This window comes from Mus caroli, unplaced genomic scaffold, assembly GCF_978045245.1.
Source record: "Mus caroli unplaced genomic scaffold, Mus_caroli_1 scaffold_8, whole genome shotgun sequence".
Classification (NCBI taxonomy): Eukaryota; Metazoa; Chordata; class Mammalia; order Rodentia; family Muridae; genus Mus; species Mus caroli.
The window spans coordinates 31,688,523-31,760,611 of record NW_028227263.1 but is presented as its reverse complement, the minus strand read 5'-3'; the positions used below and the strand labels follow the sequence as shown (position 1 = coordinate 31,760,611).

General features: G+C 40.3%; 2 protein-coding genes, 1 long non-coding RNA gene and 1 pseudogene across 4 annotated transcripts; 1 reads left to right on the top strand and 3 right to left on the bottom strand.

The window, feature by feature from the left end:
- Window positions 1-4,447: 4,447 nt before the first annotated feature.
- LOC110299383 (small ribosomal subunit protein uS13 pseudogene) lies at window positions 4,448-4,906 on the bottom strand (annotated as a pseudogene).
- Window positions 4,907-11,749: 6,843 nt separating this feature from the next.
- Copb1 (coat protein complex I subunit beta 1) lies at window positions 11,750-48,477 on the bottom strand. The gene is made up of 22 exons (XM_021165931.3): window positions 48,355-48,477; window positions 47,617-47,766; window positions 43,834-44,063; window positions 42,407-42,576; window positions 37,955-38,069; window positions 36,090-36,182; window positions 31,337-31,474; window positions 28,912-29,031; window positions 28,114-28,221; window positions 27,882-28,028; window positions 27,377-27,522; window positions 26,116-26,212; window positions 24,186-24,346; window positions 22,755-22,875; window positions 20,102-20,329; window positions 19,757-19,936; window positions 18,040-18,184; window positions 16,637-16,756; window positions 14,551-14,696; window positions 13,798-13,887; window positions 12,653-12,808; window positions 11,750-12,126 (listed from the first exon to the last, which is right to left on the bottom strand). Exons 2-22 carry the CDS (start codon window positions 47,705-47,707, stop codon window positions 12,067-12,069), a joined length of 2,862 nt encoding a protein of 953 aa, XP_021021590.1. The 5' UTR covers window positions 47,708-47,766; window positions 48,355-48,477; the 3' UTR covers window positions 11,750-12,066.
- LOC147002871 (uncharacterized) lies at window positions 48,469-64,595 on the top strand. 2 transcript variants are annotated; one of them, XR_015047822.1, is made up of 4 exons: window positions 48,469-48,579; window positions 52,091-52,219; window positions 63,293-63,432; window positions 64,468-64,595. It is a non-coding gene; the product is annotated as an uncharacterized LOC147002871 (long non-coding RNA). The 2 variants fall into 2 exon arrangements; XR_015047823.1 differs by having other exon boundaries at window positions 64,445-64,595.
- Window positions 58,971-70,410, bottom strand: Psma1 (proteasome 20S subunit alpha 1). Its single transcript, XM_021165933.2, has 10 exons — window positions 70,289-70,410; window positions 68,755-68,799; window positions 68,364-68,465; window positions 68,147-68,250; window positions 65,397-65,485; window positions 64,668-64,738; window positions 64,058-64,187; window positions 61,635-61,714; window positions 60,803-60,913; window positions 58,971-59,322 (listed from the first exon to the last, which is right to left on the bottom strand). The coding sequence occupies exons 1-10, from the start codon at window positions 70,289-70,291 to the stop codon at window positions 59,266-59,268; spliced, it is 792 nt and encodes a 263-aa protein (XP_021021592.1). The 5' UTR covers window positions 70,292-70,410; the 3' UTR covers window positions 58,971-59,265.
- Window positions 70,411-72,089: the final 1,679 nt, after the last annotated feature.

The window sequence follows — 72,089 nt, the reverse complement described above, 5'->3', positions numbered from 1 at the left end:
CAGAAGGGAAGGTGGGGCTGAGCTTCCCCCTCCTTCATTAAAGTTGCACTGCTGCAACCCCCTGCAGCCTGTCCCCACTTCCCGTCCCATCACAGCCCACTCCACACCATGCTCTGTTGAACTTATTCAACATGAACTTGCTCTTTACCTGCCTAGAATCCTGAGCTCTGTGTTCCTGGTGAGATGAAGTTAGTATGTTTCAGCCTATCTTGCTTCTCCCTCCCTCCTTCCCTCCCTCCTTCCCTCCCTCCCCCGTCCCTCTCTCCCTCCCTCCTCTTTTCCATTCCCCTTTCTTTGTTTTCCTGTACTCCCCCCACCCTTCCCCCTTCTTTTCCCTTTCTTACAGGGTCTTGCAATGTAGTCCAGGCTTACCTCCAACTCAAGATTCTCTTGCCTCAGCTTCCCATGTGTTATGATTACAGGTATGTGTGGCCATGCCTCACTTGAGTTGCCTTTCTTACTTTTTCCAGCCCAGTGCTGGTTGGGTACTCCAATCTTCAGTAAGGATCTGCTGGGTGGGTACAGATGGGACCTGAACACCTTTCAGACCAGTGTGCCACCTCCGCCGGCCTGCCATTGTTGATCAGTCCCTTGCCTCTCAGATCTAGTCTCTTATCTGCCACTGCCTCTCTCTCACAAAACCCTAAGTTGAGCAGAACCCACCTCTCTGTGCTACATACCTCTATGACTTTATACAAAGTGTTCTTGGCTAGAGCAACTTTGTCTCCCTCTTTTCCTATTCCTTATCCGACACTCAGTGTGCTGGCTAGTTTTATGTCAACTTGACACAACCTAGAGTCATCTGAGAGGAGGGAACCTCAATTAAGAAAATGTCTCCACAAGATCAGGCTACAGGCAAACCTGGAAGACATTTTCTTAGTGATTGATGGGGGAGGGCTCAGTCTATTGTGGGTGGTGCCATCTCTGGGCTGATGGTCCTGGGTTCTATAAATAATGCAGGCTGAGCAAGCCATGAGGAACAAGCCAGTAAGCAGTAATCCATGGCCTCTGCTTCAGCTCCTGTCCCCAGGTTCTGCCCTGTTTGAGTTCCTGTCCTGATTTCTTACAGAGATGAATAGTGATATGGAACTGCAAACCAAATATACCTTTTCTTCTGTTGCTTTTGGTCATGGTGTCATAATAATCCTACTAAGACACACAAGCATATTTATGCTTTGATGGTTTAGTTCAAAATCATTTCTTTCTTTTTTTTTTTTTTTAAGATTTATTTATTATATGTAAGTACACTGTAGCTGTCTTCAGACATTCCAGAAGAGGGCGCCAGATCTTGTTGCGGATGGTTGTGAGCCACCATGTGGTTGCTGGGATTTGAACTCTGGACCTTCAGAAGAGCAGTCGGGTGCTCTTACCCACTGAGCCATCTCACCAGCCCTCAAAATCATTTCTTTATGAAGCCACACCTGACTCCCTGTGACAGCCATCTGCTTTCCCACAGCAGTATGTACACTTCCCTATGATTCAAGTAGTTAGACAGTACTGTGGCTCACCGTTCGGACCCTGAAGTGCTCACTAGACTCTATGTACACCACCTAACTTCAAGACACAGTACAGCTCTAGATGTGCAGGAGATTATCAGCCAGAACCTGAGGTCCTGATGTGTCTCCAGACTGCTCCTTTCTACTGACAAGAGAGGAGGGAATCTTACAGCACTGCAAAGCCAGGGCACTCTCTCTTGGGGCTTTTCCAGAGTTGTTAAAGGTATAAACTGAGACTTGTGCTTGTATGTCATTACCTAAGCTTATTTTATAATAGTACCCATGGGCATGCATTCTGTACAAAGTGCTTGAGTGCCTGGATCTTACAAGTTGTATTTGGGGCTGGAGAGATGGCTCAGCAGTTAAGAGCACTGGCTGTCAGCCGGGCAGTGGTGGCGAATGCCTTTAATTCCAGCACTGGGGAGGCAGAGGCAGGTTTCTGAGTTCAAGGCCAGCCTGGTCTACAGAGTGAGTTCCAGGACAGCCAGGGCTACACAGAGAAACCCGGTCACAGAGTACTGGCTGTCCTTCTTCCAGAGGTCCTGAGTTCAATTCCCAGCAACCATATGGTGGCTCGCAACCATCTATAAAGAGATCTGATGGTCTCTTCTGGCAAGCACGTGTACATGCAGACAGAGCACTCATATGTCAAAAAACAACATAAATAAGTTATATTTCATAGATGCCTGGGCCAGGGGTGGGGCAACCAGAAGCTAAACTGTCACATTTGTTGCCACCACAAAAATGTTGATGCATTTAATTCAATTTGATGACCAGGGAATGACAGTACATGATACAAAAGCACCAGGAGCATACACAGCCATAGGACAAGCCACAAGACTGCAGTCTGCCAGCTGACTGTCTCCATGACACTGCTTTAGTTCTTTAAAAATTCAATAGTAGGTATTAAAGTGCTAGGAATAACTGTGAGAAAAAGCACAAAATCTACAAAATTCTACCAGTTTGTGTTATCTTGGGAGAAGGACCATCATTATCTGCTTCCAGCTGCGAGAACACATGAGCCTGGCCTGTGGAATTCTAGTATTCTGGCATAGGTAGTCGGGAACCCATGCTCTTAGCAGAGAAAACAGTCACACCTTGACTCATGGTGAGGGGCCACTGGGGGCGTGGTGGTGGTGGATGAATGACTTTGTTGATTCATTCAATTCACCACCGTGTGTGCGTGTGTGTGCGTGTATGTAAGTATGTGTTGTCCCTCAGGGGAATATATATATATTGTTGGGTTTTAAGAAATAAGTTGGGGGTGAAGAGATGGCTCAGTAGTTAAGAGCACTAATTGCTCTTCCGAAGGTACTGAGTTCAAATCCCAGCAACCATATGGTGGCTCACAACCATTTGTAATGGGATCTGATGCCCTCTTCTGCGTCTGAAGACAGTTACAGTGTATTTAGATATAATAATAAATAAATCTTTTAAAAAAAAAAAGAAAGAAAGAAGTTTGCATAGCTTAGTACTTCAGTGACTTTCCCAGACTCATCTAGTCAGATGGCATTTTCTTGACAGCCTGGCTGCAGAATCCTCACAGTCCCCACCCTCCTGGGAGAATGCAGGGCTTTCTCAGGAGGAATGCCAGCTCTCTGGGTGGGCCCAAGTAGGCTGAGGCTTCAGCTATTTTGAAACCCAAGAGATCAAGATCACAGATCTAAAGAATCACAAGAGCTGGAATGGTGGTGGTGGTGGTGGGGCTGGTTGGATATCTAACATTTACTTTTCTTTCATTTTTTTTAAGCCATTAGTTATCATTCTTTATTGGCAAGATTTGATACTCTGGCCTTTTTTCTGTCATATACAGGGTGAGCTTACTTGGTCCTACTGGTACTTGCTGGTTGCTGTTGAGTCTTCTAACATCTATTTCCAAGCTGTACTAGGTATATAATTAATATATTTCCATTTGACTCTCCTGGATCGATTGGCAGTGTAACTGGCATGCTTATGTTAATATTAAGCACATAGGTTCTTATTCAATCATCTTTTTCTGTTATTTCACACCCACAGTGTAATTCACAGACTTAAAAATAAACTGTTGTATGTGTGTGTTGGGGGCTGCACATGCCATGGCATACACCTTACATGGATTCTGTGAGGCTAGCACTTAGGTCACCAGGGTTACACTGTGCTGTGTGTAAGTAAATGTCTACTCACCCCAGGCAGGGTGACCTGGGGGCAGACCAAAGTAAGGAGCCCACCAAAATCCAACTTGGTAAGCCAATGAGCTTTATGAGGGTTACCTACAAGTTTATGGGTGAGGGGTTTTTACCAGAGTAGAAATGACTCAAAGACAACTGCAAAGTCATAACATACCTCAACATGTGACAGCTCACGCAAGCTGGAAACCTGAAGTGCACTGCACAGCCTGCAGGTAGGAGATTCTTTCCAGGTTTCTCTGTTGATCTGAGCCTCACCTAAGCAGCTCACCTGGTGGTTTTCCTCTCTTTCAAGTGGCTTAGCTCTTCTGAGAGTGACTCTTAGCAAGCCATATATATGTATATATGGAAGGGCCTAGTGAATCTGGTCCTGAGGCTATTAAGTTCTTTACTACTTGAGCCTAAGTTTGGTCAACTTCCCCGTAGGATGCACTGTTTCCTTTCTCCTAAGAACATCCAGGTGTCTCACCTCCTCTTTAACACACAAGTCTTAAGGGGCTTCCCTCTAAAATGAAAGGTTTAAGCTTAAAGGAAATTGTGATATTGCACATCATCTGCCTTCAAACATCTTTACCCATGTTTACCATCTTACTGGCCCCATTTTGGTAAGTCATGATTCTATAGAATTTATGTTTAAAAGATTATTAAAATCTTTGGACTCCTCTTTTTTACAGTGTCTCTCAAAATAGTATTATCAAGGAAGAGTTTGAGAAGTCAGGGAACTGTATAGCTACTTTTTTTTTTCATAGGTATATAAACTATTTATTAACAGCAAGGCCCAGAGACTCATTTCTTCTTGGATACACCCACAGTATGGCCCCTGCAGCCAGTGATCTTGGTGTGCTGACTGCAGACACGAAGGTCCCAAAAGTGGCGCAGCCCTCTATGGGCTCAGATTTTCTTCAGCCGCTCCAGGTCCTCACGCAGCTTGTTGTCTAGACGGTTGGCCAGAACCTGGCTGTACTTCCCATTCCTCACATCCTTCTGTCTGTTCAGGAACCAGTCTGGAATCTTGTACTGTCGTGGGTTCTGCATGATGGTGATCACTCGCTCCACCTCATCCTCCGTGAGCTCTCCAGCCCTCTTGGTGAGATCAGTATCTGCATTCCTCAACACCACATGAGCATAGCTCCGCCCCATGCCCTTAATGGCAGTGATGGCGAAGGCTATTTTCCCCCACCCATCGATGCTGGTGTTGAGTACTTGCAAAATGTGCTTGAACTTCTCAGGGATCACTAGAGACATGGCGACAGCACAGACGGCAGCGTGTAGGTCTCCTGTGGAAGCATGGCTACTTTTTATTTTTTTATTTTTTTTAATACAGGAGGGCTTCTCTAGATTGTCATGGATGTCCTCACAATGTACAGCAGGCTGGTCTCAAATTTAGAGATCCACCTGCTTCTGCCTCCTGAGTGCTAGGATTAAAAGCATGACCACCATGCCTGGCTCACTCCTCTTTTTTTTTTTTTTTTTAATTAGGTATTTTCCTCATTTACAATTCCAATGCTATCCCAAAAGTCCCCCATACCCTCCCCACCACTCCCCTACCCACCCACTCCCACTTCTTGGCCCTGGCGTTCCCCTGTACTGAGGTATATAAAGTTTGCACGACCAATGGGCCTCTCTTTCCACTGATGGCCGACTAGGCCATCTTTTGATACATATGCAGCTAGAGTCAAGAGCTCCGGGGTACTGGTTAGTTCATAATGTTGTTCCACCTATAGGGTTGCAGATCCCTTTAGCTCCTTGGGTACTTTCTCTAGCTCCTCCATTGGGGGCCCTGTGATCCATCCAATAGTTGACTGTGAGCATCGACTTCTGTCAGTCCTCTTTTTTAAAAAAGCATAATTTTAAAAGTTATACATAAAATTTATGTTTAGGCTACTGTAGTGTGTGTTAAAGATGATAAGAAACTAAATCAGGGCCATGACACTGTCTTTGGGATAAAAACAAAAAACAAAACAAAAACCCTCAAAACAAACAACAACAACAAAACAAACTACAAGAATACTGAAGAAGGAAACATAGAATTTAGAATTTGATGAATGGGAAAGCAGAATTAAGGTTTCTAGCAAAGTGACACAGAGCACAGCAGAAGACTTAGGGTGTGTCATATATTTCTTCAGTGCTGGGACTGAGCCCATACCTATCACATGTTAAGCAACAGGTTTCCCACTGAGCTGCACCCCCCCCCATTTCATGTTAAGGAGATAATGGCAAAACAAAAGGCTTTGGGTGGGGGGTATGGATTTTTTTTTAAAGCTAGACACTCCAGAAGTCAATTAGCTAAACCGTTTCATTTTATAGATAACAAGACAGGTCCAGGCATTATTTTCAGAAAGCTACTTAGAGAGTTGGGATTAGCCTCGGTCACAGCTATGTCAGTCCACCAAGCTGCTATCTACTGTACATCCTACTGGCCTTACTTTTATGTCAGATACAAGCAGTGGAGTGTTCTTAGAACCCTACATAGCATGTAGAACCTCAGGGAAAACACATGAATCCTGCCTGCACTCTTGTCACTGCATGGCACAAGTCCCAATCAAAGATACACTGCTACTGCTAGATGGAGAACACAGGGAGGATGTGGTCAGATGATCAGAAATCCCTAGACAGCACTCTGCTACTGTAACGGGATACATGTTTTTAAAGGACCAGTCATGTGGCTGTCATTCTCCAAGTAAATCAAGTCTACCTATTAGAGACCATCCTTAGGAATATGGGTAGATAGCCACAACCGAGACAACTTGATAAGTGAAGGGTCAAGAGTTTTATGAAAACAACACAAGACAGTTGAGGCTCAATGATATCTCAAAAACGTCTCAAGAAAAGAAAACTTCTTCTAAGTAAAAACAACCAAAAAGCACACAAGTAGAATATAAAACCAGGAACTAAATTCTGAGGGAGGCAAAATAATTAGGATTGGTTTTCCTCTTTTTGTAAGAAGGGTGAATGGGGAAGAAAGGAATGCACATCTACTGGTGAATGTTTCCTATAATACCAAGTGTGTGGTATTATAAATGTATTATATCACTGCATCAACTCTGGAAAGTAGATACAAGAACCCTCTAGGTGAGGGATAAGGCACAAGAACAGGTAGAAGTGATGATGAGATTAATTACAAGGCACCCTGGTTTATATCTAGGCTCGTCTCTTTTAAGCCTTAAGTAACTTAACCTCTTCTAAGACTGTAGCCATAATCTGCAAATGATGACAGCAGTTTCCCCTCACAGGGTCATTATGAGGACTATAGATGCCATGGGAAAAAGCACTCAGCTTTGCACCTGACACAGATAAAATACTTAATAGCTGGAGTTTATTTTACTTACTTTGTGCTGGAGATCAAAGGTCCGGGCATGGCATGCTAGGCAGGCGCTCTACCACTTAGCTATATGCCAAGCCACAAGGTTAGTACTTCAGGATTGTTTAAGATCACACAGCAAGTGCGTGGCAGACAAGGTTTTTTATGTAGCAGCAAACTCACTGAACCACACTGCTGTACCACACTGTTCTTTTTAGCTCCTGAGATCTGGAGGAAGGCAGAGCTTTGAGAGAATGCAAACACTAGTGATGTACTGCCATTCTAGAGAGGGCCAGAAGGTGATCAGTTAGTTTGACCAGCCATACTATAACTTTAGTGCAACCCTTTACTTGGTGGGTGGTACTAGGAATTAAACCCAGGACCTTCACATATACTACTATCATTGAGTTACATCTCTAGCCCTTTTAACCAATTTCCCTTTAACCCTTTTTATCCTTTATATCACCTATTTATAAAGTACATTTCTATTATAACCTTCTCTTCTAATTACCATCTTATCCCCATTTCTCTTCAGTGGGTACATGACTAAGACAATAATTGTCTCTTCTCTAGAATCCATCAATAGCCAAAAACTCAGAAAGGAGGGGTAGTGTCCTATTAACACCTCTCTGACTCATTGTTTGCTGACACGTCCAGTCTTGTGTGGGTTCACTACAGGCGGCTATAGCTGCTGTGATGTCATGACTTGTGGGGAATTGCAGGCTGGTCTCCAGTCGAGCTGAGGTCTGAACCCGATGGTCATAATTCACCTTCATGACACAGTAGGTGTTCCCTCATGTTCCTAGAACTCTGGCCCCTGCCTAAATTACCAGCTCCCACAGCCCCCACAAGAGAAGCATGGTCAGTAGTCACATAGACAATGGCCCAAGCTTCCGACCTTCAGGCTATACTCCTCCCCAGTTACCTAGCAACAGTGAAGACCATAAAAAAGGGTGTTCAGCCCCCTTCTCCCTCTCTTATTCTTATGCTCTCTTTCGTCCTTTGTCCTCTTACCTCCCACTTCTCTCCTCTTCCCTTTCTCTGTCTTCTTTCCTCTCCTTTCTTCCTCTTTCTCTGTAGCCTTCTCTCTTTCCACCTCTTTCTCCCTGCATTTCTATAATAAAGCTCTTAAACCATAGAGATTCTCTTCTCCATCTAGATCCACTATGCCACTCTTGCCAGTGTTGGGAACCTCTTTAATACTCCCTCTCTCCTATAACCCAGGGGCGACAGGGTGTCGCTGCGGGGGGCTGCCCCTTCTCCACACCCCAACACCCCCCGCCGGATGGGTCAGAGGCTTGCATGCCCACCTGGGGCCAAGTGGAAAGCATCCCGGCAGCCCCCCAACGCCTGTGTCCACCTGCCCCAGAGCACAGGAACTCTGCCCAGATGTTTGGCCCTTTTTCCCTTCCCCTTCTTCCCCAGGGCCTCCCCTGCCCCCCCCCCTTTTTTTGTTCCCAACAATGACTGGCTACGTTGTGTTCAGATATAGCATTTCACAGCCCTTCTCCTGATTTCCAGGCTCTTAGTCTTTCTGTCGTTCTCCAAGATGTTCCCTTAGCCTTAGAGGAAGTTGTAAGATTTTTCTGTTTAGGGATGGGAATTAACCATCACTAAGTTGAATCTTGTGTGTGTGTGTCTGTACTCATTCGTAGATATGCATGTAGAAACTAGAGGCCAATGATGAGATTTCTCCTCTAGCCTTTTCTTTATTCTTTATTGAGACTGTCTCTGTATGTAAGACATGGATATGTCTATGTTGGTTATGTAGACTAGGCTGGCCTCGAACTTAAAGAGATCCTCTTGTCTCTGCCTCCTGAATACTAGGATCAAAGGCATGTGCCTCCAAGGCCAGTTCTACCTTATTTTTTGAGACAAGGGGCTTTCACTGAACTTAGAGCTTGCCAGTTCAGCTGGATTGGCTAGCCAGTGAGTCCATTGGCTCCGCCCATCTTCATTGACCACAATGGGGGCACAGATGTTTGCTGCTGAGCAACTCCCTTCTTGACATGGGTTTCTGAGATCTGATCTCAGATCTTTATGGTTGCATAAGAAGCAGTTTACTCACTAAGCTATATTTCTAGCCTTCAATCGATTTAAGAGAAAAGTTATACATACTGATTAGAATACTTAATGTGGAAAAACCAAGTAACCAATAAAACTTACTTTACTGCAATTTATATCTGAGGGTTTTTTTAAAAAAAGATTATACATACACACACACATATATGAATATATGATGAGCACATTGTAGCTATCTTCAGACATCCTAGAAAAGGGCATCGGATCCCATTACAGATGGTTGTGAGCCACCATGTGGTTGTTGGGAATTGAACTAAGGACCTCTGGAAGAACAGTCAGTGCTCTTAACTGCTGAGCCATCTCTCCAGCCCCTAATACTGAGCTTTTTAAAATGACATTTTATTTGTATGTATGTGGGACCAGCTTGTGGGACTAGGCCTTCAACCTTCTACAATATGGGTCCCAGGGATCAAAATCAGGTTGTCAGGCTTGGCAACAGGTGTCTGCACCCTTGAGCCATCTCATTATCCCTTATTTGAATTTTTAAACATATTTTTTACTTGTGGACTTTTCACATGTTCTGTATGAGTTTTTGTCTCTCACATTATTTCTAAATCATATGGAAATGTTTGACAGGTAGCAAAACATTTCTATTAATTTTAGCATCTAAGCTTCTTGGCTTACATTTTCAGATTGTCTTATTAGATAGCTCAAAGTAATCTCAAACGCACAGCCCTTCTGCCTTCCAAGTGCAGGTATACACTGGGGTAGTATTTTTAGTAGTAAGGTGCAGTAGTTATTTTAATAATAACAAGGTAATTTTTTCTATTACCAATGTGAACAATCTGCTTATTGTGACAGCTATAGTAACTTTCTTTGTTCTTTTTATGAAGTAACTAGATAATAAAGTCACCTTGCCTTTTCCTCTTTTAGATAACTTTTAACTTTTTAGATCTTATCTAATCCCCAAATGAAAAATAATTGCACAGAGCTCCCTCTAGTGTCAAGACATTATGAAACATAACACGGCCCTATTTATAGGTCTATATAGTAGGATCTTAAGCCTTTGCTGTAGGTAGTGTTTATTTTCTTATGAGATACTGTAATTGTAATTATACTGTATTATCTACTGTGGCCTTTGAATGAAAACTGCATTTCCACCTGAATGGTGATACTGTAAACAGCTTCATCAAACACGTACTGCTCTGCAGTTTGGTTCCTAATCATTACACGCACAAAGATGGTGAACAGTTAACGAGGTTACCTGCACCCCAGTTGTCACTACTTCTGGTGACTCAGCTGCATCCTTTTCTTCTTTCTCTCCTTACTGAGTTATACAGAAGACAATGTGAGCTGGGACTGCTGGCACGGCCTGGAGTCCTACTTCTCAGGCTGCTAGTACTAGATTTTTGATTCCAGCAAAGTTGGCCTGAAATCTGTGAAATGAACTGGGTATAAAGTTAAATTCTACTTGTGGCTTGCTCCCTCTATATGAGTAAGCATTCTAGGACACCCTAATGCATGCTTCTTCAGATTCCAAGCTGGCTGTAAATTTGAGACTATGGCTGTGCAGGCTATGTCAACAGATGTCTTATGGTGAAAGAGTCCCTGCCAAAGGAAGAGTAAGATATTCCACTTTCTCCACTGAAGGATCTCTCAGAATCTTTAGTATGCTACTGTGTACTATAAGACTCTCTAGTAAGGACTATATGCAGCATTCCCTGACTTACTAGCTGTGTCGTCTTCTTCTTTCAGAATATCCAATGTCACTTAATGAAGTCCACGTTCAAAAGAACAGAGTGTGGGAACTGATCTAATGCAATCATTCCTCAACTCCCATCAAGTTATCTCCACTCTTTTGACTCATCAAAATGACTCCTTTCCCACAGTCCTTGTATCTCTCCCAATTGGCAGCTATGACCGAGTTTATTAAAGATCTCAGTGCTTTAGGATTGCAAATGTCCTGTAATTCTCTGGTTTGCTGACTAACACAGCAAGTGGCTTCAAAATTTATGACATCATACAAAGTATTAATCTTCCTACAGGCCCAACAAATCATTCTGTTCTCACTGACAACAGAAGATGTTATTTCCACTCTGCCCCAGTTCTTATCTATGGACTCGTGGGGAACGAAGGATGAAGTCCTGAAGGAAAGACAAAGAAAGAGCCTAAGTTGAAATTTAGCAAAACTCAGACTATCTCAATCATTCCTAGTATAGAGCCCAAAGTACGGCATAAGCTGGGAAACCATTCACAAACACAAGTGGAATCATAACGAGGTGTGTGTGTTGCCTAGCCCGATGAAAAGTTATAAACAGGAGAGAAGGAATAAAAAACACGCCAATTGGAAATGGAAAAGCTTGTTGAATCCCCCAAGCTAATCCTAGTGTAGTCAGTAACTGGCTAGAACCACTGTAATTACTAACAAGTACACCCAATGCTAAGCGTGCATGATTTTTTAAACTGATTTTAGATGATCTAATTTCCATAATAATTTGGGATCATCAAGAACAGCATGCTGATGTCAGTCGGTTTGTAATTGCTCCTTCAAGCCAAAGATGGACCTTTTCTCAAGTAATTTGGATACTTTCTCCCTGAAGCAATGCTTGAGAAAGACCCTAGGAGTTTCTAAGACACTGATGTCATTGCAGAGAATGAGGAAACAATGATGCACTGAATCAGTACCTGCTCCATTTTATATCACTCAATTTGTAAGCTTTCTTCATAAATGTAGGCAAGGTAAAAAAAATCCACAGATACAAATCTAAAATTAAGGAATTTATTTATAAAATAACAAAAATTTATGAACAAATCTGTTTATTGTGAAAATGGTCTTGGTACATATGAGAAACATTATATACTTTGAGGACAGCATTCAGAACTGTTAAGATAAAAGACAAACTATAATTTTAAACTCATTCTTGATTTAGGGGAAAGGCTATAAATTACTGGCTGGAATGCATTCAGCATGAACTCAAATTCTACATAACATAAAGCATGAAAAGAGTACAAAAGATGTTGGAGTCCAATCAGCCCACACCTAAATTTTAACCATAAACTTTCAAAGACCTTTTGTTCATCCTTATAGACTAGTCTTCTTTTGAGACAGGTTGATTTTATCTCCAAGGCTCAAGGCCATTCCCTGTAAAGAAGAATGAAGATGTTCATATTTTGATCTAGTTTTTGTGATGTGAGGATTAACTCATGGTCTACCATGCTAGAAGAGCATTCCCAAGACCGAGTTATATCCCCACCCTCAACAAAGAAGTAATTACGGAAACAATGCCCAAATAGGTTATACCAGCCTCCATCGGATGACATCACATTCAACAACAAAGCAAAGGATATACAAAACTGACTCTAAAAACTTATACTGGGTTGATTTTAGTTATGTTGGTTAGTGCTTCATTTATGCCATATTTCCAAAAAACTCTACAAAATCTGTTTCACAAATATCACAGAGGAATCAATGTTTTAGGCAGTATTGTAGAATAAGCCATTTTAAATGAATTAAAGTTCAGAAAATACCATGCATATGTATGTATGTATGTATCTCATGCACAAAACATAATTATGACAGAAGAAATTATACCACAGAAATAAGACAGACATGAATTCTTCCTCCCTTGATTTGGTGCAGAGATGCTCTCAAAAAAGGATGTTATTACCTGACTTTTTGCACGAATTCTTATATGGCCAGTAACGGCAGCATCTGGTCCCTGGTGAACTGGCTTCTCAATGCTGACATTTGCAAGCGCATCCTCTCCAAATATAGAACGTGCATAAAGATTGGCTGCCATGAAGCCACAGTAGCCAGAAAGGGCCTGGGAAAAAGAAATGTGTGATAAATTAAATACTTTGCTAAAGAATTATACCTTGGCAAACTCAAATATACATGCAAACTATTATTTAAAGCTTTACTTATGTGGTACTGGGTATAGGAGCTAATGAGTTTTCCAAAGCTCAAAATAAATGTATGTGTAAAAATTTAAGAGTTCCCTGTGCATATTATACTTAATAAACATAACTGTGAAGAGAGTATCTCTTCAAATCTATATTTATATATTCTTGTTCTTACTTACTTATTTTTCTCCTGTACCAGGCTTTTAACTTCCATAAAGAAAGACTTCTTTTGTTGGACTTAGAAATTGTTGAAGAAACTAATATACAAAATCTACTTGTTTGGCAGTAAACACATCCGCCCCTCCAAGCCCCCTCCGTGTGTATGTGTGTGTGTGTGTATGTGTGTGTGCTAGATGCTAAGCAAACATTCTATCACTGAGCTACACACTCAGATGACAGTTGACATTCTCTTATTAGGAAGATGCACATTATGGCACTAACAGAAATTTTCTAAAGAAAGATACTTAGAGATTCAATTTCATTTTGTCTTTGTTCTAGTCTTTTTACATATAGATAGCAGAAAGCCACTGTATTAGAGATTTATTCTGATGTACAATTAGTCCACGAAGGAGGGCATTTGCTAATCTAGTATCACAAATAAATAAATGGTTATAGAATAAAGTCTCTTATCTGAAAGATGGAGAAGACAAAAAACTAAAACCAAGAAACCCAAGTAATTTGACTATTCCAGTTAAGTCATATAACCATGAACAAGTGGGAAGATACCATTCAGAAAAGAGGTGAGCAGGTCAAATATCTTGTGGGTAATTATTACTCTGATATTCCAGAGCAACTCAGTTTTCCCATGCTGAATTATTATAAAAGAAAAATGGCAGAGGAAACCAGAAAAGACAACCAACTACTGTCCTAGTCTTTTTATGGACTTTAGCCTTTTCTAGTCTCCTCCTACCTTCTCTGGAGTCAGGCACTTCATGTTGGTCGACTTGAGGATGTGCTGTAAGTAGTCATTCAGGTCAGTCATGTTGGTGTTAACTGTCACCTGCAGAGGAGAAGACTCAGTGAGCCTTACAGTGAAACTGCATTGTCTTTTCATCCTACACCTTCCTTCCAACTATGGAGGGCAAGAGTGGAGAGTGGGCAATAAAAAAAGTAAACAACTGCTACGAAACCAACTGGTATCAGCAGTGGTTTTAGACACAGACATTTCACTAGACCATCAAGGAAATACAGAGTTCAAGTAAAACTCAACGGACAAAGTTTCCCACGGGGCCACAGACTTTGCACAGCCTCCAAGGTACAAGAGCCAATGGTAGATTATCACCTGGTCACAGAAGAGGAGGAATCTTGTCTATACTGTCTCAACCAAAGTAGTTACAGAGTTATGACTAGGTAGGCATGGTGATGAACACTCGTAGTGTCTGTGCCAAGATGACATGGGTGGAGGGTCAGGCACTGGAGACTTGACTAGGCTAGAGAGCAAGATACTCTCACAAGATCCCAGAAATAACTGCCATTCTACTTAATTCACCAATGGAATTATTAAAGGGCTTGCATGCTTTCTAGTTAAAGTAATACACAGAAATAGATAATGAAAAGCTGTTTGCTTCTCACTTATGCTTTTTAGGGGGAATTACTTAAAAAAAAAAAGCCCTCATCACTAGTCATCAGGAAGATATGCATAGGAAACCTCTCAACGACTAACTTTATTTTCCCATTCAAATTCGGCCCACATCTGACGGAACTCCGCATCAGTGCAAGTTGCAGGCTGGATATAGTCCATGATGTCAATGTGGATGTCACTGAGGACCACACAGTTTCTGTCACTTGCTGCTCCAGAAACATCATAAACTGTAATAAACATACAGAAAGATCCCCAAAGGGTGGAAGTTAGTTCAAAATAACAAATATTTATGGTATTACAAATATTTATATATACTAGATTCTAAGTGCTTTATAAATATTACCAATTGAGTAGTGCCATCAATTCTACCTTACTATTTTCCATCTCACAGATTAGGAAAGCAGGTAACTCAAATAAGTTACCCCAGGTTACAGAACTGAGAAGCAATAGGTCTTAAGACTCAGGACTTAGGCTCAGGTACACTTTGTCTGTTGTTGTTACGCTTAAGTTGGTGAATATTTATATAGCCGCTATAATGGGCTAGGTACTACGCTAGATACACAAATAGTTCAGTATTCTCATAGTTGAGATCTAGTTATAAATCTAAACTTTTCCTCCTAATATTTGGTTATATGTTGATGCAATTTTGTAATATAAGATTATCTGTCTCTAAGACGGTTTCTTCCCTAGAAAGATATAATCTGGGATGGCTGTGATGGATGGTACATGCCTATAATCTCAGAAGTTGGAGCTAAAGTAGAAGCATTACTTTGAGTCTAGTCTGGGTTACCCAGTGAGACCCTGTCTCAGGAAAAAAAAAAAAAACAAAGTTAGGTGGTGGTGTACACCTTTAATCCCAACACTTGGGAGGCAGAGGCAAACCCGTCTCTAAATTCGAGGCCAGCCTGGTCTACAAAATGAGTTTCAGGATAGCCAGGATACAGAGAAACCATGTCTCAAGAAAACAACCAACTAACAACAAGCACCATCCATCACCATTCCCTTGTCCCCCACCCCCTAAAACCTAAATTTAAAGTTATACTCTGATAGGGATCTAAGTTCTCTTTTTACTTTTAGGGAAAACGGAGGGTTACCAAAACTGTCTTCCTCAGTTTACTGTCCTGCATCTAAAGACACAGCCCTAAAGACCTCTACCTCCCCCTCCTTTCTACTCTAAGCACTGCTGTCAGTTTAGGTAATGCTCTCCCCTTTCACTTGGTGTCTTCAATAGCCTACTCAGGCAATCTTCCATATCCTCTACAGCGTTCTCATTTGTACTGCTGTCACAGAAATATTACCATACATCTCATTGTCATCCCCCAGTGTCTTCCTGTTCCATGGTTAAGTACTCAACTCTTTTGCAGGGCAAGCAGGGTCAGCCTTCCTGACTTCCTAACTTGCTTTTCACTCTAACTGCTCGGCACATCGTTCCATGTGCATTTGCTCTGCCTGCAGTCAATCCTCTGTGGATTACTTCCTGATTGTTTAAAATCCAACTCAATGTGAGCTGTGAAGCCCTTCCTAACTTTTCAATCACTTTGAGAACTGATCAAATCCCTTCATGGACTCACTCACTGCTCATCTAGGTATCTTTCATTACATTTAGCTTTATGTATGGAAATACTTACTTTGCATATCCTGTTTTCCCTTATTTGACCTTAACCATCTTAAGACATTATCTGTTGTTTCTTACTATGGTAGTTTATGCCTATAACAGAAATTGCTAGTAAATACTGACTGAATTCTTCTGTACAAGCCTATCTCAATGTTTGAAATATTCCTGTGTGCTTGGCCACAAGGACCTATATGAATTTTTATGATTAGTACATGTTATTCCTTAGTAACAAATCTTCCTTTACACAGCTTCCCACACTACATTGCTTTCTATCTGACCCTGAAGTATGCCGTGTATCAAACTCATTCTAATCACACTGTCGTTACATCTGTCCTTTCATCCTGCCTAGTAGTTTCCTGAGGACTATGACTCCTCCATCCAGCTCAATCTGGTATTACCTAGAACATAATACAATGCTTGGTTACCATATAAAGTACCCTATAAATAAGCGGATTCATGTTCTGCCCTCAAGCACGTCCATAAGTACATACTACCAAATTCTTTAAAAAAACAAAACACTCAACTATCACATGCCATAAAACAGAACCATACCTATATTGCCAAAAATTATTCCATTTTCTGTTGATGCTACCTTGACATTAGCTTTAATATTTGCAAAGTCATGAGGAGCAAGAGTCAAAGGAGATGGTTTTTCCACAAGTTTCAGATCCCCTAAGAGAAAATAAACAAGAATTTGGATATAGCTAAAAGCACATTTATTAATCATGAAACTGTATTAAAATGTATACAAGCTAATAGTTTCTAGAAAAATAAGAAAAATGAGAAGTTATGTTTCAAACATTATAATGAAATCATCTAATATTCTTGGTAATCATATTAATCCACACAACTGTTTTAAAAAGGTAATAGGCATAATTCTATATTCTACACAGAACAACTATACTCACGAGTGGAAGGAGTATCCATTTTTATCTCAATGAATGAATGTGAGCTTCTCAGAAGGCTTACCCTGTATACACCATTGCAGAGGGTAAGCTACCCTTCAACAGACCTGTACACTCTAAGATATGACTCGCTGAAAATGGGGTAAAGCATAAGTTCTCTAAAATCCTAATGTCTCTTAACTATTGCATAAACCATACCTGGAGGTACTATACTGTTCTACACATATATTTTCAAAACTAGATGTACACATGGTTACAGAATCTAATCTATGTCTTTATCAAGAAAAACAAAACATGTTGAAAATGTTAATAATGATGCATTGCTTTGACCTCATGTGGCAGGGAACAGAAAATACTTAATTCTCTACCAAGGCAATTTAAATCTTAACTAAGTGAACTACTTAGTAAATGTGTTTTTAATTATTTGAGACAGGGTATCGTATAGACTAGAATGGTTTGGAACTGGTTGTGTGGCTGAGAACAGCCTTGAGCTCCTGAAATCCCTGTCTCTCTGAAGTGACAGAAGTACAAAGAGGCCACCAGGCTGGGTGAATGTGGTGCTGGAGACTGAACCCGAAGTCCTAGGCATACTAGGTAAGCACTCTCCAAATTCAAACAACTACCGTGTCAAACTCAGAACTGAACCCACTGGAGTCACACAAAAAGCCTAAGTCAGTCAGTATGATAAAGGTTCAGAAAACTGGTAGTTTAGAGAGACAAAAATTTAAACTGTAAACTAAGCCTTGATTATAAGCAAAGTTAAAAAGTTCTCAAAAGCTGGATGTGGTGGCGCACGCCTTTAATCCCAGCACTTGGGAGGCAGAGGCAGGCGAATTTCTGAGTTTGAAGCCAGCCTGGTCTACACAGTGAGTTCCAGGACAGCCAGGGCTACACAGAGAAACCCTGTCTCAAAAAAACAAAAACAAAAAACAACAACAACAAAAAAAAGTTCTCAAAAGGCTCTTTATACTGAAAGCTATGACTTTTTCTTAGTAATCCATCCTGAAGATTTATTACATAAAAACTTTTCTTTAGGATAAATTTTCTTACCTAGAGTAGCTAACTCTAATGTGCAGTTCTGCAAAGTATCACTGGTTTGGTTTACAACAAGAACATCCAACACAATATCATACTGATTGACATGAACATAAGCTTCTGCATACACTGGATCAGAGAAGCCTGTCAACTGAGTGACCTGTGAAAACAAAACCAGACATAGAATGAAACAACTTAGCCTGATGAGTTCAATACCAGGATCCACCAGGGAGGAGAACCAAATCCTGTTAAGCTGTGTCTGATCTCAAACACATGTGAGTTAATGTACTTGCTGCCAAGATGGACAATCTGAGCCCCACCCATAGAGTACACTTCCAACCCACCAAACACATTAATGTTAAGAATAATTTTTTAAAGTAAATTGTTTACATACTGTAAACATGCTGAATAATGAAAACATTATTTTATAAGCAGTGAAAAATTCCAGTCAAAAAGAACAAAAACACAGTGATTGCACTTGTATGAGCAGTAGAAGTAGTCAAAATCAGAAAGGGAAAATGGTCTGGTAGTTGCCAGGAGCAGCAGGAAATGGGAATGGCCTGTTACTGTTTAATGGGTATAAAATTCAGTTTCAGGAGATAGAGAAGTTCTGGCGATGGCTGCAGTTATGAAACACCAGTGACGTGCTGACACAGGGAGCTCAGCGGCAGAGTACAATTCCTAGCAGAGTCCTGGGTTCAACCCTCAGCAGTGGAATGAGGCAAAACAAGACCAGATTAAAACAGTAAATTTTATGTTCTGTAATTTTTACCACAATTAAAAGAGAAATCTAAAAACTTTTAAGTGTAAGGTCATTGCTAACAGGTTTTAATTTGTTGGTTTTTGAAGCAAGGTTACAGAGCCTCAGCTGGCCTCAAACTTGTGGTCTTGCTGTCTCGGCTTCCCAAATGCCAAGTCTCAGTTTTGGAAAAAAAAAAAGCTGTAGTAGTTCTGATTCTGTTACTGACTTTTATGTGTAATGGTCAGGTCAACTTGAGACTGTTCACTCATCTCACAGGTGATGGATAACTAGCCGATAGTCTTCCTTTTAACTAGGTAGCCCAGAATGCCCCAGCTTTGTAATCTTTCTATAAGTGCCAAGATTATAGATGTGTACCACCATGTGTGATTCAAATGAAGTTTCACAGATCTAAATATCACATGCCGGGCGTGGTGGCGCACGCCTTTAATCCCAGCACTCGGGAGGCAGAGGCAGGCGGATCTCTGAGTTCGAGGCCAGCCTGGTCTACAGAGTGAGTTCCAGGACAGCCAGAGCTACACAGAGAAACCCTGTCTCGAAAAACCAAAAAAAAAAAAAAAAAAAAAAAATCACAAGGACTTGGTAAAAACAGATGCTAGGACTGGAGGTATAGTTCTGTGGTACAGTGTTTGCCTGCTATCATCAATAGCATAGACATACATACATGCACACATAAGCTCCCATGTACTCAATTCTATGTAACTAGTTATTTAATTAAAATAACAAAAAAAAAATCACATATGCATAGCAGGACCAGTCACTTATTAGTAAGTAGCCAATTTAAATAAATTTTCAACTGGTCATGGTGGCACAAGCCTTTAATCTCAGCTCTTGGGAGAGAGGTCAGCAGATCTCTATGAGTTTGAGGCAAGCTTGGTCTAAGCAGTTAGTTCCAGGTCAGCAGGGGCTACACAGTGACACCCCACCTACAATGAACAAACAACAAACAAGTCATCTATCTGACACTGTTACCTTGTTAAGTTTGGATGCTAGGGGATCTGCTGCCTCTTTCCTCTGCGTATTACCCATTGCTGCCAACAGACTCAGCTGGAACTGATCTTCCTTGCAGTTCATCTCATTCTTAGCAGTTAGTTGCATGAAGGAAATGGGGTCATCAGGTTGTACGGTTACATTTCTCTTCTCAGATTCTTTCTGTGTTGAAAAAGCAATGCACATGTCTTTTGTATGGAAAGAACAATAGCTTTTCATAAATCTTTCACAGGGACAGACTTAAACAGAGACGGAAAAACCAACAAGATTAAAAGGGAAAAACCCCAACTTATGAAGCACTCTACGGACTTTTCGTATATACCTTACCTTCTGGGATAGTTTCTCTTCTTCCAGTTTGGCAGACAACATTTGGGAAAGAGACTGTCTGCACTCCTTATTAAAAATGTCATTCATTAAAGGTGAGCATTCAGATAAGACCTTGAGGCACAGGGAAATTCGATCTACATCATCATCAGTAATTGGCTTCTTAGGAAGAGAGGATTTTCCCAAATGAAGGATAGTCGCCATAAGCAACATAGCCTCAGCAACAAAAGACTGCAAAAGTAGAGAAATTGGTTATTGCTATCTATGATTCTCCTATGTCACTCAAATATAACTAACAGACAATTCCAGAATGCACCTGAATTAAACAAACTGTTCAGATTTTATTTCCCTAGATATTCCCATACCCTTCTACCTGTTTTGTTTTGTCAGTCATTCTAAGGCTGACCCTTGGTTGAAAAGTAGCAAGGGCTTTTAATGGTTTTCTCTTTAAACCCACCAGAAAAGCTGAAAGAACAATGTTCTTCAGCAACTGGTGACCTCTTAGCCATATCTGCTTTCTGTGTGTTCACTTTCCTGTGGGAGCATGCAAGTGGAGGCAGGAGTCAACCTTGCTTTTTGAGACAGGACCTTACTCTGGGACTTGAGGCTCAATGAGATTGGGCTAGTCTAGATGGCCAACAAGCCCCAGTGATTCTTCTGTCTTTGCCTCTACTCAGACTTCACGCTTGTCACTGTACTTGACTTTCTGTATGGGTGCTGGGGACAGGATTCAGGTTCTCAAAATTATAAGATTTCAGTCTCAAGACTGTATACTTTACTGACTAAACTAGCTCCCCAGACCTTCCTATTGGCTTTCTTATTAACTCATATACTTTGGCTGGCCATATAAAAACAAGAAGTACTGGGTGCTCTTTTTTTTTCTTACACACACACACACACACACACACACACACACACACACACACACACACAATTTTTTTCCCAGACAAGGTCTTGCTGTGTGACTCATCAATCTAGCTTCCTTCAGTCTTGCAATCCTGCCTCCTAAGTGCTTGGGTTACAGGCACATTGGTTCTTACTTAAAGAATTGCTTACCAACTGATATATAAGTATAATTAAATTACTTAGACAAAAAGAAAATATCAGGTTATAAATGCATAGAAAAATTAAAAATAACCAACTTTTTGGTTGGAGACAGGGCCTATTGTAGCTCAGGCTGATCTCAAACTCCCTCTCTAGCTGAAAATGATCTTGAATTCCTGATTCTCCTGACTCTATCTCCTCTCAGGTAGCTGGGATTAAAGGCAGCTGCCACCATGCTCAGCTCAGATAATTAACTGTTATTTACGACAAAATGTAAAGAAAATGCTACACACACACACACACACTCACATGCACACACACAAGATGTACTTTTACTCAGCCTTAAAAAAGGAATTCTGGTATCGTATGTATGAAGCTATTATGGCACATGAAACACTCTGAAGAATAGGGCCTGCATGATTCCATTTAAACACAGCACCTAGAATAAGACAGCTGAGATGGTTTTGTAGGCAACCTCAGTGTTGATCTTCAGACCCCATGTGAAAAGCTGGACACAATGGTATATGTCTAATCCTAGCACTCCTTCAGGGAGATGCCAGATAGAGATAGAAGAATCTCTTTGAAGGCTGTGGGCTGCTAACATAGAGCATGCAATGCAATTGTAAACAACAAGAAAGGTCCTATCTCATACTTCAGGTTGTCCTTTGACCTCCACATTTATGCCAGGGGACACACAGGTGCATCCTTTCAAACACCACATACAAGCATACACATAAACACTCTATTTTAAAAAATAAAGTATAATTGAATGTTAGGAGGGACTGGGGACAGGAAGGCAGGCAGAGGAGCTACTATTACTGTATACAAATTTCCTTTTAGGATGATAATAAAAGCACTGGGAGGAATGGCAGCCATTTTGCTTAACATGTGAATATTTTTAGTACCACTTAACTGAACAATTAAAAATTGTTAAGATAGTAAATTTCAGACTATGTATTCTTTGTACCACAGTTTTAAATTCAGGGAAAAGTATTCTGGAAAGCGCTTCAACTTTGTCTTGTTTCTAACTCTCGATATCTGGTCAATTTTTGTCTTGATCCAGACACCAGAAAGAATATTGAAAAAGGGATACTTATATTTTTCTTTTCTCCTGAGACAGTCTCATTTTGTAATTCAGGCAGGCTGCACACACAGATTTTCCTGACAAAGCCCTGTAAGTGCTAGGATTTACAGGTATGGCTGGGCTGATGAGGCTTGAAAGAATGGAAGCACACTATTGTAAATAAGAGTATAATCTGAACTGCCAGAAGTTGTAACTAGGTTCCAACTATAGACAGGAACTATTTCAGAGACATTTTAAGATAAAATAGACAACAAAAATGCTACTGAGAAAAGGCCATTGCTTTCAGTGGCTGATGACTAACCGCAGCCTACAGAAGTGACTTCATAACCCCTCCTCATTCTTCAGACTAATCATATCATTTCTGTATTTCCCTGTCAATGTTTTAGTCATGTTATACTACTGTGTCTGTTTCCCTACTCAGCTCTTTTATGACATGACCTCTAGCATTAACTTTGAAGTTTCTCACTGTTCAACAGAGTAGACATTTAGTAATCAATGACTGGGCAAATAGAGAATAAGTAAACATACGTTTTGCTTTTTCTTCTCCTGAACCAACGCTACATAGCGTAATGCAATCTTGGTTAGAGTTGTGGCGAGGGAGGCAGCAACAAAGAAATCTCCATCCAGGAGGAACCCTCTCAAGGGTGGTCTGCAAAGGAATCAACAAACGTAAAACTCCACGAATCCTGACGCAGCATGCAGCTTTTGTATAAATGGTTCAGGCTCGTTACTTATTTCCTGTTTGGTGATAAGGACCTCAAGTTAAATTCCTCATTAGTTCTCAAAATGAAAAAATATATAACTAATATTTTTCTTAAATAACTTAGCAGTCCAAGGAACAGAAGGAAAAGGATGTTTAATTAAGGGTAAATGTACTGGAGCTAATAAGCTACTTCCAAGTGCCAGCTTATGTACTCTTTCACAGAGTTCCTTACAGGGGTCTCTAAGTCTGAAACTCCTCTTCTTGAAAATGGAGACAGTACACGCTCTCTCAAAGGGCTGCTGTCAAGACTGTGAGGCCAGCCAGGCGTGGTGGCGCACGCCTTTAATCCCAGCACTTGGGAGGCAGAGGCAGGTGAATTTCTGAGTTCGAGGCCAGTCTGGTCTACAAAGTGAGTTCCAGGACAGCCAGGGCTACACAGAGAAACCCTGTCTCGAAAAACCAAAAAAAAAAAAAAAAAAAAAAAAAAAAAGACTGTGAGGCCAACTATTTAGTGTGGCCTCTAGTACATAAGAAGTGCTCAGTGACACTGTACAATCATTTTTCTCATCTTCTTATAAACACAGAAAGCAAAATAAAGAGGTAAAAAATTGAAATGTTACTTTATCAATTAGAACTGGACAATTTGTACTGAGACTATAGTTCCAGTGGCAGAGCACTAACCCAGCATGTGAGTAGCCCCGAGTTCTAGTCCAAGAGAGAAATGTTTAAATAAAGGAAAGAAAGAAAGAAAAAAGAAAAGACAAAGGGAAAACATCAAAATATGTTTCTGATACTAACAAGCAATCAGACTTAAATATAAACACAGCATTTCCTATATGAGTAAAGTAGGCTTTATAAGAATATTTACTTCAGGGGCTGGATAGATGGTTCAGTGGTTAAGAGCACTGACTGATCTTCCTAAGGTTCTGAGTTCAAATCCCAGCAACCACATGATGGCTTACAACCATCCTTAATGACATCTGACTCCCTCTCCTGGTGTGTCTGAAGACAGCTACAGTGTACTTACATATAAAATAAATAATAAATCTTTAAAAAAAAAGAATATTTACTTCAATGGGAACAGTAGGAACAAAAGACATAAATTACAGAGCCCATTCAGAGGGAAACTTTACACACAACCTTATTTCAAGACCTTAAACGGCAAATACTTTCACTTAAGCATCAGAAACTCTTAGGAGAAAGAAGCCACAGAGAACAGTAGAGCAGTTCAGCCAGCAGGGCGCAGGGGCTGTCACCTGTCCTCTTCTTTCTTGGTAGGCCTGGAACTGCTGAGTGCACTCTGAGTAGCATAGGTGCCCATCTCCGTAACCAGTTTCTGAACGGGCCCAACACTTATTTCTTCTTCTGGTTTTAACTCGCCAGCTTCTTTCTTTATTTCTGATTCTACAATTGGTATCTAAAAGCCAAATGGAAACAATGATTTAATAAGATCAACAGTAAAGTTACATTGGAATAGTCAATCAACTTTCTACAGAAGGCATTTTGACTGCAGACTCTGTGGGAAGAACAGAAGGTTTATAGTCAATTCCCACACCACCACTTACTACACGTATGATGTTAAATCATACAATAATTTTGAGCCTCATTTCTGAATCTATTAAGGGGAATTATAATTCTTTTTGAACAATTCCTTAACAGAAAAATGGGCAGGACAGTGTTTAGCAAAGTAGATGCTTTCTGGGCCTCATTCCTCCTCTTTATCTCTTCCTCTGAAAATATGAACTAAAACAACACTCATCCCTGTAAAATGAAATGTATAAATAACTTCCCCAACCACACTATTAGTTGATCACAGGGCTGCTACAGCTTGTTTGTCAACATGTTGCCTTAAATTTCTCATGGATGAAGAGCTCTAAGAGTCTTTAATTAAACCTATTTTATGTCCTTTATTTTATTTATTTATTTATTTATTTATTTTTTGGTTTTTCGAGACAGGGTTTCTCTGTATAGCCCTGGCTGTCCTGGAACTCACTCTGTAGACCAGGCTGGCCTCGAACTCAGAAATCCGCCTGCCTCTGCCTCCCGAGTGCTGGGATCAAAGGCGTGCGCCACCACGCCCGGCTTGTCCTTTATTTTAGAGATGAAAAAAAGTTTAGGTAGTTAAGGAACTTAAGAGTGAAGGTCTCAGAGTTAATGCCTAATTAGTAAAGAACCCAGGTCTCCTGACAAACTAGTCCATTGTTCTCTGCATTCTACCATGAAGTTGTTTTGATGAATGAATATTCCAATATTAGTACATTAACAGTCTCAAGTTAGCCTTGCTCTCAGATAGGCTTTCAAGGCAAATCAGCAATAGCATCGTTTGCAGCTATTGGCAGGCATGGTGGTACACACCCTTAACGTCAACACATAAGAGGTAGAGGCAGGTGATGCCCCAGTGTAGGGAAATATGAGGGCTGGGAGGTAGGAGTGGGTGGGTTGGTGGGGGAACGCCCTCATAGAAGCAAGGGGATAGGATAGAGGGCTTTGGGGGAGGGGATAACATTTGAAATGTAAATAAAGAAAATTAAACAAACAAACAAACAAAAGAGCTAGAGGCAAGTACATCAGTAGATTCTTGAGTTCAAAGCCAGTCAAGTCTATATAGTGATTTTCAGGCCAATCAGGGCTACCTATGAGATCTTATCTTAAAAAAGAAAAAAAAAAAAGGCCAACAGTAGTGGTGCACACCTCTCTTTAATCCCACCCAGCACTTGGGAGGTGGAGGGAGGCAGATTTCTGAGTGTGAGGCCAGTCTATAAATTGAGTTCCAGAATAGCCAAGGCTACACAGAGAAACCTGGTCTTGAAAAACAAAAACAAAACAAAAAAATTTTACTAGCTGCACAGACATTCTGCTCAAACAAAATCTTACCCAAAGATAAACAAATAATTATTTGAACAGGTTTTAATAGTTCTCATGGAAGCAGGGGGAGGGGGAACACTTTTAATTTTCTATAACCCCTGAGGTTTATTTATCTGGGTAATTAAAATATAATTTTCAGTGTTCTTTAGCTCAAACACTACATAACAAAAACACCAAAGTGAATGATTACGTATCAATTGCTGTTTTTCTTTGTATTAGGACTGACTAGGGCTGCATGCACGCCACGCATGGGTTCTACCACTGAGCTGCACTGCCAGCACAGGAGAGTTTTCTAAAGCACAGAGCATCATACAAACGTACCTCCCCAAGGGACCTGCGGACCTCAGTCATCACACTCTGAATGTCTTCCTTTGTACTGCAGTACTCTCCCAGGATCCACAATGCTCCTCGGTAAATCCTAGGACAAGAATGTAAGCTCTAAAATACAAACCTGGGAACAAGCCTGATGCACAAACACTTCTCTGTGAATTTAGGGTAAAGCAAGAAAGCAGGATTTTGGTTTCTGGAAGAGGAACATTTCAGAAAGACTGCAACAAATGGGAAGCTAAGAAAATAGCTATTTGCATTCACTGTCCTTAGGCACATTCTAAAACTAGTGAGTTGAGCAGTAAAAGTTAAAATAGCAAAATGTTTCCCACAGGCATTCATTTAGGGGACAGTTAAAATAAATTTGGCTCTATTACTTTCTACTATGAGAAATATATTACTTGAATATAATTTTTAAATTCATTTCACTTTTTATCTGCAATCACTGCAAGATGCACAATGTTGAGTAGGATGACATATACAGAAGAACATCTGTTGGGGCTGGGTACATTTCACTGGTACAGTGTTTACCTAGGACCACACAAAGTGCTGGGTTTGAAAGCCAGCACAGAAAACGTTCAAGTAAGCAAAGACAGCCAGCTGTAGTAGGTACACACCTATAATAAAGGCACGCAGGCTAGGCTGTACACTAGTGTCCTGCCACAAGAACAAAGCAATGCCCAACCTAAAATGTTACTGGGAAAATTTGAATAGGATGTCCCCACAGACACATGTGTTTGAATGCTTAGCCATCTGGAGTGGCACAATTATGAGGGGCCTTGATGGAGTAAGTGTGACCTTGTTGGAGTCAGTATGGCCTTGCTGTTAGAAAGTATGTCACTATGGAGGCAGGCTTTGAGGTCATATATGTTCAAGCTATGCCCAATAGTCACTTCCTGCTGCCCTTTCTGATAAACAAAGGCTAGTGGAATCTAACATATTGTCATATTCAGGTTGTTTTTTCAAACCTTTCCAATAAATGCTACCATAAATAATTTGTATTCAAATGATGATTTTAAGTACAATGCTTAAAAAAATGTTTCTTGGTCATTCTGTGATTCACAGTGTTTTAGAAGTAATTAGAATACAGAAACCTAACTAAAACAATTCTATGCACTACAAACTGAATGATGGTAGATGATTTTGTGTATTGTATATCTTATTTCTTCTCTATTTTATTTTCTACTAGTTGACTCTTTTAAAATAGAAACTGACAAAAACGCTCAACGTTACATTGAGTGTAGTTTAAACTTACTTGACAGACTTAATAGCATGGAAGACTTCCAGCATCTTCTCAACAATCAGCATTCTCAGGCTGTCAAAGCGCTGAATGGCTTCACGGACAAACTCCAGGACATCAGCAGCTGCTGCTTCATTACTGTCACTGAGAAATTCCATTAACTAACAACAAGAGAGAAAGGGGCAAACAGTTATATAGTTTCCAAAAAGAAAATTATATAAAGTCAGAAATAAATTAATGAACAAAGAATGGAAGTTAGTGATTTTCAAAATACAGAACAAAACATAAGCTGAGACAGACACTAGTACATAAACAGAAGTCTCAATAGTCTTCTGTGCAGCAAAATTTTTGAGAGGATTAAGAGAAAGAAATCTGAGTTCTTACTCAAGTCAGCATAGGAATACACTTAAAGATCAAAAATGTACAGGAAGACTTTTATTATTTCAGATGGTTGCAATTTCAGTAGAAGAAAAACAAAAACATCTAGAATCTTACAAGTAAAATAATAAGAGTTACACACCACAGGAATAACATTTGCAGCCATATCTGGAAATCGGACAGAGCAGGAATGCAGTGTTCGCACGAGAAGCTGTCGGTATTTGTCAGTATCTTCATGCTCAGACACATTATTTGTTTTAATTACTTCCTTCTTTAAGACAATAACCAACTACGGGGGACAAAAAGTAAAAACAAGTGAGAATTACATTCTATCTGGACAGCTTACAAATAATGTCATCAATGTTCTGTTTTACCTCTTCAACATTCCTAGATGAGACAAGATCCAGTGCTAACTGCAGCGTTTTCTTACGCACTTCTAAGTCTGGCGTACTCAGTACTCTTAGGATGTCCATGACCAGATCCTGAAAAAAACCCAAAACTACAGAGTGATGCCAGTGTTTCTCTTCATAAGAAAAATATCCTAATTGCACCACAGTGCTTTTTGCCCTCCATCACCTCAGTCCTCTGATTAGTAATGGAATTAGTAGTGTAGGAAGAAGTAGATACGCGGGGTCGCTAGTATAATGAGACACAAAGTGATGACATCACATATGACACAGCTGAGCTGACAATGTTTACAAGTTTTAGATCCAACTTAGTTCATGGAAAATACAAAAGTCAGAGGAACAAGCTAAGTGACATTACAGCAAAGTAACCAGCCATATCCAGGAGGAAGGACACTTTAGAGGAAACGCAGTTTAGTTAACCTTCAACAAATCAATGTCATGTAGAAAGACCTAAAAGGAGATGGTGATTTAAGAGTTACACCCGGGGTGGGGGCCGGGGCTGGAGAGATGGCTCAGCGGCACTGACTGCTCTTCGGAAGGTTCTGAGTTCAAATCCCAGCAACGACATGGTGGCTCACTACCGTTGGTAATGAGATCTGATGCCCTCTTCTGGTGTGTCTGAAGACTGCTACAGTGCACTCACATACATAAAGAGTTACCCTCAGTTGCCCAAAGTTTACAGTGTGAGGGTTCAGGTTCCAGGTTACGTTATCTACAGTGGCAAGGCTTGGGGATGATCTAAACATAAAGGACAGCAGAGCTTACCTGCAGGACTCGTTCATGAGCAGGATGCTCTTTTAATTCTACCAGGCGGTCCAGGACGATGAGCTTTACATTGTTATCACTCTCCTTAATAATTAAGTCAATGTAACACTGAGCAGCAGCCTATGAAAAAAAAAAGAAATGCATTCTGGAAAAACAACTATTGTGAAAATAAGAACTGGTTCTCCCTGCCAGGCCACGAGGAAGCTAGAATAAACTCATTCGCCTCTGTCCTAGCATGTATGCACTTCCCTTAGAGAGATGTGATGTCTGGCCCCTAACTGTAACTAGCGTCAGTGCTACTCTAGACTACAAGGCATGGGAAGGATCACAAAGTCAAGGATGGAAAGGAGCTGCCACAGATGCAAATACTTATGGACTGAAACTAAGGACACAGAGCAGAGGAGGGCAGAGAATCTGAGTATGGCTATGAAACACATTTCACATCAGGGATAATGTTTAATTCATCTTTATATATTTATTACAGTGATAAGCAAGAATGTAAAGATAATCTGTTATGAAATATTTTAGCATCTATTTAAACTTTTTTTTTTTTTTTTGGCTTTTTCGAGACAGGGTTTCTCTGTATAGCCCTGGCTGTCCTGGCACTCACTTTGTAGACCAGGCTGGCCTCGAACTCATAAATCCGCCTGCCTCTGCCTCCCGAGTGCTGGGATTAAAGGCGTGCGCCACCACGTCCGGCCTATTTAAACTTTTTAGAAGGCAGTACTGGTGACCGAAACCCTTGCACATCCCAATTAAGTATGTTAGCATCTACATCCCTATGCCCTGTTATTGTTTTTACATAAGATTTTAAAAAGTATAATGGTTTGTAGAATGATCAAGTTTAAAAATCAAAAGAAAAAGTAGCTTATCTAGAAAAGTTCTCAGTAGTCAAAGCTGGAACAACCTGAACAAAATAATTTTAACAGTGGATTATGATACATAGACTAAATATTCATACTGATATAAGTGAAAAAGTGTAGCAAAGTGAAAATCAGTGCTTTCTCATGTCGGAATGCCACAGTAACCGTACAATGAGGTACGATAAAGTTACCCTCAGAATATCTAGTAATAACTATTGCTAAGAAAAACCCATTCATCAGTGCCAAAATTAGTGGAAACAAATCTGAGGAGTGACATGAAATCTACAGTGTCAAAGTACCTCAAATATATTCTGAATATATAACGAGAAAAATCAGAAGAGTGAACAAAGCAGGGAGACCGTCTTGACCTAACTGGTCATAAGGAAAGTGTACAGTTAGTTATCCTGATCTGAGGACGTGCGGCAACAGGTTTTGTGCTATTGCCCAAATGCCTAATCTCAGTGATTATGAGAAAACATGAAACAAGCTCATGTTCCGGAATCCCCTATAAACAAACTCATGTTCTCCATGACGGCACGAAAATCACATTTAAAGGTTAGAGGAGACTAAGACGGCAACAGAAACTGTGTATCCTAGAGTGGATCACAGAACAGAAAAGGGCATTAACCGAAAACCGAAGGGAAATCTGAACAAAATCTAGTTTATTTGACAATACAATTTCAACGTTAATTTAGTTTTGACAATGATATGATTACACGAGGTATGAACATTACAGGATGCTAGAAGAGGAATGTAACGGAACTCTGTCCTATTTCTGTGACTTCCCTTTAAGTTTAAAATTATTTCTAAATAAAGTGTTTTAGTATTAACAGGTAAAACAGTAAATTCAACAATTTATGCCAGCTGGCTTTCTAAAATAACTGTCCTCTGAACATATTAGTGTATTTGACAAAGTCTTGATGGAGTAAACAAAAGAAAAGAAATACAATAATCTATTATTGAAGATCCCCAAAATATTTTGTTTTGTTTTGTTTTTTCAAGACAGGGTTTCTCTGTGTAGCCCTGGCTGTCGTGGAACTCACTCTGTAGACCAGGCTGGCCTCAAACTCAGAAATCCTCCTGCCTCTGCCTCCCAAGTGCTAGGATTAAAGGCATGCACAGCTATAAAGAGAGATCTTAAAACATCAGTAAAAGGTTTTAAGTGTGTGAAAGCATAAAGAAAAGGCTGAATTATTTAAGAAGGTAAATCATGTTATAGAATCTATAGTCCTCTCTACCACGTGCCTAGCCTGTAGCCTGGTGGCTAAGGGTAGATATGAATGCTGCCAGCACAAAATTGTACTTACTTAAAGCTTTGTGTGAGTGTGGGTGTGGGTGGGTGGGGGCACACATCCCCACACCCACACCCAAGTTGAGGGGTATTGCTATTCCCCCCTTCTAACTCAGTTGTGTGGTTCTCAAGTGGGGACTTTATAGATGTCCTGTTAATGATGTCAAATGTTGGACTGTGTTAAGTAGAGCAAGTAACCATATAAATAACTTCAGTGTCACTAGAGCATGGGGGGTAAGACAGGATGTCCATCATCCTGTCATCAAAGTACCTTTATTGCAGTTGGTGCACTTGACAGTGTTACCAGTGTCCCAGCAGCTTCGTATTTTACAGCAGGACTAGATGACTGCAGTAAGTTATAGATACAGCGAATGAAGCGGGCTCTTTCTGATGGATTAGCATGACAGACCTGGAAAAGAGAACATTTAGGCTTCAGCTGATTTCAAGGACGTTATACACACATAAAAGGCCACATTCTCAGCCTTTATAATTACTTTCAGATGATTTTTTTTTTGTCCTGGAACTCACTTTGTAGACCAGACTGGCCTCAAACTCACAGAGATCCACCTGCCTCTGTCTCCTGACTGCTGCGATCAAAGGTCTGTGCTGCCACCACCAGATGAAATTTTTTAATGCACAGTGACTCTCACCTTTAATCTCAGTCTTCAGGAAGAGGCAGATAGATCTCTGTCAAGTTCCAGACCAATTAGGGTTACATACGTAATGAGACATTGCCTCAATAAATAATAAGTAAACTACAATATAAAAGCTAAGAATAATATTTCAAAGAATAAAAAAATATCAGCCAATACTGAGTGAAATGTAACAAACACTGATAGTTTTAGAAAGAAATGTTGTGTTTCAAGTAATGGTCACAGGCGCTGGCTAGATGGCTCAAGAAGAGAGAGCTGGCAACCCTGTTTGCACCCTGGAAACCATGCAAAAGTAAAGGTAAGCCATCCACTCCACAAAGTTCTCTAACCGCCCGCCATGGCCATGCCATGACACATGCATGCACACTGCAAAATTAAAAAGCAAGTTCAAGTAACTGTCACAGTACAGGGAAGAGATTGTGACTATGAGAACACTCTGGATAATGTTTACAGTTTGTTTTATCAGAGCATGGTGACAGTGAACTCTTTCAAAAGATATTGCAAACTAAAGTGTAGTCGGTATAGGAGGAGAGCTGAGTCCAGGAGTTCCAGGCTCTTCTCAGTTGCATAGCCAAGACCCTGCTCTCTAACCTCCACAAAACCCCACAGTAGAAGTGCTGACAATAAAGTGCTGCCCGTCCCTCCCTCAGCTTTAACAGCACCAAGGGCAAACCCAGGGCCTGTGTGTACCAGATAGTGTCCTACTAGTGAACTCAGGCCCCAGTGTCCTCTGACAATTACCTTAGGGTTTTAAGGGGATCACTTATCTTTTGAGGGCAGTATACCCCAATAACTTCCTACTAGGCTTTACCTCTTATGTTCCAACACCTGCACATTGACACACACTGAGATCCAAGACCTTCGAGAACATACTCAAACTGTATCCAAACCATAGCACCAAGTTTAATGTTTAATTTTTTATAGTACTTGATTTATAGTGAAAGAGGCATGTCTTTTTTCTTCCACTTAACTCAGGAGCCACTCAGGGGTTATTAGCTAGCCAATATTGTTGTAAAACATTGACAATATCATTAGAAAAGTAGTCCTGACAAATCTGCTCACCATGAGGCTGCCATAAGCCTTAAACTGCAACACTCATAGATGTTTCTGAAGCACAATGAGGTATTTTCCATCTTGCTTCACTTTTAAATTATAGTGTATCTGTGTCTATGTCATGGGGGCAGCAAAGGGTTGTATACAAATGTGTGGTGGTTGGATGGTATCTTAGCTTTCTTCTTCCACCTTTATGTGGGTTCTGGGGATGAAACTCAGTATACCAGGCTTATGCCCCAAGCACCTTTGCCTACTGATCCACCTTACTGGCCCCATCTAATCACTCTTTAAAAACTAAACATTTATAAAGTTTATTAATTTTTAGTTTTTCAAAACAGTTTGATATATAATAAAAATTTGCATTTTATTCTAAAGCCTTATTCATAATCCACTTAATGACTGGGCAGTACACAATTATTTGTTTGAGATATACTGATAAAAAAGAAAACATAATAAAGGTATTAAAGAAAAAAAGGGTTTAAGAAGACCTAAATTGCTGGGCAGTGGTGGCGCACGCCTTTAATCCCAGCACTTGGGAGGCAGAGACAGGAGGATCTCTGAGTTCGAGGCCAGCCTGGTCTACAGAGTGAGCTCCAGAGAAACCCTGTCTCGAAAAAACAAAAAACAAAACAAAAAACAACAACAAAAAAAGAAGGCTTAAATTAAGATATTTAGTATTATCTCTATTATTAAAACATTATTATTGGGGCTAGTGAGATGACTAAGTAGATTAAGACACTTGCCACTAAACCTGATAATCTGAGTTCTATCTATCCCTGGGACCCACACAGTGGAAGGAGAGAAGTGACCCTCAAAAGTTCTCCTGAAGCATGCCACCAGCTCACAATAAATACGTAAAATATCAAGTTAAAATATTATCTTAGAAATTGAGGAATATTCCAGGATAAGACTATTTACTTTTGTCTTAAATTGCTGATTTACATATCATAATTACCATTCATTTTAAGAAATTTTCATTCTGCTCTCATGTTACGTCCCGACTGTACTTTCCCTCCCTCCCCTCCCCATACTCTCCCTCCCAGATCCACCCTTCTCCACCTCCCCTTAGAAAACAGCATGCCTTCCATGGACATCAAACAAGCATGGTATAACAAGCTGCAATAAGACCCAGCACATACATCACATCAAGGCTGGACAACAAAACCCAGTAGGAGGGAAAGGGTCCCGGAAAGAGGCAACAGTCAGAAATAGGCCCCACTCCTACTATTCAGAGTCTCCCCACAACACCAAGCTACCCAGCCATAACATATATACAGAGGACCTAGGTTAGGCCCCTATAGGCTCCCTGATCTCTGCCAGTCCCCATGAGTCACAGTCAGTTGATTCTGTGTTCGTGAGCTGTCCCTGACCCCTCTGATTCCACCTCCCAGAGCTCCCTCTAATAGTCTGGCTGTGGGACTCAGCATCTGCTCCCATCAGTTGCTGGATAAAGTCTCTCTGATGATGATTATGGTAGGGTTACAGAACACTCTGCAAGCAGGACACACTGTAGGTCAAAGGTTTTGTGGTTGGACTGGAAGCCCAATCCCTCCACTTGAGGCTTTTCTTGGTTATAGAACCAAGATGGCTGGTTCAGGCTCTCTGTCCACCATTACTAGGAGTTTTTGCTAGTTAATCTGATAAGATTCCATGTTGTACTAGGTTCCTACCTTTCCTACCTGAAATATTCCCCAAATCCAGTAGTTTCCTCTCAGAATTTTCACCCCACCTCCCACCTGATCCATCCTGTTCTCAACCCCACCTGCCCCTAGTACATCAGAGAAACCTATTCTATTTCCCCTTCCCAAAGAGATCCCTGAAACTTCCCTTAAAGTCCTCCTTGTTACTTAGCCTCTCTGGGTTTACGGATTGTAGCATGGTTATCCTTTACTTTACAGTTAATATCCACTTATAAGTTAGTACACAACCATGTTCATGTTTTTGGGTCTGGGTAACCTCACTCAGGATGATTTTTTTCTAGTTTCATACATTTGCTTGGAAATTTCATGATATAATTGTTTCTTTTCCTTTTTTTTTTTAAGAAAAAAAGATGTATTTATTTTATTTATATGAGTATACTGCAGCTGTCTTCAGACACACCAGATATTGGACCCCATTACAGATGGTTGTGAGCCACCATGTGGTTGCTGGGATTTGAACTCAGGATCATCGGAAGAACAGTCAGTACTCCTAACCATTGAACCATTTCTCTAGCCCAATGTAATGGTTTCTAACAGTCGAGTAGTAGTCCACTGAATTAATGTTCTTTTTATTTTTTATCCATTCTTTAGTTAAGGGACATGTAGGTTGTTTCCAGTTTCTAGCTATTATGAAAAAGGCTGATATGAACATAGTTGGGTAAGTGTCCTTGTGGTAGAATGGAGTGATCTTTAGGTGTATGCCCAGGAGTGTGATATAGCTGGGTCTTAAGGTAGAACAATTTCCTATTTTCTGAGAAACTGCCATACTGATTTCCAAAGTCGCTGTACAAGTTTACAGTCCCACTAGCAGTGGAGGATTGTTCCTTGCTCCACATCCTCCCAGCATAAGCTTTTATTTTTGATCTTAGTCATTTTGACAGGTGTAAGAATCTTAGAGTTGCTTTGATTTGCATTCCCCTAATGGCTACAGATGTTGAACATTTCTTTAAGTACTTCTCGGCCATTTGAGATTCCTCTGCTGAGAATTCTGTTTAGATTTGTATCCCCATCCCCCTTTAATTGGATTATTTGGTTTGTTTATGTCTATCTGAGGTCTTTATATATTTTGGATATTAGTCCTCTGTCAGATATGGAATTGGTGAAGTTTTTGATAGCCCTTTGCCTTATAGAAACTTTTCAGTTTCATGAGGTCCCATTTATTAATTGCTGATCTTAGTGCCTGAACTATTGGTGTTCTGTTTAGGAAGTTGTCTCTTTGCCAATGCATTTAAGGCTATTCTCCACTTTTTCTTCTATCAGGATCTGTATATGAGGTTTTGGGTTGAGGTCTTTGATACACATGGACTTGAGTTTGTGCAGGGTGAAAGATATGGGTGGATCTATTTGCAGACATCCTGTTAGACCAGCACCATTTGTTGAAGATGCTTTCTTTTTTTCATTGTATATTTCTGGGTATCCATAGGTATGTGGGTTTATGTACTGGGTCTTTGATTCACTGATCAACATGTCTGTTTTTATGCCAAAACCACTTGGTATTTATTACTACAGCTTTGTAATACAGCTTGAAATTAGGGATGGTGATACCTTCAGAAGTTCTTTTATTGTATAGGATTGGTTTAGCTATCCTGAGTTTTTTTGTATAAATTATCATTCTTACCTTATAAATTAGTTCAACAATAACCAACTGTAGAATGTCTCCAAATGTCTGAACTTGATCAATACATGTACTTAAATAATCCAAAGCTCGATCCTAAAAAAAAAAGAGTATATTTATATTCCTCATTTGGTGTAATGAATTAATACAACACACACACATACACACTTTTTTTTTTTTTTTTTTTTTTGGTTTTTCGAGACAGGGTTTCTCTGTGTAGCCTTGGCTGTCCTGGCACTCACTTTGTAGACCAGGGTGGCCTCGAACTCAGAAATCCGCCTGCCTCTGCCTCCCAAGTGCTGGGATTAAAGGCGTGCGCCACCACGCCCGGCCACACATACACACTTTTCCCCAGATATAAAACTAATGAAGAAACTGAGGCAAAAAAGAATTAACTGAGGGGAAAAAAAAAAGTGAAAGAAATGGGGCTGGAGAGATGGCTCAGCAGTTAAGAGCACCGACTGTTCTTCAGAGGTTCTGAGTTCAATTCCCAGCAACCACATGGGCTCATGACTATCCGTAATGGGATCTGACACCCTCTTCTGGTGTGTCTGAATGTTTGGAGCTATTAAGACAACACAACTGTCCTGATCTCTGAATTGGGCCTCTCCCCCAACCCCCCAGAAGAAAAGGGGGCCAAAAGCAGGCCACCGATGCACCACTCCGAGAACAACCACAGATTGTTCCAGCCCTAAGTCAGCCCCGGATGTCCTGACCACAAGATGTACCCTGATACCACCAAGTTCCTGCTTCCCTGTGCAGCCTCCAAAAGAAAAATTGCCGCTGCCCCATTCCTCCTGCTGAGAAGTACTTCCCCTTTTGCTTGTGCATTTAAGCCTTGAGCCTTGCTGAATACAGTGACACCTTGATGCTAATCAGACTGTTTTGGTGTGTGTGTTCATTGCACTTGGTTCTCGTCTCTCCCTCGCCCCCATCTGGTTCTTAGGAGAAGGTCCCCTGGAGACCCTCGGATAACTGGACCTGCTGTCATCTGAAGACAGCTACAGTGTACTTACACATAATAATAAATAAATATTAAAACAAACAAACAAAAAGTGAAAGAAATTAAGAAAGAAGCTAAACAAATATATGTCAGAAAATCAGAACATTTCCTAGAATTGGGCATGTATGTGTGATCAGAGTATTTTTAAACTGGTTAGCCAAGGGAAAAAGTCCTAAGTCCTAAATGATTCAGAATATTCATGTAATTGAAATAAAGCAGCTATTGAAGCATGTTATTTCTAATCAGGTATGATGGCATATGCCTGTCACCCCAGCACCAGAGAAGCTGGGCACAAGGATCACCTGATCTACATAGCAAGTTTTAAGCCAGCAGAGCTATAAGGGGAGATTCTTTCTCAAAACTCCAAAATGAATAAAGAGTATAGCTATGTTTCTATTACTGAAATCTAAAAGAAAAATCTCCCAGGCCTTCTCATGATCAGGCAATGTACACAAAGAACTATGACCTTAATATCTCTTCCATAAAGACATCAATACTTTTTTTTTCAAGACAGGGTTTCTCTGTGTAGCCCTGGCTAACTAGACATTACTCTATAGACCTCAAACCATAGGTTCTCCAAATCAACCTACTAATTAAAAACATGCTATCTGCTGAAGTGAGGCTTAATGGCACACACCTTTTACCCTGGCACGTGGGAAGTGGAGGTAAATAGATTTCTGTGAGCTCAATGCCAGCCTGATCTACATAGTGAGTTCTAGGACAGCCAGAGCTACATAGTGAGATCCTGTCCCAAAATAAAACAAAACAAAAAACCAAAACAAAATAAACAATAAAGAAAACATGCCGAGGACTTAGTTTTCATTTTTGTTTAACTATATTAAGGAAGTATTTTTAGGTGCTTTACCTGATCTGCATGAATTAGCATCATAAATGCATTTCTTTTGCAGCTTGCATCCTTCTCATTGACCAGAAAATCATGTATCAGTTCAGGAGCATCAGGTATAAGATGTTCAAAATTTCTTTAAACAAAATAGGTAACATTCATATTAAATAAATGCTCACTTTCCTATTTCAGTTACTTTACAGACATTACCAACATTAAAACTTAAACTCTAGAATGCAATACTTTCGTTTTATTAATTGTATATCAATTAGAAGCAGGAGAAGAAATTATAGGTTAAAACTTCATCTATTAAGTTAACATAGTGTCAGTTTTACAATATTACAACCTTTCTTAAGAAGTATTGAGGGAACAGTCTGTTTTCATTATCTGTGCAGCATATTTACTAACAACATTATTTTTAAAACTATATAGTGCCTATGGTAACATTCAAGAATTCAATACATTATCAACAAAATATTACTTCTGTCAACATATAGCATAACATTAAAATAAATAAAACTGTGTTTCAGCCAAGTAACATATTAAAGAACAAAGATGCTTATAAAAATATTTCAGGGGCTGAAGATATATATACACACACATATATGCACATATATATACATATATATAAATAAAAGCTGGTAAAGTACTCGCAGACCTAAGTTCTAGAACTTAGGTTATAAAAGGGGAGTGGAAGGGACAAAGAGATGGCTCAGCAGTTAAGAGCACTGGATGCTCTTTCAGAGGTCCTGAGTGCAATTCCCAGTAACTACATAGCAGCTCACAACCATCTGTAATGGAATCTGTCCCCTTTCCTGGTATTCATGAAGACAGAGCACTCATATATAAGATAAATAAATAAATCTTAATAATAATAAAAAAAGCGAAGCTGGGTACCATGGTACATGCCTTTAATTCTATTACTTGGGAGGCAGAGGCATGTGGATCTCTGTGCGTTCGATGCCAGCCTAGTGTAATCCCAGTGCTGAGAAGGTGAAGACAAGATACCTGGGGCTCTCTGGTCAGCCAGCCTGAATACTTGGTGAGTTCCTCAACAATGAGAGTCCTCATGTCAAAGTTAAAGGTTGATGGTGCCTGAGGAACAGTATCTAATGTCTCTGGCCTGAGCACACAAACACACACACACACACACACTCATATAAACATGTACATGCACACACAGACACAAAATAATATATATCCTAGTTAAAGTGGCAGTGCTAGGACTCCAACCTGAGACCATGCTCACACATTCTAGGCAAGGTCTCTGCTACTGAGCTCTATCTACCACTGCCTCATAATCTACTTCTAAATGGACTGACAGTCATGATTTAGCAATTTAGTAATCTAGCCTCCTCTGAACTTCACAATTGTTTTAAATTTCAACATCTTCAGCTTTATTACTTTACTCTAATGATTCCCAAAGCCTTGTTCCTGCTAAACTAATACCCACTGAGCCACATCCCCAACACTCATTAAGTTGCTCAGACTGGCCTCAAACCCATCATCCTCCTGACTTAGGTTTCCCTAGAACCACTGGCCCAAGCAAATTATCAACTGTTGTTAAGAATCAGTTAAAGCTGGGCGTGGTGGCGTACGCCTTTAATCCCAGCACTCGGGAGGCAGAGGCAGGCGGATTTCTGAGTTCGAGGCCAGCCTGGTCTACAAAGTGAGTTCCAGGACAGCCAGGGCTATACAGAGAAACCCTGTCTTGAAAACCAAAAAAAAAAAAAAAAAGAATCAGTTAAGAATCACAGCTCTTGCCGAGAAAGAAATTAGGGAAACAACACCCTTCTCAATAGTCACAAATAATATAAAATATCTTGGCGTGACTCTAACTAAGGAATTGAAAGATCTGTATAATAAAAACTTCAAGTCTCTGAAGAAAGAAATTATAGAAGATCTCAAAAGATGGAAAGATCTCCCATGCTCATGGATTGGCAGGATCAACATTGTAAAAATGGCTATCTTGCCAAAAGCAATCTACAGATTCAATGCAATCCCCATCAAAATTCCAACTCAATTCTTCAACGAATTAGAAAGTGCAATCTGCAAATTCATCTGGAATAACAAAAAAACCTAGGATAGCAAAAACTCTTCTCAAGGATAAAAGAACCTCTGGTGGAATCACCATGCCGGACCTAAAGCTTTACTACAGAGCAATTGTGATAAAAACTGCGTGGTACTGGTATAGTGACAGACAAATAGACCAATGTAATAGAATTGAAGACCCAGAAATGAACCCACACACCTACGGTCACTTGATCTTCGACAAGGGAGCTAAAAACATCCAGTGGAAGAAAGACAGCATTTTCAACAAATGGTGCTGGCACAACTGGTTGTTAACATGTAGAAGAATGCGAATCGATCCATTCCTATCTCCTTGTACTAAGGTCAAGTCTAAGTGGATCAAGGAACTTCACATAAAACCAGAGACACTGAAACTTATAGAGGAGAAAGTGGGGAAAAGCCTTGAAGATATGGGCACAGGGGAAAAATTCTTGAATAGAACAGTAATGGCTTGTGCTGTAAGATCGAGAATTGACAAGTGGGACCTCATGAAACTGCAAAGCTTCTGCAAGGCAAAAGACACCATCAATAAGACAAAAAAACCACCAACAGATTGGGAAAGGATCTTTACCTATCCTAAATCAGATAAGGGACTAATATCCAATATATATAAAGAACTCAAGAAGGTGGACTCCAGAAAGTCAAATAACCCCATTAAAAAATGGGGCTCAGAACTGAACAAAGAATTCTCACCTGAAGAATACCAAATGGCAGAGAAGCACCTGAAAAAATGTTCAACATCCTTAATCATCAGGGAAATGCAAATCAAAACAACCCTGAGATTCCACCTCACACCAGTCAGAATGGCTAAGATCAAAAATTCAGGTGACAGCAGATGCTGGAGAGGATGTGGAGAAAGAGGAACACTCCTCTATTGTTGGTGGGATTGCAAGCTTGTACAACCACTCTGGAAATCAGTCTGGCGGTTCCTCAGAAAATTGGACATAGTACTACCGGAGGATCCAGCAATACCTCTCCTGGGCATATATCCAGAAGATGTCCCAACCGGTAAGAAGGACACATGCTCCACTATGTTCATAGCAGCCCTATTTATAATAGCCAGAAGCTGGAAAGAACCCAGATGTCCCTCAACAGAGGAATGGATACAGAAATTATGGTACATTTACACAATGGAGTACTACTCAGCTATTAAAAAGAATGAATTTATGAAATTCCTAGCCAAATGGATGGACCTGGAGGGCATCATCTTGAGTGAGGTAACACAATCACAAAGGAACTCACACAATATGTATTCACTGATAAGTGGATATTAGCCCAAAACTTAGGATACCCAAGATATAAGATACAATTTGCTAAACGCATGAAACTCAAGAAGAATGAAGACCAAAATGTGGACACTGTGCCCCTTCTTAGAATTGGGAACAAAACACCCATGGAAGGAGTTACAGAGACAAAGTTTGGAGCTGTGATGAAAGGATGGACCATCTAGAGACTGCCGTATCCAGGGATCCATCCCATAATCAGCTTCTAAACGCTGACACCATTGCATACACTAGCAAGATTTTGCTGAAAGGACCCAAATATAGCTGTCTCTTGTGAGACTATGCAGGGGCCTAGCAAACACAGGAGTGGATGGTCACAGTCAGCTATTGGATGTATCACAGGGCTCCCAATGGAGAAGCTAGAGAAAGTACCCAAGGAGCTAAAGGGATCTGCAACCCTATAGTTGGAACAACATGATGAACTAACCAGTACCCCGGAGCTCTTGTCTCTAGCTGCATATGTATCGAAAGATGGCCTAGTCGGCCATCACTGGAAAGAGAGGCCCATTGGACTTGCAAACTTTATATGCCCCAATATAGGGGAATGCCAGGGCCAAAAGAATGGGAATGGGTGGGTAGGGAAGTGGGGGGCGCTATGGGGGACTTTTGGGATAGCATTGGAAATGTAATTGAGGAAAATATGTAATAAAAAATATTAAAAATTAAAAAAACAAACAAACAAACAAAAAAAAGAATCACAGCTCTTTTCACTAAAAGCATACTTCTTTATAGCCTCTAAGACAAGACCCAGACTGTTCAAAATGAGAATTTTAAACAAGGTAAAAAGTTGTAATGCCTTTAGCAAGTGAATAAATGAACGGAGTGAACTGCAGCAATACAATTAGGAATGATGGTTAAGGTGTTAAACTAGAAAGCATACAGTAATCTTAAGTGGCACTGTGCCATTCGAGCTGACTGTTGTCATGCAGAAACTAGGGCTCACTGATGCCAGATCTTTTTGACTTCTCCATGGTAACAATGTAATCATAGTAAGAGAAAAAATGCTGTATTGATTAGTAAACCATATCTACAAGTACATACATTCTGTAACCAACCACACTGGAACCTCTACTCTAAAGCACTGAAAACAGAAATAAAGCAAAGGAGCATCCTTCCTTACCTGTAGATGGTATAGATGGCCAGAACGGCATTTCTCCTAACATAGCTGTGACGATGTTCCAAACAAGCGCGGATAGCAGGCATTAAAGGCTCCAGCAATTCTGCTTCCTTCAATTTGCAAAGGAAACGAAGAGTAGATCCACGAATAAACTCATTGGGATGCTGGAGATCCTGATACAAAAATTACAGCAAGAAATGTTGAGTTTCAACTTTAAAAAACCTTACATTGACTTATTCGTGTGTGCATGTGTGTACACTCACACACACCATGGAGGTCAAAGGACAACATGCAGGAAATCAGTGGATCCTGGGAGTCAAACTCACTTTACCTGCTAAGCCATCTCACAGGCTTAAGTTTCAACTTTTTATAAAAATCAAATTTTAAATGTAAAATTTCTAATTTGAAAAAAATTAAAGTTAGATTTCGGAAAAAGACCTAGATTACTGATTTCCTTCTGATTCCTCTTGATTAAAACAATTTTTACTCATCTCACTACTATTTTTTTTTAAAGATTTATTTATTGATTATATGTAAGTACACTGTAGCTGTCTTCAGACACTCCAGAAGAGGGAGTCAGATCTCTTTATGGATGGTTGTGAGCCACCATGTGGTTGCTGGGCTTTGAACTCCGGACCTTTGGAAGAGCAGTCGGGTGCTCTTACCCACTGAGCCATCTCACCAACCCCCACTACTATCTTTTAATAACATAAAATACACAGAAAATGTTGGAAAAGGCAACAAAATCATCTTTTGAAGATTTACTTATTCATTTTATGTATATGAGTACACTGTAGCTGTACAGATGGTTGTGAGCCATCATGTGGTTGCTGGGGATTGAATTGAGGACCTCTGCTCGCCCCGGTTGGCCCCACTCACTCTGGCCCAAAGATTTATTTGTTATTATATATAAGTACACTGTAGCTGTCTTCAGACACATCAGAAGAGGGTGTCAGATCTCATTACAGATGGTTGTGAGCTACCATGTGGTTGCTGGGATTTGAACTCAGGGCCTTCAGAAAAGCAGTCAGTGTTCTTAACCACTGAGCCATCTCTCTAGCCCCAAAATAATTTTTTAAACAATAAATTTTACAAGCATGTCCAATCTTTTAATATTACGGTAAGATGTTGTCATCTACGAAGTTTACTCTGAGATTTATGCAATAGTTACAAAGAAAAACAAAACCAAATAAAAATCCGCCCCCAAATCCACCGAAAAGTATTTGATAATATATTGGGTTTTTATGTTGGGCAGCATTAACAGCTAGGCCCAGCCTCAGGCAGTCTAAGCTTTTGAGTTTACAACTTCAATAGTAAGTATTGTAATTTTTTTCATTTCATCAAACATTTAATTTTGAAAACTAATAGTGTCTATTACAGCAATTTTATAATTTCAAATCAACAAAGCCAACAGTTATGGTTTGGTTTACCTTTCTGTATGCATCACACACAAGAATCATTTCATGTAAGAGCCTTCCATCTGGAGTTGTTTTAGGAACAATCTCCCAGAAGACCAGGAGCAACTTTTTGATGGTGTGATCCTGAAGAGGCAGCACAAAGCGAATGATCGTCATCAGGAGTCCGGGAAGCTTTTCCCCATTCAGAATCATAATGATCACTTTCTTCAAAGCTTCAGTCTTTGACTTCACATCGCCTTTCTCTGATTCAATAATTAAATAAAAAAACACACACACACACACACAATTATTTCAAAACTAAGTTCCTCAGATAGTTTAAAAATAAAACAAACTAAATTTACTATCAGCTGTGGTAACAAGGTTACAAATCCAAACAACATGTCTGTGACTCTATTTTGTCTCTGAATCTCAGATACCTTATATATGATCTGAAAGTACTGGACTAGACTTCTGGTCCCTAACCAACTGAGTTAACGTAGAGCTCCTGAACCTATAGTTATACCACATGGAAGCAGACACTGGGTATCTTATAGCTTAGCACATGAGAAGTTAGAACAGGTCAATCCTCAGCTCAAGGCCAGCTCTAGGCAGGGCTACACAGTAAGACCTAGCCTCAACCCCATCCTCTAAAATCATACAGCACACCGCTTTCCTTCTTAGCGCTGTGTACTGAATTCAGAGCCTCCTGAGTGCTTGGCAAGTACTATATAGTTAACGTGTCCATAGCCCCTAGCACTTCACCAGGACAGGGGCCTAAGCTGCCCAGACTAGTTTTAAAAATATGACCCACTGTTTCAGCCCTCTGAGCAGTTGGAATTCCAAGTACATAATGGCCCTTATATACTTTAAAGGAGCAGAGCATGAGTTTTCAAACTTCAAACATATATGTTTCTTTTGCAAAAATGCTTTCAAGATGAAAATATAAACATGTAGGGGATGTTCATGTTTAGTTTTGTATTAACTTCATTTGTTTGCTTATACCGACTTATTACCTACAGAAAATTGTCAGATATATTTAAGTATCATACATTAAACTATGCAAGAAATTATAGTGTTTTGAAGAACAAGTAATTAAATGATTTTATTTCTTTAGCTTTATTAGGCTGGGCTATTATCCTATTTCTATAAACCAATTCTACAAGTCTAAAGGGAAAAAATTCCTTTTTCTTAAGATAAAAGGTCTACTAAAGACATTCTCAAAAATTCTAGAGGGGAGGCTGGAGATCAAAGTTCTGTCCCTAAGCCCCACGTCGGGCAGCACACAACCGCCAAGAACTCCAGTTCCAGGGGATTAGACATACCTCCTTCTTCCCGAGAGAACCTGCACGAATGCACACATATTCACATACAAGCATACATAACTTACAAAAAATATTTAGCAAAACTCTAGAAAAATTAAGCACTTTTAACTATAAGCAAATGTGAAATATAAATGAGTCTCTTTTGATTTCTCAATTTTCACTACAACTATCAACATTTACTTGGATTCAAGCTGTCTTTTTAAAATTTAACTACTGTTGTACTTCTACGTGTAAGTAAGCATGGGCACCTATGTTACAGCATGGACACGGAGGTCAACTTGCAGGCTAAGTTTCTCTTCCATCATGAGTGCCAGAGACCTAACTCAGGTAGTCAGGCTTGGGTGGTAAAGGTTTCCACTTTCTGAGACATCTTCCTGGCCTAATCCCAGGTCCTTCTTTCTTTAAAATTATTTTACATTTTGTGTGTATTGGTGTTTCTCCCAGAATGTATGTCTGTGGATCATATGCATGTAGTGCTCTTGGAGACCAGAAGAGGGCATCATATCCACTGGAACCACAATTACAGTTTGTAAGCAATCACGTGGGTGCTAGGGACTAAACCCTGGTCCTCTGGAAGACCAGCTATGCTCTTAACTGCTACCCAGCCACTAATCCTAGCTTCTTACACTGTGAGTCACACTCAGTTTGGGGTACCACAACTAAACATAGAATTTGGCATTAGCAAAAAGTTTCTAAACAAACACACACACACACACACATACCACACAATTCAAAATCCAGTGTTTCTGGTAACATTTGCCTGTGTTGCACTGTATGACTTTGATGCAGTCTTGGTTTTGAGCACATGACATGTTTATATTACATTGGACATGCCCTTATAACATATAACACCAAATAATGTTTGAAGCACCTCAGCTCAGATCTCAAATATTATATGGTATGAGCTGCAATGCTTTTACTATACTTAAGGGTTTTTGTTTTGTTTTGTTTTGTTTTCCTATGGTCATCAAATTAGTCTGTGATTGAATTGTACTATCATAATGCATGATTAAAAATGTATTCTTTGTATGGGGTGGGGCATAGTGTAGCACATCTTTAATCCCAGCACTTAGGAGGCTGGTGGATCTCTGAGTTCAAGGCCAGTCTGGTTTACAAGGTGAGTTCCAGGAGAGCCAGTGCCGTTACACAGAGAAACCCTGACTCAAAAAATAAGACAAATAAAAAAAAAAATTGTTATCTGGAGAGATGGCTCAGTAAGTAAAGTGCTGGCCACATAAGCACTGAGGATCTGAGTTCAATTTCTATACCCATGTAAAAGTCAGGCATAGCACACGCCTATAACCTTAGTTCCTTAAGGGGAGGCGGAAACAAGAGGATCCCTAGGACTTGCTGGACGGCTAGTCTAGTTAAGTCAGCAAGCTTCAGGGTCAGTGAGAGATCCTGTGTCTAAAAAGCACGTGAAGGGAGCCACTGAGCATGCTCAGCAGGTAAAAGGCATTTGTTGCCAAGCTTGACCACCTGAGTTCAATGCCTAAAACCCACCTGGTAGGAGAGAGCTGACACCTACACTGGTGCTATGCATGTTTGTCTCCCTACTTCTCACTAATAAATAGTAAAGAATAAGACTGAGAACTGGAATCGGCTCAGTGGCTAACAGCACATAATGCTCTTGCGGAGAACCCACATGGAGTGGCTCACAGTTCCAGGAGGAGCCTACACCGCTGGCCTTCTTTCCTGAGCACTTACACACATGGACACCTCCCCATATACACAATTAAAAATAAATCTTATAAAACTCCAAAGTCTAAAAAAAACAAGTAAGGTGGAGTATGACTGAGGGAGGCACCTAAGGTTTACCTCTGGCCTCACATACAAATTCACATCATGCATACATGACTAGCACATATTTGTGCACATACACACATAATAAATAAGAAACGTCCTCAGGTGAAAGGAGGTTGAGAGTAGAAACATTTTATGAAGTATTAAGTTACATCATCAGACAAGTTGAAAGTAAAGGGTGATTAGTGGCCAGCACCTGTAACCCTTGGAGGCTGAACTAAGACCTGACATAAGTTCGAGGCTGCCCTGGCCTATTAGTGAGTTCCAGGCTGACCTAGGGAAAGAGTAAGGCTTTATTTAAGAAGGAAAAAGGAAAACGAAAAGAAGAAAAAGGACCGTGGCTCAGAGAGCCTAGAAGAGTAAGAAGGAAAGAAGGCTGGGAGAGGCGGATTGGTCAATGGCTACTGAGTATAAGATAAAAAGTTCTGGTATGACACTGTATACTACAATTAATAACTATATACTGTATATATATTTTTAAAATCTCAAAAAATAAAAAAAATTTCTATGAAAGGATGTGAAATGTTTTCACTATGAAGAAAAGATGAATGTTTGAGATAATTATATTTGACAGGATTTAAATATCAGACCATATAGATATGTATTAAAAACATCACATTAATGTGTCCATCTTTTACGTTTTTAATCTATCAATTAAAATAATTCCTATCTGAGTTAAGAAACTATTTACCCAGGTCATTTTTTAAGCTGATTTCCGAAGGGGGTTCTGAATCCATTGGCACGTTAATTAACGTATAGCACACGTTCTCCGCTGCCGTCATGGTTTCTGTTTATAATCAACCCAATACAAGATGAAAAGGACGAAAGGTGCCAGGAAAATCTACAAAGATGAATACAAACATCATTAGAAAAAAAAAAAAAAAAAAAGACAAATTCCGCAAATCAGTCGTGATCTTTTAAACTGCCTGAAGTTCTTTGCGTGTGACTTCGGAGGACGTCGACCTGTAGAGCTCTCCCCACCTTCTCCTTCCGTGAACTCTAGTGACAATCACTCAGTCCCCGTACCCGTCCACTCCCCGGCCCAGGGTGTGCAAAGCTGTGGAGTCGAGGTCCACAGCACAGTGACAACCCGGAGCACCACGTCACGGGGCCGTGATTGCCAACCTAACACAGTCGGATCTGCTCCAGGAGGGCGGCCCGCGGGCGAAGACGCTGCAGAACTTTGGGACTCCTCGGCTGTGGCGGGTCCCCCGTGGGGATCCCTGCCCCTCACCGGCCTCTGTCCACGCAGGGCCAGGCCTCAGGCGGCGCAGACCCCGGTCCCACGGCCCAGGGGACCGCGGCCCAGCTCCCCGCCCCCACCGCCCGTCGCCGCGGCCTAGTCAAGCGCCCGGCATCTCCCCATCCGGCGGCTCGCTGACCCCGCGCGACCGCCGCAACCCCGCGGCTCGGGGGCCCAGGTCGCTACCTGGCTCCGAGGGGCGGAGGCCGGTAGGGAACCGTGGGGCCGCCGACTACCGGTCCAGACAGCCGCTGCCGCGACGGCTCCACCAAGTCCTTGGCTGACGTGGAAGGGGGCGGGGAGACCAGCAAGGATGCAGCTACAGAGCCTGTACGGAGACCCAGAAAGGACAAGCCTCTTCCGCCCTGAGCTGCGCCCTGGAAGTGTGTGTTGTCTTCTTCCTCTCTCAGGGTTGGTTTCTGTAGCAGGATGAAAAAGTATTTTAGTTTTCCCAGCGAGTTAGGAGCTGACTTAAGCGCTGTGGTCAGTTAGCAGTTCCTTAGGAATTGTCTTCCCAGGAACTAAACTGTACAAAAGAGAAACAGAAAAGTCCTGCAGACTTTCTTGTTCCTTTCACTTCTAACTGGAAGCTCAACCATTCTTAGGCCGATGATTTCAGAAACCTTAATAAGATGACTAGGTTATATGAAAATACACTTGAGGGCTTAACACCTCTGGTGACCTGAATCTGACTTTATTCAGTTGACTGGAGTTATCGGAGTATCAGAAGTTGTCTGACAACTATCATTTCTACTCTTTATTCAAGAATGGTCTCAGCCAGTCAGTGGTGGCGCATGCCTTTAATTCCAGCACTTAGGAGGCAGAGGCAGGCAGATTTCTGAGTTCGAGGCCAGCCTGGTCTACAGAGTGAGTTCCGGGACAGCCAGGGCTAAAACCAGAAAACAAAAGAACAAACAAAAAGAGTGGCCTCTTGCTATTTTTTCAGAGAATCCAATACGTTAAAAAAAATTAAGTATAATCGCCAGACTGGTCTTGAAAGGTGATCTTCAGTTTCTGAGGAGTTGGGATTACGACATGGATATACATATTGTGTATACAAAACCTGCTAACCTCACTTGCAGGACACAGAATGCAAACTGTTTTCTCATCTACCTGGAATGCAGCTATTCTGACAATTCTCTTTTCTGTAAACATTGAGTTTAAAAAACAAATCCCCATCACTCAAAATATACCAGAGGCTACATATTTCCAGCACTTAGAACAGCTTCCTCTCTGAATTTTGGTTTTAGTCTTACTGCCCAGACTGGCCAACTCCTCTCCTGCCTTAGCCTCCCAAGTGCTGGGATTACAAACAAGGGCTATCACGTCTGGCTTATGCTTAAAAGATGTTTTTAATCTGGGTAATTGTAATGATTCTAACAGCCCTCTACTCTTCACCCAGTTCCTCTGTCTTGGGAAGTCTTGCAGGAAACTGACATGTCTCCTCACTGAGACTTCACCAGTTTATAGAATCTCACTTATGTACTTGCTTCTAAACAATACATTTAGTTCTGTATGATGACCAACAGTCAGATAAAGAACAGTTCCACCAGAGATTGCTCCTGCTGCCCACCAGCTGTCACAGCCAGGTGCCCACTTTAACCCCGGCAACTATCTATCCATTCTGACATTTAAATGGAACCATACAACAGAATCTTTATTCAGCACAATTCTCTGAGAATGAGATGCATTCAAGAATGTTTCTTTTGTGTACTCAGCTTTTTTCACATGGAATCATCACAAACACAGTTATTAGTTCTCCACGCTCACTTGACTTACAGAGAGGTGACAGAAAGAAATGACACCAAACAAGGTGTAGAGATTAGGTTTAGCAACAAGGAAGCTCAGCAGTTGAGGGCCACAGTGTTGTCGACTAACCATAGCCATTCCTTACGTTAAACTTCCAGGTTCTTCATGACTGAGTCACTACAGACTTAAAAGCTAGCTAGCATTTTAGGCCTACACCTGAACATGCCACTGGCAATGTGAATGGTTTTGCATTTTAAAGCATGGAGCTTCTTAACTGATATCAAATTCTTCTGTAGCTTCACCAATTCTTATAACGTGTATTTTGAAGACTTTTTACACTTTTAAACTATATTATTTCGAATGCTTTCCAAATCACAAATTACTTCAATGTAAAAACTTTGTATATCAAGAGTTATAAAAGTGTACAAGCTGAGGACTAAAGAGACTTGCTCCAATGGCTTAATGGTCAAACACTAAGAGCTTAGAACTTGAGTTCTGACATCTAGTTTTCTTTTTCTTTTTCATTGTGCCAGCTCATAGAGTTGCATGTGAAGACCCTTAGATTCCAGATGATATCTTTGTTACAGGACACAGGGAATCTTACTTTCAGTTGTCCAGCAGACTAAATGGAGTAACTGAGCACATCAGACTAAACAGAAAGGGGATCACATCCAACTCTGTAAGGTCCTTTAAGTGAAAAATTTTTGTATGAGGTACACATATTTGAACGTATTAGTAGGTGGCCAGACCTTGGGCACTCTGCTCCATCGTCCTGACTTACTCGCTTGAGAAGGGATCTCACTGAAACTGGAAGTAGACCAGCAGCCTGTAAGCAGCAGCAAACCTTTATCCTGTAGTGCTAGAGTTACTGGTTTAATTGCATAGCAATTGGCTTTTTTTTTTTTTTCTCCTGACTTTCCAGCCAAGGTTTCTTTGGGTCACCTTGGCTGGCCTCACACAAGAGATCCACTTGCCTCTGCCTTCCAAGTGCTGAGATTGAAGATATGCATCCCTACAAACAGGGTTAGCAAGTGGCTCTTACTGAAGTCATTTTTTTTTTCCTAGTTCCAAAGTGGATTGAAATTTTAAAATCAGTGTCTTAAGACTAAAACCACATACATACTGGGAGAGAGAGAGAAAAAAAACCCTACTAAAACTGTCCTTAACTAAGTTCAGTCATTTTTTAATCTTTTGAGTTCTAGCTTGTACTTAGGAAACAGATAAAAAGCACACAGTGTTTATCTTTTAACAACAAAGTGAGAAAGGCATAGAAGAGGTACAGGATACAAGTTATTAACTTTAGCCTCCCTCCCTACGCAACACACTGTAAGTCCAGGAAATTAGGAAGTTTTAGTGTTTTGCATGTGTTTGATGCAACTCCACACACAGCCACATGGTACTGTAGCCTGTTCTAAGCTTTATAGACAGTGTTCTGAGGTTGTTTCCAGTACATACTGACATCACAAATACTAATGATCAGAGATTGTTAATAAAGCCAACAGGGTTTTGCCTTTCTTTCATTTTCCCTTCAAGAAGTTATAAAAGGATCTAAGCAATGGAGACTTTTTGAAAAAACATTTTAAAAATCATGAATTTTGAGCTTATAATGTGTCACAAATTCTTTTAACTATAGTATTTCTCCAAAGGGCTTCTTTAAAATAGGGCTAAATAAATTGCCTAAAACCAAAAGCAGATGATTAGGAGAATTAGGTCTAAAATCTGGGTTACCATCCATAAAGAAAGATCTCTTCTCTAGAAATGGGTGTTACACTGTGAAAAATTCCTCCATGCTTTATCACAGTAAAAAATTTGACTCTAAAAAGGACTTCCTTTAATTTCCTTTTTCATGGCTTTGCTATACCCAAGTACATGGCTCATAAGAACAGAAGGCAACCTCCAGACTTGGGGTAGGGTAAAAAGGTTTGAGATTAAGATGTCTCTTCTGTTAATTTTGACAAGTTTTTCCATAAACCAGGGTCATAATTGTTGCTCTGTTGGATGCAAAACTGCTCATTTTAATAATATGCTTTGGTGGGGGAGGGAGAGTAGAGGGTAACTGAACCTAAGGCATAAGCACTGAGTAAGCCGACTACAACTTCAGATACAGCTCCAGCTCTGTATCACCACGTCTGTTTGGAAGTGTCGAGACTTACACGAGGTCTCATGTTCCCAGACTGGCTTCAAACATCATCGGAAGCAGAGCATGGTCTAGAACTCCTGATTGTCCTGCCTCAGCACAGAACTGCTGGGATTAAGGCAGCCACCACCAAGCCTGGCTTGTCATATTCAGAATAAAACCCAGGTATGTACTGGGGAATTTGTACTCTGAGACCATCTGCATGAATTTGCAATATAGCCAGTCTACATAAGCAAATTAAGTTGCTTAAAGTTGTATTTTTTTTATTATTATGATTTTTTAATTAGGTATTTTCTTCATTTACATTTCCAGTGCTATACCAAAAGTGCCCCATACCCTCCCCTACCCACCCACTCCCACTTCTTGGCCCTGGCATTCCCCTATACTGAGGCATATAAAGTTTGCACGACCAATGAGCCTCTCTTTCCACTGATGCAGCTAGAGACATGAGCTCCAGGGGGAGGGGGGTACTGGTTAGTTCATATTGTTGTTCCACCTATAGGGTTGCAGATCCCTTTAGCTCCTTGGGAACTTTCTCTAGATCATTGGGGGCCCTGTGATCCATCCAATAGCTAACTGTGAGAATCAAATTCTGTGTTTGCTAGGGCCCCAGCATAGTCTCACAAGAGACAGCTATATCAAGGTCCTTTCAGCAAAATCTTGCTAGTGTATGCAATGGTGTCAGCATTTGGAGGCTGATTTTGGGATGGATCCCCGGATATGGCAGTCTCTAGATGGTCTGTCCTTTCGTCTCAGCTCCAAACTTTGTCTCTGTAACTCCTTCCATGGGTGTTTTGTTCCCAATTCTAAGAAGGGGCAAAGGGTCCACACTTTTGTCTTCGTTCTTCTTTAGTTTCATAAATTGTATCTTATATCTTGGGTATTCTAAGTATCTGGGCTAATATCCACTTATCAGTGAGTACATATCATGTGAGTTCTTTTGTGATTGGGTTACCTCATTCAGGATGAAGCCCTCCAGGTCCAACCATCTGCCTAGGAATTTCACAAATTCATTCTTTTTAATAGCTGAGTAGTACTCCATTGTGTAGATGTACCACATTTTCTGTATCCATTCCTCTGTTGAGGGGCATCTGGGATGTTTCCAGCTTCTGACTATTATAAATAAGGCTGCTATGAACATAGTGGAGCATGTGTCCTTCTTACCAGTTGGAACATCTTGTGGATATATGCCCAGGAGAGGTATTGCGGGGTCCTCTGGTAGTACTATGTCCAATTTTCTGAGGAACCACCAGACTGATTTCCAGAGTGGTTGTACATGCTTGCAATCCCACCAACAATGGAGGACTGTTCCTCTTTCTCCACATCCTCTCCAGCATCTGCTGTCAACTGAGTTTTTGATCTTAGCCATTCTGACTGGTTTGAGGTGGCATCTCAGGGTTGTTTTGATTTGCATTTCCCTGATGAACATTTTTTTCAGATGCTTCTCAGCATTTGGTATTCCTCAGGTGAGAATTCTTTGTTAAGCTCTGCACCCGATTTTTTAATGGGGTTATTTGATTTTTTGGAGTTCACCTTCTTGAGTTCTTTATATATATTGGATATTAGTCCCCTATCTGATTTAAGATAGATAAAGATCCTTTCCCAGTCTGTTGGTGGCCTTTTTGTCTTATTGACGGTGTCTTTTGCATTACAGAAGCTTTGCAATTTTATGAGGTCCCATTTGTCGAGTCTTGATCTTACAGCACAAGCCATTGCTGTTCTATTCAGGAATTTTTCCCCTGTGCCCATATCTTCGAGGCTTTTGTCCACTTTCTCCTCTATAAGTTTCACTGTCTCTGGTTTTATGTGGAGTTCCTTGATCCACTTAGATTTGACCTTAGTACAAGGAGATAGGAATGGATCAATTTGCATTCTTCTACATGATAACCACTAGTTGTGCCAGCACCAGTTGTTGAAAATGCTGTCTTTTTTCCACTGGATGGTTTTAGCTCCCTTGTCAAAGATCAAGTGACCATAGGTGTGTGGGTTCATTTTTGAGTCTTCAATTCTATTCCATTGGTCTACTTGTCTGTCGATATACCAGTACCATGCAGTTTGTTTTTTTTTTTAAGATTTATTTATTGATTATATGTAAGTACACTGTAGCTGTCTTCAGACACTCCAGAAGAGGGAGTCAGATCTCATTACGGATGGTTGTGAGCCACCATGTGGTTGCTGGGATTTGAACTCCAGACCTTCAGAAGAGCAGTCGGGTGCTCTTACCCAGTGAGCCATCTCACCAGCCCACCATGCAGTTTTTATCACAATTGCTCTGTAGTACAGCTTTAGGTCAGGCATGGTGATTCCACCTGAGGTTCTTTTATCCTTGAGAAGAGTTTTTGCTATCCTAGGTTTTTTGTTATTCCAGATGAATTTGCAGATTGCACTTTCTAATTCGTTGAAGAATTGAGTTGGAATTTTGATGGGGATCACATTGAATCTGTAGATAGCTTTTGGCAAGATAGCCATTTTTACTATATTGATCCTGCCAATCCATGAGCATGGGAGATCTTTCCACCTTTGGAGATCTTCTTTCTTTCTTCAGAGACTTGAAGTTCTTATCATACAGATCATTCACTTCCTTAGTTAGAGTCACACCAAGGTATTTTATATTATTTGTGACTATTGAGAAGGGTGTTGTTTCCCTAATTTCTTTCTCAGCCTATTTATCCTTTATGTAGAGAAAGGACATTGAGTTGTTTGAGTTAATTTTATATCCAGCTTCTTCAGTGAAGCTCTTTATCAGGTTTAGGAGTTCTCTGGTGGAATTTTTAGGGTCACTTATATATACTATCATATCATCTGCAAAAAGTGATATTTTGAGTCTTCCTTTCCAATTTGTATACCTTTGATCTCCTTTTGTTGTCGAATTGCTCTGGCTAGGACTTCAAGTACAATGTTGAATAGGTAGGGAGAAAGTGGGCAGCCTTATCTAGTCCCTGATTTTAGTGGGATTGCTTCCAGCTTCTCACCATTTACTTTGATGTTGGCTACTGGCCTGCTGTAGATTGCTTTTATCATGTTTAGGTATGGGCCTTGAATTCCTGATCTTTCCAAGATTTTTATCATGAATGGGTGTTGGATTTTGTCAAATGCTTTCTCCGCATCTAAGGAGATGATCATGTGGATTTTGTCTTTGAGTTTGTTTATATAGTGGATTATGTTGATGGATTTCCGTATATTAAACCATCCCTGCATCCCTGGAATGAAACCTACTTGGTCAGGATGGATGATTGTTTTGATGTGTTTTTGGATTTGGTTAACGAGAATTTTATTGAGGAGTTTTTCATCGATATTCATCAGGGAAATTGGTCTGAAGTTCTCTATCTTTGTTGGGTCTTTCTGTGGTTTAGGTATCAGAGTAATTGTGGCTTCATAGAATGAATTGGATAGAGTACCTTCTGCTTCTATTTTTGTGAAATAGTTTGTGAAGAACTGGAATTAGTTCTTCTTTGAAGGTCTGATAGAACTCTGCACTAAACCCATCTGGTCCTGGGCTTTTTTTTGGTTGGGAGACTATTAATGACTGCTTCTATTTCTTTAGGGGATATAGGACTGTTTAGATCATTAACCTGATCCTGATTTAACTTTAGCACCTGGTATCTGTCTAGAAATTTGTCCATTTCATCCAGGTTTTCCAGTTTTGTTGAGCATAGCCTTTTGAAGGATATGATATCGTTTTGGATTTCTTCAGGATCTGTTTTTTTTTTTTTTTTTTTTTTTTTGGTTTTTCGAGACAGGGTTTCTCTGTGTAGCCCTGGCTGTCCTGGCACTCACTTTGTAGACCAGGCTGGCCTCGAACTCAGAAATCCGCCTGCCTCTGCCTCCTGAGTGCTGGGATTAAAGGCGTGCGCCACCACGCCCAGCTCAGGATCTGTTGTTATGTTTCCCTTTTCATTTCTGATTTTGTTAATTAGGATGCTGTCCCTGTGCCCTCTAGTGAGTCTAGGGAAGGGTTTATCTATCTTGTTGATTTTCTCAAAGAACCAGCCCCTTGTTTGATTCTTTGAATATGTCTTGTTTCCACTTGGTTGATTTCAGCCCTGAGTTTGATTATTTCCTGTTGTCTGCTCCTCTTGGGTGAATTTGCTTCCTTTTGTTCTAGTGCTTTTAGGTGTGTTATCAAGCTGCTTGTGTGTGATCTCTCTAGTTTCTTTTTGGATGCACTCAGAGCTATGAGCTTTCCTCTTAGAAATGCTTTCATTGTGTCCCATAAGTTTGGGTATGTTGTGGCTTCATTTACATTAAACTCTAAAAAGTCTTTAATTTCTTATTGTTTCCTTGACCAAGGAATCATTGAGAAGAGTGTTGTTCAGTTTCCACGTGAATTTTGGCTTTCTATTATTTATGTTGTTATTGAAGATCAGCCTTAGTCAATGGTGATCTGATAGGATGCATGGGACAATTTCAATATTTTTGTATCTGTTGAGGTCTGTTTTGTGACCAATTATATGGTCCATTTTTGAGAAGGTATCATGAGGTACTGAGAAGAAGGTATATCCTTTTGTTTTAGGGTAAAATGTTCTGTAGATATCTGCTAAATCCATTTGTTTCATAACTTCTGTTAGTTTCACTGTGTCCCTGTTTAGTTTCTGTTTCCACAATCTGTCCATTGATGAGAGTGGTGTGTTGAAGTCTCCCACTATTATTGTGTGAGGTGCAATGTGTGGTTTGAGCTTTACTAAAGTCTCTTTAATGAATGTGGCTGCCCTTGCATTTGGAGCATAAATATTCAGAATTGAGAGTTCCTCTTGGAGGATTTTACCTTTGATGAGTATGAAGTGTCCCTCCTTGTCTTTTTTGATAACCGATTTTATTCGATATTAGAATGACTACTCCAGCTTGTTTCCTCAGACCATTTGCTTGGAAAATTGTTTTCCAGCCTTTCATTCTGAGGTAGTGTCTGTCTTTTTCCCTGAGATGCGTTTCCTGTAAGCAGCAAAATGTTGGGTCCTGTTTGTGTAGCCAGTCTGTTACTCTATGTCTTTTTCTTGGGGAATTGAGTCCATTGATATTGAGATATTTTTGTTGTTAGAGTTGGCGTTCTGTTCTTGTGGTTGTCTTCTTTTAGATTTGTTGAAGGATTACTTTCTTGCTTTTTCTAGGGCATGGTTTCCGTCCTTGTATTGGTTTTTTCTGTTATTAGCCTTTGAAGGGCTGGATTCGTGGAAAGATAATGTGTGAATTTGGTTTTGTTGTGGATTACTTTGGTTTCTCTCTCTATGGTAATTGAAAGTTTGGCTGGGTATAGTAGCCTGGGCTGGCATTTGTGTTCTCTTAGTGTCTGTATAACATCTGTCCAGGCTCTTCTGGCTTTCAGTCTCTGGTGAAAAGTCTGGTGTAATTCTGATAGGCGTGCCTTTATATGTTACTTGACCCTTTTCCCTTACTGCTTTTAATATTCTATCTTTATTTAGTGCATATGCTGATCTGATTATTATGTGTTGGGAGAAATTTCTTTTCTGGTCCAGTTTATTTGGAGTTTTGTAGGCTTCTTGTATGTACATGGTTATCTTTCTTTAGGTTTGGGAAGTTTTCCTCTATAATTTTGTTGAAGATATTTGGTGGCCGTTTAAGTTGAAAATCTTTATTCTCATCTACTCCTATTATCTGTAGGTTTGGTCTTCTCATTGTGTCCTGGATTTCCTGTTTTTTTTGAGTTAGGATCTGTTTGCATTTTCTTTGATTGTTGTGCCCATGTTCTTTATGGAATCTTCTGCACCTGAGATTCTCACTTCCATCTCTTGTATTCTGTTGCTGATGCTCGCATCTATGGTTCTAGATTTCTTTCCTAAGGTTTCTATCTCCAGCTTTGCCTCACTTTGGGTTTTCTTTATTGTGTTCACTTCCCTTTTTAGGTCTGGTATGGTTTTGCTCATTTCCATCACCTGTTTGGATGTTTTCCTCTTTTTCTTTAAGGACTTATAACTCTTTAGCAGTGTTCTCCTGTTTGAGTTATTAAAGCCCTTCTTCAAGTCCTCTACCATCATCATGAGATGCTTTTAAATCCGGGTCTAGCTTTTCGGGTGTGTTGGGGTGCCCAGGACTGGGTGAGGTGGGATTGCTGCGTTCTGGTGATGGTGAGTGGTCTTGGTTTCTGTTAGTAAGATTCTTACGTTTGCCTTTCACCATCTAGTAATCTCTGGAGTTAGTTGTTATAGCTGTCTCTGGTTAGAGATTCATTCTATTAGCCTCTATCAGCAGACCTGGAAGACTATCTCTCTCCTCTGAGTTTCAGTGGTCAGAGCACACTCTGCAGGGAAGCTCTCTTCTTACAGGGAAGGTGCACAGATATCTAGTGTTTGGACCTCCCTCCTGGCAGAAGATGAAGGCCCGAAACAGGACCTGTTCCAGAAGCTGTGTTGCTTCGGCCTGTCAAGCTGTTTGCTTCTGTAGTCTACACTCTCACCTGCACAGACTAGTCTCAGAGGGATCCGGGAACCAAGATGGCTCCCCCAGGTGCTCCAGCAAAGCCCTCCCGGGCAGGGCGAACACCTTTCCTCTGGCAGGGAAGGTGGCAAGATGTCTGGAGCCTGAAACGAGGTCTGTCTCAGAAGCTGTCCTCTAGGGACCTTGGGGGTTTCCACCGACTCTGTGCCCAGTTGACCAAGTGCTGGCGCTGAGCGGAAGGGACTTGTGACACTGGTCAGTTCGGGTTTCCTGCTTCTCTAATGCTGTCTCATGTCCCGCGCGATTGGATTGAAACAGAAGTTGTGTTCTACTCACCAGTGGTCCTAAGATCGCGTGGAGAGTCCTCTAGGGGACCTTGGGGGTGTAAATTGTATTGTTAAGAGGCATTTTTCTATATCACTAAAAAAAGCCAAAAGAATATTTATCTGACAGATATAACAAGTGACCATTGTAATATTAGCTTCCATGTACAGCTGAAACTACTTAAAAACAAAAACTCAACACAATAGGTGGTGAAACAATTTTATTTCACAGTTGTCTTTAAAACTGCAAAGACACTTATTTTCTTCATATAAAAACATTGGTATAGATACCTATACTTCCTAGAAAATGATTATGTATACCCTTTCAAAGAAAATGCACCCCATTATATGGTTTCTGTGTAGTTGCTTAGAGAAAACTTACATCTGGACTGATTTCTAAAACATACCACCCAATACACTGCAGCTGTTGGTTTAAAATACAGATTATTGTCACCAGTGTATGTCCCTGCATCCTCATGTCCTTGTAACCTTTATCACTTAATGTTCCATTGGTTCATCAGCTTTTTCTGCAGGTTCCTCAGCAGCCTGTGAAGGCTTTAAAAAAGAAGAATTGAAAAGATGTAAAGTGAGAATTTAATATATACCATTAAATCACAGGTATTATAATATAAAAAAATCAATAAGAGGGTTTTAAGATTTTGCAGATACTTGATTTTAGTACAATAGCCTATTAAACTTTTGAATAAAACTTTAAAAATATATATATATATATGTAATTTCAGTTCTGCCAACTTAAAGATAATTCCACTGTTTATCATTTGTCTTCTGTAAGAGTGAAGCCTTTCTTATGTTTCACTGCTGTGTTTAGAACACAGTCAGTACCTTTTAGACTTCTGTTCAACCAACAAATAGAAAAAAAATTACAGCAGCTATGTGGAACTCCAAGCATTCTTTCTAAATGCTAGTTCTTGCTAACATCTAAAATGCAAATCTCACTCTCCCAAACAGTACCAATAGTATCTTTGCCAATTTCAGATAAACTTAAAAATTCAAGCTGGAAAAAAACTACCACCACCACCCCCTTTTTGGTGAATGCATGTCATTGTGCTAGGATTGTAGGCATGATCCTATAATCTGTAGAAAAGAATTCCTGTACCACTGTTTATGTTCCACAACCATAAAATCCACATCCATTAGCAGCAAACTTGAGCTGTGTGTAGAGTGCATGTCTGTAATTCTACCTGCTTAGAGGTTAAACAGGATTGAGGGGGGAAAATCAAACGCATATTGTCAGGAAAGATTCATAACCCTAGACTTAACCATTTTTATTTTCAGGTTGTGTTTTGACTGAGATCAATATTATTTCTTAGTGCTTTTTTTGTCACCATTTATGGACAGCTAACTTAGTGTCCAAAGCTAGCTCCCAACATGTATTCTCCTCTGGACTCTTCTCAGAAGAATCCAGGCTGGCCTCTCATTCACTTTAACCTAAAAGTGTGCTAAACTGAAGTTGAATCAGTCCTGAATTCTAGCCTCAAGAATGGCTGGCAACCTTCACTTTTCAGGTTTTGGAAGTTCTGACCTGCCACTTTGTAGAAGGGGCCCTTTGTAGACAGAAGCCTAGTCATTCTAGCAGTCTGCGGCCTTGCAGCCTTCTACCTGGGTCACTGAGATAGCTACAGAGTGGGTAGGTAAGGAATGAAGTTGTCTTGGTTGCTCTGCCCCTGCTTCAGTCAGACGGCAGCATTTGTGAGGTCCCAAGTAAGAGTAGCAGTTTACCATCCATGCCTCAGTCAACAACAGAACTCTAAGAAATGTGATCTAAATCTGTAAATTCTGGGGTGATCTTAGTTATGCAGTGATAGAGAACCAAACCCTTCTTCCTCTTTCTGTTTCTGGAGATCACTACTATAAAAATATTTTACTTGAGTCAGTGCTTTCTTAATTGTTATTTTGATTTTGGACCTACCTCAATAATGAAAGACAAAAGCCATGAATTTACACGGTTGTGATAGGAACAGCAGTTTACAGTAAAGCTGAAACCTCATGTTATGATGCGTAACATAGAACATACCTGTGCTTTTCTCTGTGGTCTTTCTTCAAGACCGTCCAGGAATGGAGACACATCATCATCATCGTAGATTGTAAATTCCAAGTCTTTACCAACGATTCCAATGGAAACATTCTGATGGGGGTAGGGAGAAATTAACATATATATATATAATAAAATGCTGGGCAAAGTAGGAAAAATTATATAGCACTTAAATTCAAAGTTTAAAACCTATAGGTAGGAGTGAAAAGAGGCAGGAAACCATGGCTCTTTCAAATACAGATTCAATATTCACTGTTGGTTATTATGAGAAACCTCAAAGGTCCATGTCATTAGTAATGAAGTCTTCCTAATACTTTTTTTTTTTTTTTTGGTTTTTCGAGACAGGGTTTCTCTGTGTAGTCCTGGCTGTCCTGGCACTCACTTTGTAGACCAGGCTGGCCTTGAACTCAGAAATACACCTGCCTCTGCCTCCCGAGTGCTGGGATTAAAGGCGTGCACCACCATGCCTGGCTTCCTAATACTTTTAATACAGCTCCTCATACTGTAGTGACCCCCAATCATGAAATTATTTTCATTGCTTCTTCATAACTGCACTTCTGATAATGTTAGGAATCTAATGTAAATATCTGACAAAGGTATGAATACCTACTGTAGACAAAACAAAATAAAAACTGCAGACATTTTATTGCTGTATAACCTCCCACCCCAATTTAAACATGACATATCAAAACCAGAGAATTTGGTTACTAGAAAGGAAATAACGAACAAAGCAATTAAAATAACTTAAGGACATGCTATTTTATTACTTGTGATTGAGGATTAAACTATACCTACAATCGGGACCTTGAGTTACCTTTGTGGTCAGGTCCTGCTCTGCAGGGAGTGTTTCTCTTAAGGCACGCAGACCATGTTTAACCAGTTCATCCAAATTGCCTGTATGCAATAAATTACAAAGTAATTTCTTAATCACCATAAGGCTTCTTTTAATTATCAAGTCTGTAGTCTTTAATTGTGGCTTGAATGACATATTATATAGAATAAAACAGCCAAAAGTATAATGTTAGCCATCTAATCTAATCTAATCTCAACCAACATCAATGACTACTTGATGTCTTTTAGTAATAAATATGATCTGTCTTTCACTAGATTAAATAAAAGTCCTGGTCACAAATGACATTTCAATTTTATAGAATGTGTTTTGTAAAATTCAGGTTTTATATTCATAAATAATGAGTCTTCAATTCTTTGTATGTGGTCAGTATTACCTGATATCAAAGACATCACAGACAATTACAGACCAATCTTCCCTATGAATAAAGATACCCAAATAAGTGGTTCATATCTATTACCTTAGCACTTGGGAGGGTATGGGGCTGGGGTGGAGATTATGTGTAGTTTGAGCTACATAGAGAATTCTATGTCAATCCCAATTACACAGTGAGACCTCATCTTAACCAAAATAAAACTACTACCACCATTTCTACCATCACCACCAGAACCCAACAACAAAGGAGAAAAGATTATACATAATAACTGTGTTTTTTCTCAGGAATGTAGACATGGTTAACATTTGAAATGTCAACTGATGTAACACAATACATTAATAGACTAAGAGGAAAAAAGGTATGACCATTTGATTCAGCTATAACATGCATGTGATAAACTCCCAACTCCTACCTAATAAAAACACTTACTTATCTCACAGCTCACACCATACCTAAGAGAATGACTGAATGCTTTCCCCTCAGTCTCAGGAATAAAATAAGACAAATGCCCTCATCACTATACTGACAGTTCTAGCCAAGGCACTCAATAAAAACAAAATGCACCTATCTGGGAAGCAAGAAAGAAACAGCACACATTAAGACTAGGAAGTAAGAAGTAAAACCACCTCTACTGCTAATGTGATCTAGTGATATGCTCTCATATCTAAGGAATCCACTAGATTGGAATTAATGAAGTATTCCTAGGGTTTTAAGACATGTAATCAATATGTAAATATCTAGTTTTTATAATGAGCAATCTGCAAATGATATTGAGAAAACACTTAAAACAATATGAAAAGAATAAAGTATAAATAAGTTAAACAAAAGAAACACAAGACTTATAAAGTAAAAGTTACAAAATACCACTAAAAGACTTAAGTAAATGTAACAAAAGTCTATGTCCAGATGTTGCCTAACTTACAATGGGAGTACCCACAGTAAATGGCCAATGTTAAGTAAAATGTGCATACAACACACCTTGCCTACCAAATGTTACAGCTTAGCAATATGTGATTGTGTGGCTGGCTAAGATTCATGACTCACTGCTGCAGCCCTGTATTAGGATAGAGGATCTTAACATAAGTGGCTAATCCAGGAGGAGATAAAAATTTAAATTCAGGAGTTCATTTCCTTTGCAGTGCATTTTGTTTTTGCATATTATAAAATCAAAACATCCTGAGCTAAGCCATCATAAGGCAGTGTCATCTATATTACAACGCTGAACTATTCCCTAAATACCCTCCAGGTTCGAATGATTCTCTAGCAAAGCTCCTTGGACAGAAGGATCACTCAGCTGCCATGACACTCAGGAGAAGGGTAGGAGCACAGGGAAGCCTGCAGGTTCCTGTTTCCTTCTGTGACCAAGCTATGGACCCTTATGCCATGGTAAGTCTTGGCTAGGATATGACAGCAAGCTGAGTTCTCAAAAATCTCCCGATATGTGGGTGACCTTGGGAACTCCTATTTCCTTCAAAGAATACTATACTGACACAGGAACATTTATGAAACCAAGACAAAAAAAATCTTGAGAAAAAAACCAAACCAAAACAAAAGCCCTGATATTAACCCTTCTTCTAATGCAAAGCAAAGCGCCTGAAAACCACTTCATCATCCTCCACCCTTCACCCTCTTTTCCACGGCTATACTGCCGTACATGGAGTACTTAATGCAGAGATTCTATGTGGCCTAAAGTAGAAACAGACTTACAAACAATTAAGTTGTAAACAGAATTTACAAGTAGCAACTAGTATAATGGATTTCAACCCTGACCGGGGCCTACTTTAGACTAAATATGTCAAGACTTTTCAAGGTTGGAGACATATTTATATTTTGATAAAGTTCTCTTAGTAGCTAGAAGTAAAACTTAGCATGTGTTACAAAACAATAGACACTTATGAACTTCAGATTTTTAAAAACTAAAGACTATTAGTTTTCCTCACTTAGGGTAGATTTGCTAACTATATAGACTAGAAGAGGCAAAACAAAATAAAGTAAGCCAAACTACACTTACACTCCATAAATTCAGACATATGTCTCTCCAGGTAAGTACGAGCTGATTGAGAACGGGCTCCGATAGACATAGCTCTGCAGTCAAAATAGTTAGCAGATGGACAGGTTTGGAAAATGTGAGGGCCCATATCCTATAAACAGAAAAACAGATTATGTAATTCTTGACTTTGAATTGACTAGAAATCATAAAATTTCTAGGCTAAACCACTGTTAGGATAGAACTGTGTAAGTGTGAAGGTTAATATTTTTATAAACCTGAAGTCAGAGATCCAACTGCATCTGACTCCCTAGTACTGAGATTAAAAGCATGCAAGCCCATGCCCAGCTCTAGACACATTTAAATGAACAGGTAAAACTCAGTCCGACACTGACCAGCACCATCTTATAGGCTCTGTCCTGGATTACCTACAGGAGCAAACAAGCTGAACACCAGCGCTCATCTCTCCTGCATTCTAACTGCAATGCAGCATGACTGGCCGGCCACCTCAGGTTCCCAGCACAGCACGCACTCGGCTCCTCAACACTACATCAGAATAAACCCTTCTTCCCCAGGTGGTTTCTGTAAGGTACTCTGTCACAGAAGCAGTAAAGTAGACAATACAAGAACTTACATCATAACCAGCAATGAGCAGCCCAACACCATACGGCCTCCGGCCATATCGCTGTGTTGGGATCTGGGTCTCTGAAGCTAGTTAAGGAGCCTGTTTCAACATGTAATAAATTAAAAAAACTTCTAGCTTCTTCTTCTTCTTTTTTTTTTTTTTTGGTTTTTGAGACAGGGTCTCATTGTAGCCCTGGCTGTCCTAGAACTCACTATGTAGATCAGGCTGGCCTTGAATTCAAGAGATCCACCTGGTTATCTCCCAAGTGCTGGGACTAAAGGTACTACCACACCTGGGGACTTCTAGCTTAACTGTTTCATAATTTTCTACAAGAAAGTAACAGAAGAGGATTCCTTTGGCCTAATATACAAAGTTTGAATTTTCACCAAAGCCAATAATGAACATTAGCAAAGTAATCTCTTCCTATAAAGGAACATATTTTGAATATAAGGGGCAAGAACTTGCGGGGCGGGGGGGGGGGGGGGGAGGGGAGGGAGGCTAACCAAAACCATTCAGAAACTTTATTGTCTAAAAATAATAACTGAATAGTTTCCTTAAATTGAGCTATTGTATTTTGGAAATATCAACTGTTTATAAAGGCTAGTGGAAGAGTAATCCAATTCTTCAAACCTTTACAATCTGATTTATGCTTACACTATCATTTTCCAAGTAACTAAGCAAACATTAAGTAACCCAAACGTTACAGTTTACATTTCCAAATGCCAACTTAAAGGATACTGCTTCCAATTAGAGACACAAGACGAGACACAGGAAGTGGTCTGTCAAACACAAATCTGGAATCCAAACACTCCTGGCGCATAAAGTTGCTAAAAAAGAAAACAAAAAAATTAATCAGTTCATATTACAGAGAATAAATACAATATAACATTCAAACAAAGTAGTTTGATTCCATTTTGCTTTCCTGTAAGCATTTTCATGGAATACATTCATAAAAAAAAAAAAAATCAGAAAGGTAAGCTATGTTTAGATTCCTTTTTTTTGTGTGTGTGAACTAAACTCTGGGACCATATGAAGTTTTAAAAATAAATGACGGGTGAGGCAAGGGATCACACCCCTTCAATCAAGCATTTGCAAAGTGACAGCAAGAAGACCAGATGTTTGGAACCAGCTTCATGATGTAAAATGCTTAGTCACTTAGTAACTGAATAAATGATCTTACTATTATTCAGTACAAAATCCTGGACTCAGAACTTACAGACTAGAGGAGAAGTCAAAAAAAGGACCTTCTCTTTTCTTGTCCTTCCTATTGTTAGCAATCACATGCCTTAATTTTAGGTTTCAAACCAGAAAAAGAGAAAAAGTTTTGTTTTTTTCTTGAAAGCAGGCATAAGTGTCACCCTAGAGGAGATGTAAGTCATACTACAGCTGAATCTCACTGATAACTCTAAGAAGATCCAAGCCAGGTAAGTAGCAAGGAGAGGAAAGCCGGTGCCCATGGAAGGGGACAGTCAGAAAAAGCTATGCTCCTCTGTCTCCACACTGGCTTCCTAAGACATCATGTCACATCTGATGACCAAGTTTTATTTTGGGGCTGTTTTTCTAGTGCAGAAGCCATACCCCAGGCCTCTAATAAGATAGGCAACTCCTTGACCTCCTGGCCCTCATCAAATGTTGACTAGATGTCAAGCTGTTGACAATATCAAGCTGTCCAGTATATTAAAGCCAATTTTTTAAGGTTTTCTAAAATTATACTATTTAACATGGCAAGCACTAATTACATGTGGGTCTAAGGTCTTGAAAAATGGCTAACTGGGGGCTGGTGAGATGGCTCAGTGGGTAAGAGCACCCGACTGCTCTTCCGAAGGTCCAGAGTTCAAATCCCAGCAACCACATGGTGGCTCACAACCATCCGTAATGAGATCTAACTTCCTCTTCTGGAGTGTCTGAAGACAGCTACAGTGTACTTACATATAATAAATAAATCTTTAAAAAAAAAAAAAAGAAAAATGGCTAACTAAAATTTATTTTCTTGTTTTGTTTTGTTTTTCTGAAACAGGAGTTCTCTCTGTGTAGCCCTGGTTGTCCTGGAACTCACTCTGCAGACCAGGCTGGCCTGGAACTCATAGAGATCCATTCCTCTCTGCCTCCCAAGTACTGAGACTAAAGGCATGCGCCACCACCACCACCACCAGGCTAAAAAGTACTTTAAGCACAAAACATACATCAAACTTGAAAAGACAACACCGAAAACACACACAACATCTTGCTGATGAAGTTTTCATACTAACTGAATGTTGGCATGATACTATTTTAGACACCTAAGTTAAACAGCAGGTTTGACTACATACTACACTTTATACTTTGAGAGCAGAAACACAGAGGATCACTCTACTACTGACTTAAGAGACTGGCTGAATCATTTGAAAACGTTAACAAACAGCAACTTAGTCTTTACTCTTACCTTGTTTTTTCCTAATAAAAGCATGCTGAACTAAAGAGATTAGCACTGGCCACTTTCAGTTCTGTCCCTCTTTCTGAAAGCTGTGTTAAGTGGTTTACATGTCAGGGGAGACTAGCTCAGTCTCAGATATTAAGCGATGAGTGAGAAGTTAACTGGTGTGACCCCAAAGTCCTGCCACTTCACTCAGGTGCTATTTCTCAACAGGAAATACCTGCCTCCTCAGGACAGCTACGGAAATGTACCTGTTACTCTGTTTCCCACCTTGTTTTACAAATAAAGTGTGTTTTAAGTTCTCTGCAGACAAGATCTATAACTGTATACAATTATATGCTCCTGAACTTTATGAACACATGTATACTAAATATTTTTTTTTTTTTTCCAAGGCAGGGTTTCTCTGTGTAGCTCTGGTTGTCCTGGAATTCACTCTGTAGACCAGGCTGGCCTCAAACTCAGAAATATACCTGCCTCTGCCTCCTAGGTGCTGGGATTAAAGGCATGAGCCACCACTGCCCGGCTTATATATACTAAATATTGACATTATGAAGAAAACTAGAATGGTTTAGGTCATCCTTCAACAGAAGAGTGCCCAGCTCTTAGGCATAAAGGGCTTGAGACAATATACATGTCAGCAAGTACCACTTTAAGGGACTTTCAAAACCATTTTAATAGCCCTATAAAAATTATGAAATAGAAATACTTAGTTTCATACCCAAACCCACTAAGGTATTTACAATATTACAAATTTTAATATTCTGGGGACTGGAGAGATAGCTTAGCTGTTCTTCCAGAGAACCCAGTTTCAATTCCAGTATCCACATAGAGCCTCACAATCTTCTGTTACCCCAATACTAGGGGAATCTAATGTCCTCTTCTCGCTTCTGAGGAAACCAGGCACACTCTAGTGCACAGACATACATACAGACAAAACACCCACACAAATAAGATAAACAATTAAAAATTACAATATTCTGGGAGATGACTTCCTATATCTTATCTAGGTATTTCTTTTTTTAGAAAAATAGTCTATTAAGAATCAAAATGCTTCACTTTTCATAATCATACATACCATAACAGTCTGGCATCAGCAGTTAGACCCGCAATTGAGATACCAATATGGTTGTCAACATGGAGAATTTTCTTCTGGTGAGCGGCAAGCTCTGACTGTGCTCTCTAAATAGACACAATATGGTTACTTTAGTTCAGAGGTTTATTGTTTATCAGTGAAATCTACATTTGATAGTTCTGTTTCCTGAGCGAGAAGACAGGGCTATCATTTCACTTACCTTCAGTGCAACCAGCACTGCATGCGTTTTTGATTTTAGACCAACTGTTGCTGAACCTTGCTTAACGGCTTCCATTGCATATTCAATTTGATGAATCCTGCCCTAAAGACAAAATTTTTTTTTCACATTTTAAAACCAATAAACGAATTTTAATTCTAACTTGAAGGTCACAGCCTATAATCTCACAAGCTTTGTTTCCTTTTCTTTTAAGGGGTTCTACTAAGCTGTTCAAACTGCCCACCAACTCCATGATCCTATGGCTTCAGCCAATGGCTGACCAATGAAGATTAAGATGTGTACCACTAAGCCCAGTTTACAATCTCATAGGTCCCTGAACCTACTTCAGCCATGAAAAGTCATTTCGTTGATGTTGCATAAAACATTTTTTTACCTGAGGGCTCCAAACAGTGACATCATTGTCATACTGGTTTCGAAACTGAAAGTGGAAGAAAGATTAAATGAGAACATTACAAAGTTCAAGTTTTAACATTAAGATATGTGTTTCAATTGTTACAGCCTCTCTCCTAGTGCAGCTTTCCTGAGACATTATTACAGCACTCAGTTTGCAATGCAATTCTACCTTAACCATGTCCCTTAACCATACTGGAGCTGTTGGGATGAATGGACTAGGTTCTCCCTAACTCCATATCCTGCCATTCTCCACAGCACTCCCCTTGGGTAGTCAAGTGCTAAAGAAGGCACACACCAACTTTCCCTCCACTTTGCTCATACTGTTCTCTTAGATAGGGCTCTAATAATCTGGCAAAGGCCTTTTCTGTACATTGACTCAAATGTCTATCTCTTGAAGGTTTCTTCTTTTCTCCGAAAATTCTCAGCACAATATTCCAGCAGAGCTTTGAGATACAGGTTTCATGCAGCCCAGTCTGGCCTTTTGCTATATACCTGGGAGAATGATCTTCAAGTCCTGTCTCAACCTACCAAGTGCTTAGATTACAGGTGTCTGCTATCATGCCCAACTATACATATATTTTTTTCTTCTTTTCTTTATTTCTTTTCTTCCTTCCTTTCTTTTTTTTTTTTTCTTTCTTTTTTGGTGTCGGTCTTTAAACTATGAATGTCCTGGAACTCACTATGTGAGTTAGGCTTGCCTCAAACTCACAGAATTCTGCCTCTCTCTGCCTCATGAGTGCTGGGATTAAACTCGTGCACCACAACACCCAGCTTCCAACATATCTTTATAATACGATTAAAGTTATGTTTGGTTTAACTTTGAGATCTCTACCTGCATCCTGTCACTCGATGAATTAACATATACACAAATCCTCAGTAAAGAGGTGGGCACAAATTGCTACCGTGGCAGAACCACTACAGCCATAATGTCATTAAGAGAATACTCATAAGGGCAAAAAGGGCAAGAGTTGGCATGGCAGACTCCACAGAAGCAGCCCAGGGCCCTGTGCTGTAAACCTGAATCCATTACTTCCCCTTTTAGAACAAAGTGACTGTATGGAGCCTTTCCCGACGGCATTCTAATGAGACAGATTAAGACAGATAGACCCACAAGGAAGATGAATTTGGTCTAAAGACCTGACTGTAGGCTCAGCTCTGTGCAGGCGATGCCAGGTGCACCCCTCCATCCCTATAGTTTCCCTCCTATGCAGATGACAAAGGACCATAGGGCATCTTGAAATCGGCCACCTAAGTAAATTGAGAGGGGAGAGCCATTGGCTGGGCGAGGGAGAGCGCCTGGACCCCACGTAAGGTGGAGAAGCTAAGCGAAAGGCCGCCTAGGTTACTGATCGTTTCCCGCCGGCCAGGCCGCAGATGCTGAATCACTGTAGGAGCCTGTCCATGAGGTAAGCTCCCTCTCCCACCGCCCCGCGCCGCAGGGAACAGAGGCCGATCCCCGACCACGTCAGTGGACCTCAGCCCCAAACCCTTCGAGGACTCGGGGCTCAACACACCATAGCTCCGGCGCGGCGACAACCAGACCCAGCAGCGGACACAGGAACACGGCCCCAACTACGGTTCGGTGATCGTCAAAGAAGCCTGCGGAGTCTTGACGGCGGCGACGCAGGAAGTGCAATCTATCCCAGAGCCACAGATCGGCGTCTAACACTGCCCCGCCCTCCAGCCCTAGGTGGGCGGGGACTGCTAAAGCGGAGAACGTGGGATTGGCAGGAAGCTCCAGGGTGGAAAAGCCAGTGCACGGAGAGAGCCGGGGGCGTGGCTTTTACGTCACGCCCAGAGTTTCCTTGCTTTTTTTTTTTTTTTTTTTTTTTTTTTTTTTTATCCCCAAATGGATTGCAGATTCCCGCCAACTCTCGGTCCTCTGGGTTGAACGTCGCCACCTAGCTCGGGATGGTGCGACGGTCCCGCATAGATCTGTCACAGTGAGAGGTTTGGGAAACAGCGTGACTGAAAGAGGCTGCAGAAAAAAAACCCCACAGAACCGTTTTCTCTCTCCCTCTTCTCTCTCCCCTCCCCTCCTCTTCCCTGTCGTGTGTGTGTGTGTGTGTGTGTGTGTGTGTGTGTGTGTGTTCATTCCTGGCCCGAGATGCTTGAGTACTTGGAGAGCCCATCCTTAAAGGCTCCATGGTCTCTCATGATCGTACTACTTATTTTATGATCATTAGTTGCTATTGTAGGACCTGGTTTCTGTTCGGGTACTTGATCTTCTGCTGTCCACAACCAAATACCGTATCTGGTAGATTAGGCCACTAGGGGGAAGGTGTGAGTTTTCTTACGAGTTTTAAAAGAGTATGTTTTGGTTTATCCCCAAATGAAATCAAGACTGCTAATTCTGTTGAATAATGTGTACCCAGAGTCAGGTAAGGATCTTTAAGGATCTGAACTTTGATGCGGAGTAACACATCATTTAAATGTCTATGTTCACAGTAATTAGTATCACATTCTAAATATTTTCATGTCTGTATATATATGTACATTTTTTGTTTTTACATTTGTTTTGTGTGTGTGTCCTTGCATACCCTTATGTGGAAGTCTGAAGACAACTTGAAGTTGGTGGTTCTCTCCTTGCGCCATGTGGATTCTGGGATTGAACTCAGGTTCACAGCTTGGCAGCTAATATAGTAATCCTCTGAACCATCGTGCTTTTTGCTTTTCTTTTTCTCATCTCTCTCTGTTTTTGCACCCTCCCTCCCTCGTTTATATGCTCTCAACAGTTCATTAGATTGCTTTGTTCTTTAAATTCACCAACACTGGCTCTTGTTATTTTTAAAAAAACTTCTGACTTTAGATTGATAGATAGTGCTGTTTGGTTTTCACGGCACCAGCACGGTGCCTAGCACTTATTAGGTACATACTTTGTATTGCTGAATGAACAATGGATTTGGAATGAATGGGAAGATTAAATGCTCATTTAAAAATGGTTGTGGAACTGCAGAGTGCTGTCCACAACCTTCTGCAGCTCTAGGGAATCTGACCCCTTCTGGCTACCGGGACACTTGTGCATACAGTGTTGTACTTCTATACAGAGAAAACAGTCGTAGACATAAAATAGTTTAAAGCACCCAAATTAGCTCATCTACCTTTGAGATTTCTTTTAGAAAATGTTATAAAAATCTTCACAATTCTTTTCTATAGTCATGTGCCTCACACAAATACATGTTTTAAGATAAGATTATACTAAACTGTCTCTTACTAATACACTTAAAAAGTCTTAGCCAATTTACCATGCCTGTAGGTAATGACCTATATTAATTTTAGTAGTTGCATGGGAGTCTATCATGTGGAAATATAATA

Excerpts from the sequence above, each read along its gene's own strand:
- Psma1 (XM_021165933.2), bottom strand. Across the intron at positions 64,739-65,396 it reads TGTGTCTCTAATTGGAAGCA|AGACCCAGATCCCAACACAG; the intron begins GTATCCTTTAAG and ends AACTAGCTTCAG. Across the intron at positions 60,914-61,634 it reads AGCAGGACCTGACCACAAAG|AATGTTTCCATTGGAATCGT; the intron begins GTAACTCAAGGT and ends TACCCCCATCAG.
- Copb1 (XM_021165931.3), bottom strand. The coding sequence starts at position 47,707 with ATGACGGCAGCGGAGAACGTGTGCTATACGTTAATTAACGTGCCAATG. Across the intron at positions 42,577-43,833 it reads TGTGTGATGCATACAGAAAG|GATCTCCAGCATCCCAATGA; the intron begins GTAAACCAAACC and ends TTTTTGTATCAG. Across the intron at positions 38,070-42,406 it reads GCCATCTATACCATCTACAG|AAATTTTGAACATCTTATAC; the intron begins GTAAGGAAGGAT and ends TTTTGTTTAAAG.